We start from the raw sequence: 72,089 nt of genomic DNA on the forward strand, positions 1-72,089 counted from the left end.
TGAAAACTTGCAGTTTTTTTATTTATTTATTTGTTTTGAACAACAGCTCTTTACTTGTTGCTTATTGACTTACTGTGTGTGCTGATATTTTCTTACCATTAGAAGCTATCACCCAATAAACTCCCCTAAATTTGGGATAAATTTTCTTTGAACCATAATGCTCTCCTACAACCTATGACAAGGTAGATGGAGATGTAATCCATAGGTTCAAGGTTCAATCAAACAATCAGATTTTTAGCTCAATCATGGGTGCAAAGGATATGTCATTCATTCACAAGGTAAGCTTTTTGGCTAAGTGGTTAATTCACACAAAACATGGCCTTCATCATCTTCAAACTCATGCATTCATTCCATAATCAGAGATTCATGCAAAAATCATTACTTAATACTAGTCGTTCTCTCACAATTCAAGATCACACATTCACCGGGTTGTGGTTAATGAATACCTTCACAATCAAACTGTTAAACTAACTAACATTTTCATTCATGATACTAATCCATGTTCTTTCTCTTTTAATCACTGCATGCTTATTCAAAACATATGATTTACACATTCCAATTCACTCAAATCATGTAATCGATCAATTCAAACCAACAAAAACTGAATTTTTCAAAATCAAACATCATAAAATGAAATATACTATTCAAACTAGCTTCAAGCAAGCTACCATGCAATCCAAAAACTAAAGTAAAATAATAAACTGAATTTTAAAAACTGAAACATAAATATAAAACTGATGTGCCATTATTTTCTCCTATTTGTTAACCCTTTTTGCACCATTTTAATTACTGATTAGTCTTAATTGTTAAATTAATGAGGCAATTTTATTATTTGGACCCATTCAGCTAATTTGATGTTTTTTTTTAATCTAATTTCAGGAATTAATAAAGCATTGGGCTTGAATCCAGAATTGGGCTTGGACTTGAAGAGGACAGACTATTTTATTCTACAAAATTTTATCTTATCTATACTTTATCTTATCTAGATATTATTTAGATTTGATCTCATCTAGATATTATTTCATCTAGATATTATCTTATCTTATCTAGATTTTATTTTATTTTATTTATGGGCTTGGATTTAAAACATATTTGTAAGCTTTGGGGCTGGAAAACTATATAACAGCACCAAGGTTCTAGTTTAGGCTTTCTCTTCTCTTTCTTCTTTATTTTCATTTTTGGAATTCCAGTTCTGACTTTTCGTTTTAGCAATAAAATTTTGTTCTTCAATCTATAATTTCGTTCTCTATTTGATTAATGGAATACTAAGTCTCCAACGTTGTTTTCTCTTGAGGATCAAGCACAGTTCTCTTTGAGGTTCTATTATTACTGTTAAATTCTCTTCAGTTTTTCCTCTTCACTAATTACTCTGAATTTGTTGCTTTTAATTCATGCATGCTTAGTGCTTGATTAATTGTCTCTACGCTTAATTTACGTTCATGCTTAATGATCATTTATGAGTAATTGGTGTATGTGTTGCTTAATCACATAATGAATGCCTTATGTTGAATTTTGCTTAGTAATTTAATTTAGGGTTGGATTAAGTGGTTGAACTGATAAAGGATAAATTCTCGCAACCTAGGATAAGAGACTTGCTTGTGAATCAAGGGGAAGCAACGTGTTTTAATTATGATATTTTCTAATTCACATCTATTCGCTGTTTAATTTACAAAAGCAAACAACCCCTACCCCAATTTGTTACTATTTCCTACTATCTGTTATGAACATTTGGTTTATCATTGCTCATTGGGAAACGACCTAGGATCACTTCCTAGTTACTGCATTTTAATGTTTATTTGATTTGGGTACGACCTCAATCAAATTTGGCGTCGTTGCCGGGGAGCAGTGTCCAAAGGTTCATAATAGCTAGTGTCGTGTTAGTGTTTAATTCTTGTGTTAGTGTTTAATTCTTTCGTGTTGTGTTAGTATTGTTTAGTACCTTGTTATTTTGTTTATTGTGTGTTCTGTATTAGTTTTTCTGTTCAGCGCTTCCTCTGTTTCAGTTTTGGTGTTTTGCTGTGAATAGTGTTTTGCAACGGATTTAGCGACCACTTTTGCTGAATAGAACACTTGCGAGAAAACAGGATAGTAGTGGAAATCCCTTAACCACAGATTTTAGAGACCAACCTTGCTGAATTAATTGGGATTTTTTGTTTTGGTAGCTATAGTTGTTATTTTTGGCTGAATTTTTGTGTGGTCACTTCTTTTGATCCATATTTTGTGGGAAAAATAATTGGAGCCCTTAGTTTGGTCAGATTTGAAAGTTCCAAAAAAGTAGCAAATTTGATTTTTGTCAAAACTTCAAACGGCCATAGCTTTTGCTCTGGTTATCAGAATCGCTATTATTATATATGTATTTGGGGTAGAAAAAAATTTCCCATGCCGTGGCAGCTTGCCATAGGCTGGATAAGGTCTCCTTCTTCCAAAAATTGCGATTCTGTCAAAAGTTTTTTATTTTCCAAGTATTATTCTCTTATTTTTCTTAACTTATCATTTTTAGCTTCTATAGTTAGACTTTGAATTTTTGTTTGAAATTTTTTGTGCTATCTTCTCATCATTTTATAAGGTTGCCCACAAAATTTCAAGTCATTTGGATATCATTTAATGGTAGCTGTAGTTCAAACCTACACTGTTACTTGTATAAGAAGACAACTAGTTGTGCATGCTGAATATATTGTATGACTAGAGGCAATCTGTCTGACTTACAACCCTTTGATCCTGAGATAGATAGGACATTTCATAGATTAGTTAGACATCATTTAGTACCTTTTGAGCATCCTGAGCATTCTGTTATTGGTGATTTTGAGCATTATTGTTTTGAACATTCTGAGAACATGGCACAATCTCCACCCCGTGAGAGGACTCTAAGGGAAATGGCTACACCTGATTTCTCTCCTATTTTCGTTTTAGTTTTAGGCTTTTCTTCTTTTAGACATTATTTTCGTTTTGCAATTCCAGTTTTTACTTTTCGTTTCAGCAATAAAATTTCGTTCTTCAATCCATAATTTCATTCTTGATTAATGGAAGGCTAAGTCCCCAGCGTTGTTTTGTCTTGAGGATCAAGCATAGTTCTCTTTGAGGTTCTATTATTACTGTTAAATTTTGTTCAGTTTTTCCTCTTCACTAATTACTCTGAATTTGTTGCTATTAATTCATGCATGCTTAGTGCTTGATTAATTATCTCTGCGCTTAATTTATGTTCATGCTTAATGATCGTTTATGAGTAATTGGTGTATGTGTTGCTTAATCACATAATGAATGCCTTATGTTAAATTTCACTTAGTAATTTAATTTAGGGTTGGATTAAGTGGTTGAACTGATAAAGGATAAATTCTCGCAACCTAGGATAAGAGACTTGCTTGTGAATCAAGGGGAAGAAACGTATTTTAATTCCGATAGTTTCTAATTCAATTTTATTCGCTGTTTAATTTACAAAAGCAAACAACCCCTCCCCCAATTTGTTACTATTTCCTACTATCTGTTATGAGCATTTGGTTTATCATTGCTCATTGGGAAACGACCTAGGATCACTTCCTAGTTAGTGCATTTTAATGTTTATTTGATTCGGGTACGACCTCGATCAAAAACCAAATTAAAATTATACTAAAAACAGAATAATAATAAAAGTGTTCAAAAGACAGGAAAGTAGAAATCCTATCACTGGTCCTGCGGTGGGTCCTGATCCATGGCCTCATCATCGAACAAATGCAGCACAGGCGTGCCTGCTGGTGATCCTTGTGGGGTGCTTAGCTCCAACACTAGTGTAGATATTGGTGATGCCTATGGACTGGCCTCCACAATCATTGGATCTACCTCTAGATCAGTTTCTGGTACAAATGACTCTGGGGAGTGGCCTCTAAATCATCCTCCTGAGCAGCAGGTGTAGTCTTTGGATCTAGTTGAGGCTCCTGAGCTACGGAGGCCTCACCTCTTCCATGAGAAGAAGGTTGGACTCCTAGCCAGGCCACCTGCAAAGAAAACTCCTCCATGCTCATAATTGGCTGATGCTGAGCCAAACTATGTAAACTCTACATCACCAAGTATTGACCCTGGTGAATGCTCTACAACATCGCCATCATGAGGTCTATGCTCTGAGCGAATGCTGAGACAAACTATGTATCACCAGGTATTGACCCTGGTGAAAGCTGACCGTGGGGTCGTCCAATTTCCAGCAGTTCTTCTTTATGTAAGCCAAGTTAATGGCTGGGCTGAGGGACTCAAAAGTCAAGGAATCTGAGGTGACTCCTTGGGCCATGCAAAAGGAAATGATGAGGGCTAGAAATCCGAGCCTCGAGGAGTTGGACTGAGCCATAAGAGTGATCTGTCCAAAGATGAGGGCTCTAACATTCATGTCCATCTTCATCACTAATCCATATACCAACCTTGCCCTGTCCAAGTTCAGATCAGAAGTGTGTGATGTAGGGGCAAGGTTGAAATAAGACAGAACACTCTAAGTCTGCACCAGAGTAGTGAGGTCCTTCCTCAGCAGCTTCTATGGCAGGCCCTCAGCATTCAGAACAAATCCCCTACCAGGGATACAAAGTCGGGCAGCCAGCTCCTGAGGGTCTGGTCTTAGTCTACAGAACCTGGAGTAAGCAGGAAGAGTCTCCCTGGCTCTAGAACAACCGGAGTCTCCAGAAAAGTGTTGAGGGAATCCGCATCAAACTTAATTAAATGCCCTCTGACCCTAACTTGCTTTGGAGGCTTATCCCCCGGGACATAAAGATTAGCATAAAATTCCTTCATGAGAGCCACATCTATGCTCCCCTCCATGAGGTTGGTTAGCGTCCTGTGCCAATTTCTTATGACTAGCTCTGTCCTGAACTCATCAAACTCTGTGACAAAAAGCTTCACATTCCTTTCTGGAAGGATGTTCCGACCAAGAGCGTTGTCAGCGTAGCGGTTCCAGGCGTCATCAAAGGTGAATTTGTGAGTATCGTAGTGAGGCTGGGGCCTAGAAGCCATCTGCACAAAAGAAACATAGAAACCAAGTTAAAACAGGTTTTATTTGAAATGACAAGCTGAAAAATGAAACTGAAATTCAGACTGGGCGCTTAGCGTGACAAATGCACTTAGTGCGCCTTATGAAAAATTACTCATGCGCTTAGCGCGACAGCCACGCGCTTAGCGAGTTGACAAAGATCAGAATTTTCTACAGAATTGGCTTAGTGAGCAGGCTTGCTAAGCCCAATTCCACAACAGAAACCAAATTGCGCTTAGCGCAGCCAGACACGCTTAGCGCGACAACACTACTGGACATAAATGGCTTAGTGAGAAGGCTCGCTAAGCCCAATTCCAACAATCACAGAAACAGAGAGTAAATTGCGCTTAGTGCAAAGGGCGCACTTAGCGCATGGCAAAACATAAAGAAAATCACAAGTGCCTTAAGCTTAGTGGGCAAGCTCACTTAGCCCAGGCTTATTCAGCCAACAGGGCTGAGTGGCTTAGTGAGCAAGCTCGCTTAGCCACGAACACGAAAGCAATAAAATTTTTTCTAAGTGTCTGAAACACATTACTCCCTTAGCGCACAGCCGCGCTTAGAGAGTTCATAAACATTCAATCATTCATCAGATAAGATGAACTCGCTTGGCGGGACAGGGTCGGCTTAGTGAGTTCATCTGGAAATCCAGATATTCATCAAAAAGTGATGAACTCGCTTAGCGCAACAAGACACGCTTAGCGCATTCATCGCCATTTCCAGAAAAATTGGGGCTTTTTCAGCCCCCTCAACTTAGGCCTCTATTAGGCCATCAAATCCTAACCAAAACATTTCAAAATGAGATACATTGTATGCGAATCAAAACCCCTAACACTATTCTAACTAACAACTAACCTACATCATGCAGTCAAAATGAAAATCAAAGCTTTAAAGTAGTAAACTAAGTTAACTAACCTAAGGCTTAAAACAAAAATTAAAAACAAGGTTAAAGGAAGCTTACTTGGATTGCTGAAATAGGATTCAAAGAAGGAAGCAAGGAGGGCAAGCAAAGAGTGAGAGCACAGTGCAGAGAAAAAGCACCAACGAAATGCCAAAATGCAGTTTAAAAGCACATATGAAAATGTAATTGCCAAAGGCAGTTATGCCTTATTTTTGGCAATTTCGAATGCCTCGCTTAGTGTGTCAACTCGCTAAGTAAGCATAAATGGCGTTTAAGTTTCCAAACACACGCGCTTAGCAGGCAAACTCGCTTAGCCCAATGCAAAAATTCAAATTTTCCATAAAAGACTTTGGGCTTAGCGCGAAGAGTCGTTCTTAGCAAGCTCTGCAGCTCTGATTGGCCTGCAACTCTCGCTTAGCAAGCAGTGGCTGCACTTAGCAAATAACATGCTCCTTAAATGCAGTAGTGGGCTGCGCTTAGCATGGGTGGCTCACTTAGCGCAATTCGAAAGAATTAACATCCAGAGAAGTTTTTGCACTTAGTGAGTCCGTGCGCTTAGCCCAATTCGAAAGAATTAAAATCCAAAGAAGTTTTTGGGCTTAGCGTGAAGAACGCGCTTAGCGAGACCACAACAACTAATGATCAGGGGTCAAGGTGCTTAGCACAAGCAAGAGCTCACTCAGCGCAAGAAGGAAAATCCGCACCGCTTAGTGCGGGATGTGCGCTTAGCGAGTGGACTGCTGAAAATTTTTCTAAGTTAATTTTTTTCGTCCACTGTTTCAAAGAAGCTGTTCAACCCCTTTTATGCAATACAAAGCATGCTTAAAATGATTTCATGCAACCTCAAATAAACAAACTCTAAAAAAAATGCAATGAAAACAAAATTAAAAAGGACTGGGTTGCCTCCCAGGAAGCGCTCTTTTAACATCATTAGCTTGACACATGATACCTCAAGGGTCTGGATCAAATTTGGTTCCTACTTTTAGCCTTTTCCTCAACTCCTTCACATGCAAGCAGACATTTTGGTCCAAAAGTTATTTTTCTTCATCAAATAGATCGAAACTGATCTTTTGATCTTCGATGCCCATTTCCAACTTTCTTCTTCCCATATCCACCACACAGCTTGTGGTCAACATGAATAGACATCCCAAGATCCATGGGATATCAGCATCTTCTTTGATGTCCATGACCACAAAGTCGGCAGGGAAAGTGAAGTGCTTTACTCGGACCAAAATGTCTTCTATCACTCCATACGGTCTGGTGATGGAGCGATTAGCTAACTGCAGAGTCATTCTGTTTGGCATTATCTCCAGCTCTCCCATCCTCTAACACATAGAGAACAACATCAAATTTATGTTGGCTCCAAAATCAATAAGAGCCTTACCAACTGAGACAGCACCGATCGAACAAGGTATAGTAACACTGCCTGGATCTTTGTGCTTGGGTGGAAGGATGTGTTGAATCACAGCACTATAGTTTCCCTTCACTACAATTGTGTCACTGTGGATATACTTGCTCTTTCGGGTTAGCATATCCTTCAGAAATTTAGAGTAAAGTGGCATCTACAGTAAGGCCATTCTGAAGGGCATGGTGATCTCTAGCTTCTTGAATATGTTAAGAAAATGTGCAAGATGTCTTTCTTTGTCCTTCCTAGAAGGTACCAATGGATATGGCACTTCTTTCCCCTCAGATGGAGCTATCTCTTTCTTCGTTTCTCTGGACTGCTCACTCTAACTCTTTTTCTTTTCATCTCTTTTTTCATTTTTTTTCAATTTTTTCATTGTTTTCTTTTTCTTTTTCTTCTTCTTTTTCTTTTTCTTTTTCTTTTTCTTTCTTTTTCTCATCATTTATTTCATTCTCATTCTTGCTTATTGTATTCTCATTCTCCTGGTCATCCTCTTCATCTTCTATCTCCTCAAGTTCACAAAAATTGTCCTCTGGTTTAGATGCTTGTTCAGTTACCAGTTGTTGATTATCTCCATCCACTATCTTCTCATCCTTTTCTTCTTCAGCCATGGTTGCCATTTTTCCATGGGTCATCACAGCTTTACACTCTTCCTTTGGATTGTTTTCTGTGTTGGCTCCAAATTTTGAGGAAGAGTTGTCAGCTATTTGTTTAGCTAATTGTCCCACCTGGATCTCCAAATTTTTAATGGCTAACTCAGTACTCTTGTGATTTGACATTAAAACCTGCATGAATTGAGCAAGAGTCTCCTCCAGCTTTGTTGTCCTCTCATAGAGGTTAGGCCCTTGTTGTGGCGCCCTATTTGATGGTCCACCCTGGTCTTTGTTTAATTGATTACCAGGGTGAATCCTCCACTGATTTTGTTGCTGGTTGTAATGCTGGCCCTGTTGGAATCCAGAAAATCCACCTGCATAAAAATTCTGCCTTGACTGGTTCCCCATATAATTAACTTCATGTGTTGATTCTTCAGTGGGAATACAACAGCCTGATTCATGAGCTCCACCACAAAGTGTGCAACCTGCAACCTGCAAAACAGAAGAAGGTGAAGGTTGACTAACATGTAATTGAGTTGGCAGCTTACTCAGTGTTTCTGTTAAAGTCTTTAGTTGCTTGGCCAACAACTTATTATGCGCCAACAGAGCATCTTGTGATGACAACTCTAATAAACTCTTCTTGGTGGGATAGTGTGTTCTATCAGTGAAGATAGCATGATCACTAGCAGTCATATTCTCAATTAGTTCCATGGCTTCTTTAGGAGTTTTAAGCTTTATTTTATCCCCTGCAGAAGCATCTAAGAGCTACTTAAATTGTGGCCTCAACCCGTCAATGAAAATATTCAGCTGTATGGGCTTAGAGAATCCATGAGGAGGAGTTTTCCACAGCAAGCTACAGAATCTTTCTAGGGCTGTACTCAAAGATTCATCCGGGAACTGGTGAAAGGAAGAGATGGTAGCCTTTCCCTTTGCAGTCTTGGACTCTGGGAAATATTTCTTCAGAAACTTTTCCACAACTTCATCCCAAGTCCTCAAGCTATTACCTTTGAATGAATGCAGCCACCTCTTGGCTTCTCTAGATAGTGAGAATGAAAATAAGCTGAGCCTAATAGCATCTTCTGGCACTCTAGCAATTCTGACTGTGTTACAAATTTCAATGTAAGTTGCTAGATGTGCATAAGGATCTTCATTGGGCAAACCATGAAATTGATTGCCCTGTATAAGCTTAATCAAAGAATGTGGATATGTGATATTCTGAGCTTGAACCTCCGATCGTGCAATACTAGTGAAAAATTGTGGCACACTTGTACTTGAGTAGTCTTCAAGGGTTACTCGTCTAGGTTGCTCATCAGCCATTGTGTTGGCTTCAAGCAATGTTGTATCTGATTCCCTTGTCCCTGGAAAACTAGAAGATGACTTTGGAGCTAGGCTGAGGTTCTTCAAGAATTGTTGCTGCTTCTATATCCTGCAAAAAATTTCTACGCCTTTCTGCTCTGTTCCTTCTACAAGTTGCTTCGATTTCCAAGTCTATTGGAACCAAATTACCTACAGAGGACTTTCTATGCATACACAACTAAGCATAAACAGCAGTTAACCAATTTCGAAGAAAAATAAATTCTACAGTAAACAAGTATTCACAAAAATAAAACAACGAATCAAAGAATAAAGAATAAACACTACAAACTGAACTAAACTTTTCCAAATAAAGAGAAGTTCCCCGGCAACGGTGCCAAAATACTTGTTTGCATCCTGGTACTACTTGTTTTTGTGGATGTGAAACCTAAACGACAACTGCACCGGGTCGTCAAGTAAATAATTAAAACGGTGTGAACCGAGTATCGAACTCAGGCAACTTGTTTTACATGGCAAAGCATCATTCAGTAAATAGGCATTTGCATAAAGAATTGATTATAAGTAAAAATAGAAATAATTCTATTCTAAGTAAAAGTAGTAATTGTGAGCAAGTGACTGTGAAAATAGATATGTAAAAGCTTTGGGTCCTTCTATTGAGATACTTGATGCAATTAGGGTTTTTCTCTACTTGAAATTATTTTTGTGTTCTATGTTGAAGGCACAAATACCAAACACCAATGTCTCCCGAGTTTGGCCTAATTCAAGTTAAACTTTGTTCTTAGATGTCTCTTGTTGAACTTAGCCTAACCGAACAGCATTACAATTACAGCATGATAAAAACTAAATTACCACACTCTGTGTTCGGCAGTTCGATAACCTAGCCCTACCCTATCCAGTTCTAAGGATGCAGTACATTTTGCAATACTAAAGCTCCTAACCTTACACACAAATGGGTGATCAAGCCACGAGCATGCATAACATAAGCACAGATAGAAAAATTGAACACATAAAAACAACTTCAAATAGATAGTAATAATATTTACATCAAGCAATCAGCGGAATTTCCCAACAAAGGATTCTAGCCCTCCATTACAAGGGAGTACCTTCCACAAATAGGAGAAGGGTTTCAGAGAAAATACCAGATTACAAAGCAGTGGGGATGTCTCCTCCACCTCTAGGAACCTAGGAATCACTCCTAAACCTACCTAAAAGTTAGGGCCTTTTTCTTCCTTGCTCAGCTTTTCCTTTGTTATTTGTTTAGCACTAGGCTCACATAGTCTATTCAGACCTCCTCTTTCATTCCCTGCAATTCAGGCTTAAAAAGGGTTTTTGTCCGCAAAGGCGCGCTTAGCGCCATTTTCACGCTTAGCGCGAGTAAGTGAAATTTGGCTCAGTGTCATTCTCGCGCTAAGCGCAGAGGTGACAATCTTCTCGCTAAATGAGTTGATGACGCGCTAAGCGCATGATGACATGGCAGATTCTCTTCAATATTCATCTCACTCGCTAAGCGGCTGATGTCTTGCTTAGTGGTTGAGTCTCGCTAAGTGCACGGTCCAGGCTTAGCGAGACAACAGCTTTTGCACCTTCAAATTTTTCTCCTTTTTACCTGGAATTGAAGTGAAATTTACATTAAATTCATATGGAAACCTTCTACTGAGCAAATATAAAAACTAAACAAGAAATATTTACAATCCTACCAAAAAGAACCATAAATTGGGAGAAATATATACATTTTTTAAAACTTTTATATACAAAAGTTAGTCGTAAAAGACGAGTAACATGGTGCAATAAGACAAGAGTGGCTTTTGAAAGAGACTCAAAATGTATACTCCCTATTAGGCTATTTTTTATAGCAAATGACATGACAATTTAGTTTTTAATTTTCTTTTGAAAATCAAATCATTACATCAATATATTTGCAATTGTTAGTATTTTAAATTAGAGAGTAAGTATACTCTGTTTTTCTTTTGTCATAATATGCAATTGTAGTTCAATATACAATTGGTTCTTCTGAACGCTTCTAATATTTTAGGTGCAATAAAATGATAAAAAAAACACATCGATTATCACACAAAAATCTTCTTAAACTGCGTACTGACATTTAAGAGGCTCTTAAAAATGACACTTGAGGAAGATTGCATTGGTAAGTATGAGCAATTTGATCAATATTTTTCTTTCCTTCATAAGGTTTTCTATGCAAATCTTTAGTTGGAAACTTATATTAATTGTGCTTCATATAACCTATTCAATGTGGTTCTACTTTCATTTTATTTATAAGCTTTTCTATGTTATTATATATGATAAACCCTCACTCCTTTATTTTCTAAAATGTCTATACGTGTGTGGCCTACTACACACACAACACACACGTACCAGATAATACTATTGAATTTATAAATGCATTAGGTCAATTTAGCTTGTGACTATTTTGATCTATACATAACAATAGGAAACATAAGGAACCCCCCATCCCCATAGTTATTGGTGGAAGTGATATATTTCATATAGGTGATAAGAATGTCAACTTGGCTAATATTTCATACCAGTTCTAAAGTTATAGGATGTGAATTCCTGCTCCTTGGTTCCCTTTGTGTGTCGTGTACTATCTAGGACATAATTGATTCTAAAGCTAGCACAAAATGTCACTATCCTAGACCATTTAAGGAAAGTCCATGACATTGAAAAGTCTACCCCTAGCACTCAACAATCCCTAGGTAGTGATAGCGGCGTCTCTAGTGGTTCCCTAAGATTCCTCTAATTGTTTTGCTAGGGTTTTCAAGCATTAGAGAGAAGGAGAAGGAATTAGAGCCTCCATTTCACTGTCTTTGTTTGAGGTACGTTTCTCTCACCACAGATACTATTTCGTAAATCCCAATGGTAGGGATGTGTGAAGATGAGTTCTAAATCTAGTGTTCAAATTTCACAATGATCCAATAGTTAACAAGTCTGTGATCATAGTTTTACTGAAACAGATTTGGGTGTATGTGGAAAAAAAAGAGCTACGTGCGAGGGACATTTCTCTCACCACAGATATTATTTCAAAAATCCCAACGGTGATGATGTCTGGAAATGTGTTTCGAACTTGGCGTTCAAATTTCACGACGATCCAACAGTTAAGATGTTCGAGATCATAATTTTACTGGGAGAGGCTTGAGTGTATGCGGGAAATATAGGGTTTTGGGAGGGGAATAAGAGTAAACAAATTTGAGTGGAAGAGAGAGCATAGAGACATATTGTAAATGTAAAACTGACTTAATATGTCTCTACTCATAGTTAGGATACTCTCAGCCTATTATTTATTCTATTTTTCTTTATTTTATTATTTTACAAAAAAGAACATTATTTTACTTCCTATCAAATGAATAAATAAAATATCTTTTTTTTATTTTCTAAGAACATATATTTATTTTATTTACCTTAAAACCATTATTTTAATTAATAAAACTATTTCTCCTTAATTACAAAAATTTCATTATTTTCCTAAAACTCTATTTATTTTTAAATAAAATCATTTTTAATTTATTTTATGAAAAATGAAGTGTTACATAGAGTGATTCAATGAGCGCGAGTACGAGTGAAAGAGATATGTTACACAAGATCATTTTTTCTAAAAATCGAGGTTGTTTTTTGAGGTTAACATCGTTTTTTCAAAAATCGATGTCAATAATCATCAAACATCATCAATTTTAATAAAAACCAATTTTAACCTCAAAACACAACATCAATTTTTTAAAACCAATGTTAACAATCTCTATTTATTTACAATTATGTCACCACACTTTTTTAACATTGGTTTTGATAAAATCAATGTTAAAAGTGTTTTTTCTAGTAGTGGTACCATGAACAAGCATGTGAACTCACAAATAAATTGATGCTAAATCCAGCTCTAATTACCAAATGGTGAGAACCATTTTTCATGGATCACATTTCAACATCTTAACAAACCCAAAATTAAAGGAAAATTTTGTAGAAGAAAAGGAAAAGCGGATTGAGGTGAGAAATGAAAATGAACAATATCACCATCCCTAAGGATCAATAGGTTGAGGAGAATTTGCTACAAAGAATAAGAATTTTGTGATAAAAATTTAGGGTTCTACAAGAACCAAGAGAGAACATTTCTCTCATACTTAGCATAAAGCTAAATTCTAATTTATTCCAAATTTAAGTCTCTCTGCAATGATAAAATTGTATGGTACATATAGTTGTCCAAAGTCATACAAGAGTCCTTAATTATAATGAACTCCTAATGATAATAATTATTTCAAGTTAGTGGCTTATTAATTTGCTAACAAGCCAACTACCACTCTTACTATGCCTTACTAAATATTACTACTTTATTAAAATAAAACTAAATGGTATACTGAAACCAAATATCACTTCTTTGTGACCAAGTTAATAAAGAGAGATAAGAGTTGTGTTATTGCAAGTTTGAACAAGTTGCTGATATCCTAACAAAATCTATGAAAAATCAAAGAATTAAGGAGTTAAGGAGAATTCTGACTACGGTGTCTTTAGAAACATTAAAATAAGGAGGAGTGTTGCTAAGTAATTCAAAGAGTTAACTCGTGTTAGTGGTTAACTCTATTAGGTATATAGTTAATTATAATTTTACTAATAAATGGTTAACATTGTTTGTTAAAGTGAATAACTCAAATTCTATTATGTTATTTGATGTAAATGATTTGTGTATAAATATTTATATGTAACCTACTAAACACAAGTGATTGCCTGATCAATAAGATTTTATTTCATTCCACTCATTTTCTTACCGTGTGTTCTTTCCCTCATCTCTAACAAGAATGATATTAATCCCTTAAATTTTTTAAAACAAAATTATCTTGTATCCCGTAAAATTTAACCACATACATGCTATTGGTTTAAAAGTGAATTCTTGAAAGTTTTTCGTACCAAATAGCAATGTACGTGTAAGACAACAGAGGCATTCACCATCTATCCCCTGTTTATTTTCCTGACCACAACAATACTTTGGGCCATTTTCAACACAGGAATATCATACTTCAAGCAAAAGGGATACCAAAATCTAATATAGCATTCATAGAATTTAAAGAAGCAAAAATTACTATTGTTGATGTATACATATTATTATTATTATTATTATTTTTTTTTTTTTGCCATGTATGTTTGCAATCTTAGTATTAGAGATACTAGAGCATCATGGAAACAAATCCCCTTCAAGACCCAAATGAGCAATCCTAAGTAATCTCAATCTCCTTGCACCTCTTGAGAATTGACAAAAGGAGGATCAAAGACACTAAACGCTCGAAAAGCTGAAATCACGGCTATAACAAAGAAGCAGCAAAATGTGATCGTATGGAGTATCAAAGCCAACTTGACTTTGCTGCAAAAACTGCCATAGGAACTGCAGGCTTCACTCCAAGAATCTTCCTTAGCACCATTGTAAGCCAGGTAATACATCTCCATTACTGCAGCAACTGATGTGATCGCTAAATATGCCACAATCTGTGAGAAGGATCAATTCTTAGATGCGTTAATAAGCCTACAGATCCTAAAAGCTAAAATCTAAAAAAGCTAATAAAATAGCCATATAGAAGAACTAAAGAATTGATACTCGGTATAATTTTTTCTATTTTAGTAAAAGAAATAACAAGCCCAAAACAGCCTAGGAGCTTCTTTATGAGAAAAATACAACAAAAATCAAACCAATTCATCATCAATTTTTTTCTCCTTAGTATCCTTAAGGAGAAATGTTTGAATATTATCGATTTCAACATGCTAATCAATAAGTTGCAGTATCCATATGGGTTTGTAGATTCTTATTATTTTCATACTTTATAACTCAAAACATGAAATATATGTTGTCTTGGTGAGATAGTCATCATTAATAAAATTATATTTTATCACAAAAAATTAATAAGTAGCAATACTTGAAAAGGGGGGAAGTTTAATTTGTATACTACACCAGACATAAGAAAAATTGACCAATTTGTAACGTTATCGTTTTATATAATGTGAGGATAAAGCAAATTTTCATTAGATATAACCCATGGTGTATATAAACTAAAAAAAAACAAAAAAAAAATAAAGAGAATTGGAAATAAGCTCTTGAAAATAAGAGTGTCTAACTCAGTTAGTAGAGCATGATTTAATAAAGTACTTGTTTCAATTCCTTCAGATAAATTTTCTTTTTTTTTTTAAAAAAAAAAAAGCATTGTAGGTTGAGGTCTCTAAATTTAATGCTTGTTTCCCTGTTTTATGAATGGAACAAAGGGTAAACCAAAAGAATCAAACCTGATCAGAGACAAAGAAAATCCAAGCTTTGGATACAAAACATCTGACCAAGGAGCAAGCTGCAGCAAGAAGAGCATAGCAAGCACAGAGGGCACTGACTAAAACCATATACCTGTCGAAAACAAATTGTAAATTCAGTACTGCTTCCATACCACAAAAGAATTTAAAATAATCAGTGACTTGAAAGTTAAGATTCAAATGTGGTTCTTACTTTAGAGCAGAGAGGTTGTTATATTTCAGCATTCCATAGCTGCTGTTGTCCTCCTTGTTAGTCACAGTGATCCACATGGTTGCCACAGATAGAGGAATAGCACAAAGCCTCAGAGAAGAATCAAAAAACCAAAGCATTGGAAGATGGTGATTCTTCCCAGATGCACTATCATCAATATGTGTTCTCATATTTTATATGCAATGAAATTGGTTGAGGGGTCTCAGTTTCACTCTTAGAACAAGCACTTAAGTTTATTTGGAAATTGGTACATATATATACATTCATTCACACACGGGTTCATCTTAGTGGGGTTGGTGAGGATAGTGGGAAACGCTTTTCCAGAGTACTTTGTTGTTGTTTTTATCATGTCCCAGAAAGAAATACCACGATTGCTTCCACTTCCCCATGGCAACGTGGCCTTTCTCTCCTTTTCTAAAGATAATAATATAATTCATGTTCATACTTAATTAGCTAGTCCAAAATGGGTTTGATAAAATGTAAAGTTCATTATGCCTATTTATAATTATTAATGTAAATATTCCTGTAAAAAAAATTACTAATGTAAATAGTTCTAAAACATTATTCAACCTATATTTGTTTATACAAATAAATCTTATAAAGTTTGTCCACAACAACTAATATTTTTTTTATCAGCAAACAATATTAATTAATATTTAATATGTTATATTAGTGGAGGATTTGAATCCTTATCCCTTCAACCATTAAAAGCTCATCCATCATCCATCCATGCCATCTTATTTTTCTCTAAATATATTCATATGGTGATAGAGGACGAGCCCTGGTGCAGCAGTAAAGTTGTACCTTGGTAACAGCCTCTTTGCATATGAGCTAGAAAGCTAGAAACAAGCTAACTAATTTAATTCAAAATATTTGATAAGATTAATTGATAAATTAATTGATATATGTCAAATGTCATAAAATCACACATTTAATATTTTTAATACTTTTATCTATAATAACTTATCATCTTATAATCTTATAATGTAGGATAGTTATTTTTAAATTTTATATTGTAAAAATGATAAAATCAAATTTTCATTTTTAAAGGTAAAATAAATTAAATAAACTTTATTAGAATTATATTGTTTAAAATTATTTTTTAACATTTAAATACTTTACTAATAATATTATTTTAAAAAAATGAAAAAGTGTTTTTCCTTATAATTTTTTAAAACATTCATTTTTTATTTGTAAACAAGAATTTGAATGTGTATATCTCACTTGCATGATTATAAAAAAATAGATACAAGAGTTTTTCAAACAACCAACAAAAAAGTAAGAGGATTTTTAAAATTCAATAAAAGGATAAGAGAAATTTCCAATAAAATAATACAAATAAAATTGAAAAAAAATAACTAATAATTTATAAGCAAACTTATTTCAATGAGCTTATCAAAATAAATTATTTAACGTAATTTATTAAAAATAAGCTATTAAAATAAACTCCTGTATCAAATAAGCTTCCTTTGTTCAAAGAAACTTATAAGATGTTCAAAACCAACTCCTGTATCAAATGAACTTCCTTTGTTCAAAGAAACTTATAAGGTACTCAAAACCCTTGTCAAACATAAAATCGTGATTCAAAATACCCATTTTAGTGGTTCAAAGATTTCGAAGAAAATGGCCGCAAACATTTCAAGATATCAGGCTATTAATTAAATTACGGCAACGTAGAAGTTTATCCAGTGATATCATACTTCATCATTTTTTTTAATACTTAAAACATGTAAAATAAAAATTTAAAATACTTCATAATTAAAGTTTAACTTAAATATATTTTTAATTTGTCAAATGTGACTCATTTTTTTTTAATCTTTTAAATTTGAAGTTCATTTTTTAGTTCTTGAAATTCGCAAAATATTCTTTTTAGACTTCTACAAAGTGTGAATTAAACAGAAAATAAGATATTTATGATTTTTGGTACTTTTTATTTCCATCATTTGATTTTCTATTTTAATTTAAAGTACAATTTCCTGGTTGTTTGGAATTGTCAAAATTAAGTTAATAAAAAAATTAAAAGCAAATTTTAAAGCAATTAATGAGTTTTTAATGTTTTTATTGATTTGATTATGACGATTTTTGATCACCCGAAGTGTATTTTAAAATGTAAAATGGAAAATCAAATTTTGGCGATCAAAAGTTGTTGTAAATTATTAATCTCTTATTCCATGTTCGACTCATGTTGTGCATAAGGACTAAAAAGGGTATTTTGACAATTTCAAGAACTTAAAAAAAAACTTAAAATTTTGAAGACTTTAAAAAATGAATCAACAACCTTAAAGGACTAAAAACAACCAAAGTGTCAAAAGTTGTCCTCGTCGATTGATATCTTGAAGTTTTAGTAATTTTTCTTGTTTTTGGCCACTTCATTAATGCATTTGAGGACCGAATCAAGATCCAAAAGTTGTCTTAAAAATTTCATTGACAAGAAAACTATGGGAAAAAACATTATTCTAATCAATATAACTAATACACATAATAGTCTAGTTTCCCAAAGTTGCCCTCATGGATTAAAATCTTGAAGTTTTAGTAATTTTTTCTTGTATTTGGCCACTTTGTTAATGCGTATGAGGATCGAATCTAAACTCGAAAGTTGTCTTAATAGCTTCATTGACATGAAAAATACTAGAAATAAATATTATTTTAACAAAAAAAGCTGATACACATAAAAGTCTAAGTGCCAAAAGTTGTCCTCATGGATTCAAACTTGAAGTTTTAGTAATTTTTTCTTGTATTTGGTCACTTTATTGATGCATTTGAGGGATAAATCTCTGACACCCTCTACCCCACACATATAGTACTAATAATAAAAGAAATAGGAATGTGAAATTAATTAAAAGTTTTAAAACACATTTAAATAAAAAAAAAATTCAAAGGATAAAAGACTAACATTCCCTTTTCTAACATCATAATAGAACTTGTTCAAATAAATAATAAAATCATATCGGCCCAAAATAAGGTCGTCCAAGACTTCATGCAATTAATATAGAAATTTATACCTCAATATCACGTCTTATCAGAGCATTGTGTTTCAGCGTCATCTAGTATAAGGTTCTCCATAGTCATCTACCTAACTATCTCCTGCCACAAACACAAAGTTTGAGATCATCACAGGATCCAAACACAGATAACACATGGGAAGTGAGTTATCACATTCCTAACTAATAGAGAGAAATGAGACAACATAGATATAAAAAGGATTGAAATATTGAAGTTTTAATCATTTTTTGTATTTGGCCACTTCGTTAATGACTTAAGAGCCGAATCAAAACCTGAAAGTTATCTTAATAGCTTCATTGAAAAGAAAACTACGAGAAAGAAATATTATTTTAACCAAAGTAACTGACACACATAATCTAAGTGTATAAAGTTGTTCTCATGGATTGAAATCTTGAAATTTGAGTAATTTTTTTTGTATTTGGTCACTTTGTTAATGAATTTGAGGGCCAAATAGAGACCTGAAAGTTATCTTAATAGCTTCATTGACATGAAATCTACAAGAGAGAAACATTATTTTGACCAAAATAATTGATACACATAGCAATCTAACTACCAAAATTTGCCCTCAATTTGAAATCTTGAAGTTTTAATCATTTTTTTTGTATTTGGCCACTGCCTTAATGACTTAAGGGCCAAATCGAAACCTAAAAGTTATCTTAATGGCTTCATTGACATGAAAACTACAGGAAAAAAACATTATTTTAACCAAAATAACTTATACACATAACAATCTAAGTGCATAAAGTTGCCCTCATGGATTGATATCTTGAAGTTTGAGTAATTTTATTTTTTGTATATGGTCACTTTGTCAATGAATTTGAGGGCCAAATAGAGACCTGAAAGTTATCTTAATAGCTTCATTGACGTGATATCTTTGAGAAAGAAACATTTTTTTGACCAAAATAATTGATACACATAACAATCTAACTACCAAAATTTGCCCTCAGATTGAAAATCTTGAAGTTTTAGTAATTTTTTCTTGTATTTGGTGGCATTGTTAATGCGTTGGAGGGCCAAATCGAGACCCAAAGGCAATCTTAATGGCTTCATTGACATGAAAAATATGAGAAAGAAACAATATTTTAACTAAAATAACTAATACACAAAATGGTCTAAGTGCCCAAAAGTTACCCTTGTGGATTTAAATCTTGAAGTTTTAGTAATTTTTTCTTGTTTTTAGCCACTTCGTTAATGCGTTTAAGGGACAAATCAAGACACACAAATTATTTTAATGGCTACACTAACATGAAAACTACGAGAAATAAACATTATTTTAAACAAAATAACTGATACACATAACAGTCTATGTGCCTAAATTTGCCCTCGTGAACTGAAGTCATGAAATTTTAGTAATTTTTTTTTGTATTTGGTTACTTCATTAATGAATTTGATGGTCAAACATATCGAGACCTGAAAGCTATCTTGATAGCTTCATTAACATGAAAACTACGAGAAAGAAACGTTATTTTAACCAAAATAACCTATACACATAACAGTCTAACGAGCAAAATTTTCCTTCATAGATTGAAATCCTAAGTTTTAGTAACTTTTTGTTGTATTTGGCAACTTTTTTAATGCGTTTTAAAGTTGATCGAGACCAAAAAGTTGTCTTAACGGCTTCAATGACATGAAAACTACGAGAAAGAAACAAAATTTTAACCAAAATAATTGATACACATAACAGTGTAAGTACTAAAAATTGCCCTAATAATTGTTAGAGGGATGAATCGACAACCACAAATTATTTTAATGGCTTCATTGACATGAAAATTACAGGAAAAAAACATTATTTTAATCAAAATAATCGATACACATAAGAGTCTAAGAGCCAAAAGTTGCCATAAAGGATTGAAATCATGAAGTTTTAGTAGTTTTTTCTTGTATTTGGCCACTTCGTTATTGAATCTGAGGGCCCAATTGAGACCCGAAAGTTGTCTTAATAACTTCATTGACACGAAATAAATATATTTTAACCAAAATAACTTATACACATAACAGTCTAAATGCCAAAATTTTCCTTCATAGGTGTAAATCTTGAAGTTTTAATAATTTTTTCTTGTATTTGGCGACTTTGTTAATGCGTTTGAGGGCCGAATTGAAACCATAAAGTTGTCTTAATGGTTTCAATGACATGAAAATATGAGAAAGAAACTATATTTTAACCAAAATAACTAATACACATAATAGTCTAGGTACCAAAGGTTGGCCTCATGGATTAAAATCTTAAAGTTTTAATAATTTTTTCTTGTTTTTAGCCAATTCGTTAATGCGTTTGAGTGATGAATCGAGACCCACAAATTTTTTTAACAGCTTCAATGACATGAAAATTATTGGAAATAAACATTGTTTTAATCAAAATAACTAATACATATAAAAGTCTAAGAGCCAAAAGCTGCCCTAAAGGATTGATATCTTGAAGTTTTATTAATTTTTTCTTGTATTTGGCCACTTTGTTAATGCGTTTGAGGGCCTAATCGAGACCTGAAAATTGTCTTAATGGCTTTCATTGACATGAAAACTATGGAAAAGAAACATTATTTTAACCAAAATTATTGATACACATAACTGTTTTAGTGCCTAAATTTGCCCTCGTGGATTGAAATGTTGAAGTTTTAGTAATTTTTTTGTATTTTCTCACTTCTTTAATGAACTTGGGGGCCAAATTGAGACCTTAAAGTTATCTTAATAGGTTCATTGCCATGAAAACTACATGAAAGAAATATTATTTTAACTTAATAACTAATACACATAACAGACTAACTACCACAATTTGCTCTTATAGATTAAAATCTTGAAGTTTTAGTAATACTTTTTGTTTGTAGCCACTTCGTTAATGCGTTTGAGGGATGAATCGATACTCAAAATTTGTCTAAATGACTTCATTGATATGAAAACTACGGGAGAGAAACATTATTTTAACCAAAATAACTAATACACATAACAGTCAAAGTGCCTAAAGTTGTCCTCATGGATTGAAATCTTTAAGTTTTAGTAATTTTTTTCTTGGTTTTAGCCATGTCATTAATGCGTTTGTGGGATGAATCCAAACCCACAAATTGTTTTAATGACTTAATTGTCATCATGGACTGAAATCTTGAAGTTTTATTAATTTTTTCTTGTATTTAGTCACTTCGTTAATGTGTTTGAGGGACAAATTGAGATCCACAAATTGTTTTAATGGCTTCATTGACATGAAAATTATGGGAAAGAAACATTATTTTAATCAAAATAACCGATACACATAAAAGTCTAAGAGTCAAAAGTTTCCCTAAAGAATTGAAATCATGAAGTTTTAGTAATTTTTTTTTTGTATTTGGCCACTTTATTATTGAATTTGAGGGCCCAATCAAGACCCACAAATTGTTTTAATGGCTTTCATTGACATGAAAATTACCGGAAGCAAACATTGTTTTAAGAAAAATAACTGATACACATAATGGTCTAACTGGAAAATTTTGCCCTCATAGATTGAAATCTTGAAGTTTTAGTAACTTTTTCTTGTATTTGACAACTTTTTTAATGTGCTTGAGGGCTGAATCGAGACCCAAAATTTGATTTAATGGCTTCAATGACATGAAAACAACGAGAAATATTATTTTAACTAAAATAACTAATACACATAACAGCCTAAGTACCAAAAGTTGCCCTTATAGATTGAAATCTTGGAAGTTTGAGTAATTTTTTCTTATTTTTAGCTACTTCGTTAATGTGTTTGAGGGACGAATCGAGATCCCCAAATTATTTTATTGGCTTCATTGACATGAAAATTAAGGAAAAGAAACATTATTTTAATCCAAATAGCTAATATACATAAAAGTCTAAGAGCCAAAAGTTGTCCTAAAGGATTGATATCTTGAAGTTTTAGTAATTTTTTTATTGTGTTTGGCTACTTTCTTAATGCGTTTGAGGGCCCAATCGAGACCTGAAAGTTGTCTTAATGACTTTATTGACATGAAAAATACGAGAAAGAGACATTATTTTGACCAAAATAAATGACACACATAACAGTCTAAGTGCCAAAAGTTGTCCTTAATAATATTGTTAAAATTATTCAAATACAAGATTTACACACTTATCATCCCTTTAGTAATTTAGTGGTATTCTTTTTCTATAGTCTGTAATTTAGATAATTTAAAATATTAAAATAGAAAAAAGAAACTAAATTCCTATTTTCAACGATGTTAAAAATGCCTACTTTAATGACGGTTGTTTCAACATTAGTTCCAAAATTGATGTTAAAATGCTTCGAGATTTGATGTTAAAACCCTTTTATGTAATATTGTTCAAAACTTGCAAAAAATCTCATATGCATAGGTATGAGGCATCCCTACTTTATTCCCATTTTCGTTTGTTAACTGAGTGTTCTCTTCTCTTTGTTTTTGAACTTTTGACTAAGAGACCAAAAAGAGAAAAATAAAAATACTAATTGTTAAACAGTGCACAGGACAAAATAAAATTATGGGAATACCCAAAATAAGTATAAATTGAAGAAGATAGAAAGACATTGCAAGCCAACAAAGACCAAAAAGAGAAGGAGGATATAATTTGCAACTCACATGTCATTTCCAAGTATGCCTCCATGATTGTTGTTATGAAAACCATACAAAACCCTCATCCCTCTCTTTAATGCTCAAGCAGTGTACAATTTATAGATGCAGGAACCTAAAACAAAGAATAATGACTCACAACAACATTCGACCTTATTTCAAATCAAAGTGGATCATCAATTATGGTTATTAACAAATATCTTATGAAAACCGTTTCAACAGGTATTGAACAACAGTTATACTAAAATGTGGCCCAAGCAACTCTGATGGGGTAAATTGTAGGATGCTCTTGTGGTTCCCTCCTTTCCAACTATCTCACCACCATCAACATGTAGCCACATTTTAGTGAACGGAAAGTTTTAAAAAAGGAGAAGAGATAAAAGAGGAGCCAGGAGGCTAAATGAATAGAAAATATAACAGTTGTCACTTACTCCATTTAATTTGCGGATGGAAAAACTGTGAAGCACGAAAGAGTGTGGAGTTAACATGTTATGAATTTAACTTCTCACAGAAAAAAAAAAAAAAAAAAACTTCTCACGCACAACAATTGCTTCATTTTTTTTTTCTTCTATTTTATCCTTTAATTGATGCATGTATAACAACTGCAACAAGGAATCGCAAAATAATTGAAGAACAAAAAGGTCCAAGTACATGTGTACACCTGACACACGGATATCCCCTTTATATATATAAATATTATATATATGTATATTAGTATATATATATATACACACACACTAGTTGTAAACTACCCCGTTTCTTTTATTTTTTTAGTTTTAGATTAAAGACAAAAAATAATTAAAAGATGTAAATAATAATTACATTGAAAGAGTTATTTTTTCTAATAGTTGTTTGATTCAAAGGTTATTTTCAGAAATAGTTAGAAGATAAAATAGTATAAGAAAATGTATAAATTAAATATGAGTAGTTGTTTTTATTAATAGTTATAAATAAATATAAAAGATGTTTTAGAAAACATTGTAGCAACCGACTTAAATCATGAAGCATATTGATATCGGCCTGGCTGTTTGGCGCGATAAAGACTGCTGACAGGCGATTGAAGCACAAGAAGCCGCGCTGCAACACAATGGGAGTCCACGGTCTCTGGGAACTCCTCGCCCCCGTCGGTCGCCGCGTCTCCGTCGAAACCCTTGCCGGAAAAACCCTAGCCGTTGGTACTCCCTCAAACCCTAATACTTTCTTTCTCTCTCTCCCATTTCATAAACAAATAACCGACTTTTTCATTTTTCTCGCATAATTTCAGATGCGAGCATATGGATGGTACAGTTTGTCAAAGCGATGCGCGACGAGAAGGGCGAAATGGTTCGCAACGCCCATTTGCTGGGCTTCTTCCGTCGCATTTGCAAACTTCTTTTCCTCCGCACCAAGCCGGTCTTCGTCTTCGACGGCGGGACCCCTGCCCTCAAGCGCCGCACTGTCATTGCACGCCGCCGCCAGCGTGAAAACGCCCAAGCCAAAGTCCGCAAAACCGCCGAGAAATTGCTGCTCAATCATGTACAATACGACCTTTTGCTTTTCGTTGTTAACCAACCAACCGTGAAGCTATGATCACTGTTTTTCCCTATTATTCATCGTTGGGTTCCAATAGAAGGAAAACCGTTACTTCACATTCGCTTTGAAGTAGAAAAAATATTGGATGGATGAGAGTTGAGTACAATTTGTTTATTCACTTTTCGGGTATTTCTGTAGTAAGAAAGCAGAGTTATAAGTAATTTTCCACTCTTTGCTGCGATGAGTGACGATAGAAAACTTCTCTTTCTGCTGACTTCTGACTCTCCTAAATGATTGTCCATGTGTTGTTGGTGGTGCAATTTGTTTATGTTTCTTCATCTATTGCACGCATGCATGTTGTGAATATTGTAGTGTGTGGAAATGCGTGTTGATTCGGTAATTTTGAGGGACACGTGCTTGTTACTGTGATACTTGCAAAGTGAAAAGAATTCAATTACATTAGCCTCATGTTGGATTGTATAACATTTGTGATTTAATGGGCCTTGGATATCTTAGGGTAGCGAATTTGGATTTTCATTTTCCGCTCTGCTTTCCTACATTACTATCAAACAAAGAATTGTTGTACCATTTATGATAATGGGTGAACAGATATAGCATAAAGTGCGTTTGCATTCTATCTATTGTATTGGTTATGTGTGGCAGTCTTAACTTTTGTTATTCTCTGTTTCTTTTTTTTTTTTTTTTCAGTTAAAGGCATTAAGGTTGAAGGAACTGGCTGATGATCTTAAGAACCAAAGGATGAAGAAGAATAGTGATACTAAGGGTCAGAAAAAATCTAATCAGAAGGACTTTGTTGGAAGTGATTTAGGAGGAAGTCATGTGAAAGAGCTAGATGAAATGTAATCTGCATATGCTGTCGTAAATCATAGTTGCTTCTTCTGTCAGCGTTATGCTCATTATTTGAATAATTTATTTAGGTCTGTGGCTAAATATGCAGCTAAGGAGGACGGAAATTCTTCGCAGGCAACAATATTGACTACTTACAACCAGGAGGAACTTCATGAAATGTGATCTACCTTTATATTTATCCTAAATAAAGGGGATTAAAAGCCATGAACTATCTTTTATATAAGTTGCATAAAATACTATTTTAATACAATTGATCTTGAATATAACTGATAATTTGTCTATAATGTTTGGTTGAGTTGATTTAGGTTGGCAGCGTCTATAGCTGCAGAGAAAAATGGCATACATGCCAGAAAAGGAATGCCGTCTATTGTAATTAATCCTTTAGAGGAGGAACGTGATGCAGACGAACAAATTATATTGGTAAATTTGCAAATGTAGAATGATGGAATGGTTACAAGTAGCAATTGCTGTAATGTGATTTTTCTATTATTTTTGTTTAGATACTTTTTGTTTCTTTATCAAAACCCATACATTTCCAAGAGTGTAACAATAGAGTCATTGTGGGGGAATGAGACAATATTTCATTTTTGTTTGTTGTTGTAACATCCTTATTTTCTTTGTTAATGCTAGTAAATTTATTGATATTTCAATTATTGTTGCTTCATCTAAATTTTTTTTCTCCCCTCAGCCATCAGTAAATGCAGAAGTTGATATGGCTGTATTAGCTGCCTTACCACAATCAATGCAACTTGATATTCTTGCACAGGTTAGATTTCACATATATAGATGATATTGTCTTCTGCGATGTACTTGGTCATTTTTCTTGTTATTATTATTAAGGTCCCCCCCGCCTTTTGACTACGACATTAATTGACAAGAAATAAGGGATCGGATAGAATGCTTTCAAGAATATTTTCTCGGTTTTTGGATAATATATGCGAGAAAGCATCATATGATATATTGGCATGCTCACAACTCATCTGTATATGATATATTGTCTTTCATTTGGTTTAGATGTAAAAAATGTTTTTGTTTCTTTTTTGATTTCAGCTTAAAGGAAAGAAAACCGAAGGACTAGTAAAGGAAGTTGACAATCAGAATCAACATGATGTCAATTATCGGGGCAAGGGTAAGGGGATTCTGCTCATTGAAGCTGACATGGTAGGTTGTAGCTCCAGACATGACAATGTTACATCAAGGAGTGACAATCAACACTCAATTGATGAAATGTAGGCTCCATGAAATGTCATCATTTTGGAATTATAATGCTTTTTCTTGTTTATTAGTCATGCTTGTTTTGATGGGTCTATTAGGTTAGCTGCATCTATTGCTATGGAGGAAAATGAAGAGTTAGTAAATAATACATCAACTTCTGTTGGGGCTTCCGCTATTGAGGAAGAGGAAGTTGACTATGATGAAGATGAAGAAATGATACTGGTGAGTTTATATTTCCAGACATGTATGTCTTTTTAGTTAGTTAATCTGCTGGTTTTTGCTGAGAGTATAGGCAACAACTCTTGGCCCGTTTCCAATTTAGTAATCTTAATATAGAAAACCACAATGATTCTGAACTGCACTTTAATATTAATCCTTTTGTTGGACTCAAGTTTGAACACACAAACTGGAAGATTTAATTGAAAGAGTTCTAGAATTAATCCATAATAGCACAGAACACTAACACAGGCCTAAGCTAGAACAAGGAGCCTCCTTCAAACAACAGTAATTTAATGCAATGAATCAGAAATCTGTCACATGGCATGTTTAAGAAATACACACATAGCTTCCATAAAATACATCATATCAGTATCCTACAGCTACTAAGCACACATAACTGGCATACAATACATGACATAACTGTCCTTTCACCTTTCTTCCCCAACTCCAAACTTAAAAGTTGTCATCTGATGTCTAATCTATGCATAAAAAATATGAAATAGTTTGTTTTGTTTTCTTTTCTCAGCCAGCTATGCATGGTAAAATTGATCCTGCTGTTCTAGCCTCATTGCCTCCATCAATGCAACTGGACCTTCTTGTTCAGGTAATTGAGTTCATAAAGTATTTTTTTAGAAAAAGTACCTTTTACATTTTATTCTGATATCAGTGATTGAATAATTATTCTGCAGATGAGAGAGCGTTTGATTGCAGAGAACAGACAAAAGTATCAGAAAGTCAAAAAGGTTTGTGGATAGAATTCATATGTAATTGATATATTAAAATGTAAAACATGTACCTTGTTAAAAATTGCAATTGTCATGGATAGTAGTTTACAATCTTTTGACATTGGTCCTCTGTGATTGTTAGTAAATGTTGGTGGCAAATGTATTCCTGTTAGTGGGTGCTAGGTGTTATCGAGACTTGTTTGTTGGTACTTAGGATGATTTACAGGTAAATAATCAAACTGGTTGATTGGCATAAAATACCGAAAATGATAATAAAATCATTGGGTTCGTATGGTGTACTGATTTGCAATTTTAGAAGTGGCAAAGCCATATTATTGTTAGTTATTTTTATTGTCCTTATAAACAGAACGTGAGAGTGTGGGATTCTGAATAGAAAACTCATGGCTTTTCTAGAAATTAGTAAATAGGGAAGTTTCTTCTTTTGTTACGGTATTATCATGAATCTAGAAACTCATGCTTCTTAATGTTCTATAAGTTATTTGGTTTGGCACTATGCTTTTGTTTGATGCCATTGATGCTGTTGTTTTTTTTAGTTCATTTTGGTATCAGCATTACTTTTCCTCACTTCTAGTTGTGATTGCGCACTGAACTTAATATGTCATTCAATTGGCTCGTTCCAGGATCCAGCAAAATTCTCTGAGCTACAGATACAAGCTTACCTTAAAACTGTCGCTTTCAGACGGGACATAGATGAAGTGCAGAAAGCTGCAGCTGTAGGAGGAGTAGGTGGTGTACAGACTTCACGGATTGCATCTGAAGCCAACAGAGAATATATTTTCTCGTCTTCTTTTACTGGTGATAAACAGTAAGTGACCTTATTTTCAATTATTTTTTGCTATCGATGAATAAATTGCTAGTCCTTAATATATATTAGCCTTAAATATGGTTGGGTGCTTTTCCTGTGTATTAATTTTTTTTTGAAAGGCATTTCTATGTATTAATTAAGTATGATGCCTTGTGGAATTTGAATGTTGACAACTTCCTTGCTCTTTTCATTCCTAAATATGTCAGAGAACTTACCTCCACCAGCTTAGAGAAAAATAAAGATACACAACAGAAGGTCCAGGGAGTACATCCTTCACAGAACCTTACAGATAGCATTGTGGCAGGAAATGATTCTAATACTTCAAGCGGATTGGTTCACAATGAACCTGGTGAGCCTGCTGATGAAAGTATTCAGACATATCTTGATGAGAGGGGTCGGTTTCGAGTTAGTAGATTGAGAGCTATGGGGATGCGTATGACCTGTGATATACAACGGAATTTGGATTTGTTGAAGGAGATTGAGCAGGAAAGAGCATATGTGAACAAGGCTGCGAATATTGGAACAGTGGAAAATGCTGAGAATAATGGTCCATATGAAAGTTCTGGGATCCAGCTTGTTGGTAAATCACAAGAGATGAATGTTGACTTAGTTGGACAGAATATGCAAAATGAACAAACAATGCTTGACAGAGATACATTGATAGAGATATCTTTTGAATATGATTGCAAGAATAAGTTCGCAAATGATGAGGATGATATATTTTCTAGTTTAGTAGGAGGAAATCCAGTGGCAATCTTTGGTGCTGATGATACTGCAGCAACCGAACAACCTTCTCATTCTGATTCAGATTGTGATTGGGAAGAAGGAATTCTCGAAGGTAAGAGTAATGCTTATCCTGAACATGACGTGGTAGAATTGAAGTCTTCTGTTGCAGATGATCATAAAAATAATGAAAGAGAAGTAGAATGGGAGGAAGGAGATTGTGATGGTGCTAACAGCACCTTACTGTCAGGAAAATTGGCATCTCAAGGGTGGTTGGAGGAGGAGTCTGATTTGCAAGAGGCAATAAGGAGAAGTCTTGAAAGTATAGGGGATATGAAACTTAAATGCATGCCAGCTGTAGATGAGCATTCAAATACTTATGAGAACAAATTGGATTGTGGTTTAGAACATGGTGATGATCTGTATTATTCTGACCCTGTGGATTTAAATGACAACGTTGGGTTTCTGAATAATAAAAATAGGGAAGACAGTACTGAAAAAAATGAATTACATGAAATTGAAGATGGAGATAAAAAGCATGATTTTGTTTCTGGCAATAATGAACAAACTTTCCATTTTCATGGAAGTCAGTCAAAGTCATCTGTGACTTTTAATTCCAATAACACTGAGATATTGATCGACACACCTTGCAGAATGGACAGTCACTCTTGTTTTGTAGATTCAATTTCAGATACAAATGTAATGACGAAGGACCTAGTCCCTATGGTTGCTGAGCAATTATTGGATAAACATGATGATGGTAAAGTGTCTTTCTATTGTGACAATACATCCAAGGTTGATCCAGTTGGTGCAACTGAAGAGGGGAAAAAAAACTATATTCAAGAATCTGAACCATTGAGTAATTCTACTGACACTACCAAACCTGCTATTTTGGTAGAGTCATCCTTGAAAGGATCAACAGAAGACCTTGATATTGAGCCAAAATTGCCTTCAGAGGACAGTAATAGAAATTTCTACGAGGAAAGGAATAGTAGCCTTGGCAATGATGTGGTTAACACCCCGGGACATTTTCCTGCTCATGCAGCTGAGGTTAGCTTGGAGGAAGAAATGCAAATTCTTGGTCAAGAATATATCAACCTAGAAAATGAGCAGAGGAAGCTAGAGCGGAATGCAGAATCTGTAAACAGTGAATTATTCACTGAATGTCAGGTGTGGAACTGAGACTGATCTAATTTGTATCATATCAAGGCTAATTATTAATTTATCATAAAAATTATTGCTGGAATTTTCATTCTTTTTTCTGCCAATTTACGATCTAATTTGTGTTATATTGTGTTAGAATTGATTTTAAATGAATTAATGTTGAAAGAGTTGATCTTGAAAAAATTGAGGCAAAGAAATTTTTATTTGGGAATGATATTTTAAAAGTGTGGCTAGAAGAATTAATTTTGTTTGGATGGTAAAGGTAGAATCACTTTTGAAGGGTAAATTTGTTTGTGTCTGGGAATGTTCATTTTAATGTGATTTTTTAAGAAGTAGATAGGATCTGTTTTTTTTTAAAGAGAAAACAGTTTAGACAAACACATAAAAAAAACAGAAAATTGCTTATTTTATTAAAAAAAGTGCTTTTCTTAAAAAATAAGCTTAAACAAATGAGCCCATAGATATTTTTGTGGATCTCTCACCTAAAATCAATTCTTTTATCAGAAAGTTAAACATGTCCGCTTCTCTCAATCAATTCTAGTTGTGTCAAAATTGATTTGAAAACTTTAGAAGGCACCCAAAATAGGTCATGATCCTTAATAAGGAGATTACTCTTCATCATCATCATCATCGTGATTATTATTATCTTAATCATTGCCAAAGTTAAACATCTTCTTAGTGGTTCACTACTTCTCTCTCGTGGTTCATTACGCCTCAAGCTGAGGAAGAGCCAATGAGTCACAACTTTCAACATTATCTAACATAAATGAACACATTATATTGTTTGTTATGCACGGTACTACACTCACTTTATTGCATAAGATCTTAAAATTCTCATTTTAGTGGGTTTTTTTTTTTCTGCACTCTTAATGCACCAGTTGACAAGTAGCGAGTTGGATGCTGGTAAAGAACATGATTAGTTGACTTTGGCATTGTCCTTCTATTTTACATTTTAGTGTGGTGGTTTTGAAATATTTATAGCTCTGGCTGATGTGTTAATTGAATGATTAATTGAAGTCATGATCCTTAATAAGGAGATTAATCTTCATCATCTTCATCGTGATTATTATTACCTTATGAACACTTTTGCAAGTTTTCAGATTACACTATGTCTTTATATATTGTTTTTCATTCACATATGCCATGATCAGTAGTGATTTTCCAGAGCTAAGTATTTTGATCCCTTTCTGATGCATCTGATACTCTGTAGGAACTACTGCAAATGTTTGGCTTGCCATATATTATTGCTCCAATGGAAGCAGAAGCTCAATGTGCTTATTTGGAACTTGAGAAACTAGTTGATGGTGTTGTGACTGATGACTCTGATGTCCTTTTATTTGGGGCACGCAGTGTTTACAAAAATATATTTGATGACCGCAAATATGTAGAGACATACTTCATGGAGGTTAATATTTGTTAAATGCAGTAGCTGTGAATAAATTTCTGTGGTAAAAACTTTGTATACATGATTTTCTTTATGATTGATTCAGGATATTGAAAAGGAGCTTGGATTGACCAGAGAAAAATTAATACGCATGGCTCTACTTCTTGGGAGTGATTATACTGAAGGTGTAAGGTGTAACAACACTTACCTTGTTCTAGTGTATATTTTTGGCTAGTTATTAGTGAACCAAACCCTTTTGCATGAGATGTTGCTAAACATCTATATCTGACTTTTCTTTGTCCAACTTGTAATAATAGGATATTCAATAGATGTCTTTCTTTCCTTGTATTTCTTTGTAGTAGGATTTCTGTGGTATTATATATAGGTTCTGCATCTATGAACTTGACTAGATCCTTTTGTGTTGCATGCTAATGTAGTGGGATTGGCATTGTTAATGCTATTGAGGTTGTGAATGCATTCCCTGAGGAAGATGGCCTCCTGAAATTCCGGCAATGGGTTGAGTCACCGGATCCCACCATCCTTGGAAGGTTGGATGCAAATAGTGGTTCAAATTCCAGAAAGAAAGGGTCAAAAATTGAAGAAAAGATGAATTCCTCAAGTTGCAATGTTAAAGAGTCTGCGGTGATGCAAAACATCTGCCATGCTCAGGAGCAAAATGAGTTGTCAGATTACATCCAAGAAATAAAACAAACTTTCTTCAATAAGCATGTAACTGATTTCCTTCCTTTGTGCTCTCCAGTAAAATAATGAAGGATAGTTTTGTATTTATTAGAACATGTTTGTTTGTGACTTTCTTTATTTTCTTTTTTAATAGAGAAATGTTAGCAAGAATTGGCACATTCCTTCTTCTTTTCCAAGTGATACTGTTATATCTGCTTACTATTCTCCCCATGTTGATAAATCCACTGAGCCATTCACATGGGGAAAGCCAGATCATCTTGTTCTTCGAAAGTGAGTTCATATGTTTATATACTTATTTCGATAAATTTTATTTCTACTAAATGGCCATTCAGTACATTGATAATTATATACAACATTGGATTTGCTTCGAAAAGATAGCATATAGTAGGTTAGTCTGTCATTTCTCTTCATCTATTGAGCTAGTGATGGTTCTGTTCATCAACTGCTTACTGTTCCATTGGTAAGGTTTATCTTGCTTGATGCAGTACCAGGCCTTTAGGGGGTTGGGATTAGTTGAGTTTTAAATTTTCCTTTAAGGTATTTTGGTGCTTTTCTTTGGATGGGTTTGAAAGTCGATAATTTGTTCTGTGTGAGCACTAGGACTTGATAAACTTGCAGTGTTCCCCAATATTGATTCATGCTTTTCTTTCAAAGTTAGCTTTGATTCTTTGGATGGGTTTTAAAGTTGATACTATGTACTATGAGTGAGCTCCATAAACTTGGCAGTCTTCCCCGATATTGGTCCATGCTTTTCTTTTAAAGTTATAAATCTGAACATGATTATCGCATATCTTTACTTGAGACACTATTGATCTCACTTTTGGAATTTACTTAATCTTTTTCTAAACCTGTATTTAATTTAATATGTATGTCTATATTTTCTGATATTCTGAGTTACTTCCTGTGCACAGATTGTGCTGGGAGAAATTTGGGTGGACTGGCCAGAAAGCAGATGAATTGATCCTACCAGTCTTAAAGGAGTATAACAAGCGTGAGGTTATTTTGTTTTATTGATCTGCTCCCCCTTTTTACTGACTGTTTTATATTTTTATTGTATTAAAAGTTGAAATTAATATGATCACTAATCAAGCTTTCTAATTGTTGATTGTCTAGTGTCTTCTCAATTCTTATTATTATGAATATCCTGATACCAGTTTAATCTTTTAATGTAGACTCAATTGCGGTTGGAAGCATTTTACAATTTTAATGAAAGATTTGCAAAAATTCGTAGTAAAAGAATTAAGAAAGCGGTAAAAGGAATCACTGGTAAGCAGCCTTCAGATTTGATAGATGATTCTGCAGAAGAGTTCTCCAAGAGTAGGAAGACTGGGAGAGAACCTGAGGATATCACATTGGAGACTTCAAGGGGAATAGAGGGAAATCTTGAGGGTAGAAGGAAATCAAAAATAAAACAGTCAAGGAAGAATGATACTGTTGCTAAGGAACAGTCAAAGAAAAAGAAAGTCAATGATGATCCCTCTTCAGCACCTGGTACATCTGAGATTGAGAATTTACAGCCAAGTCTGCAGATAGAAGAAGAGCAACATGATGGTAAGGCATTGATTCGGAATAGAAGTGGCAGAGGAAGAGGTAGAATTATGGGAATAAAAAGAGGAAGGGATAACAAAGGTCTCAGTTTTCAATCTTGCGAAACTGAAGCCTCATCTGGTAGCAGTGACATTGATGATCATGGGCCAAGAGTGCATGTGGATAGAGTTCCAAAAGATGTGCGAAGGGTGAACCTTCATTCCGATTTTTCTGATTTATAAAATGAAAAATATATAGGCTCTGTTTGGATAAATTTTTCTAAAAGTACTTATAGGAGAAAAATATAAGATAAGATCATTGAGCTTTGTCATAATCTATAATAAACTTATACTCCTTAACTTATGTGAGAAGCTCAATTCATTTTACCTTATTTTATTCTCCTACAAGTACTTATAGAGAAGTATATCCAAACAGGGCCATACAGTGTTCATTAAGTTGTTTCTTTGTTGGCAACCTTCCTTAATTCTTAATCACTAATAAAGAAGTAATAATCAAATAGCTTTGATTTGGTGCTTTCAATCATTTTAACTTCATGAAATGGTTCTGTTAAAAGGTCCATAATTCTGTTAGGTGGTAAATCAAGATAAAAAAAAAGAAAGGAACCCTACATTCTGATGAACTAGATTTACACCCGTTGTTACTTGTCAGGATTTGATCTTAATTTGATTGCTTATATTATAAGTGTTTCCTTAAGAGAATGAGAACGAAATTTTTTTTTCTGGTAAAACAGAGGCATCATCTTTAATCTGTTAAAAACCAGAGAATGAAAAAATTTCTCTGGTAGGTTGATAACATGTGAAGATAATTGAATGTGATCTCATTTGCCTAAAAATCTGAAAGAATAAGAATGTTTCACTTACAATTTGTGTACTTTACAGTCAATGCGATCTCGGAAACCTGTCAACTATTCTTTCAAAGAGCCTGAAGATGAAGATTCTGATGATTCATTTGATCGGAGAAATCAGACTGGTCCAATAGAAGAAAATTTATCTCATATTCTTGGTGCTTGTGAAGATGGTGCAACAGATTTCAGCATGGCGAAAGAATGCAGTGCAATGAATTTTCCTCCAGAGGAGAACTTGCCTACAGACTCCCTTGAGTCAGGTGGTTGGTTTTGCACAGATGCCGGTGAAACTTGTCATCCTGGTACTGGCAATCAGGACTCTTCTGATGACTACCTTAAAATGGGAGGTGGATTCTGTTTAGATGATGGTGATACAGGTGTCAAGCAGGATACAAGTGACAATGTCGATACTGCTACAGTCGATTATAATGCAGACTTTCCACACGGTTCTGATTATTTGGATGAAACTAATCGTGATAAAAGTAGTTCAGATATATTATTTTCTGGCGCTGAAAAGCCTGAAAATGGGATACAAGGTGGAGGGCCATTCAATATAGAGCCAAATGACCTTGCAAGTGCTAGTAGTTATGATCATTCTGATATAGCGGTCTTGAAACAGGAGAATACTCGCAACAATAGTGGAGCCTCCACTGGAGCATTTAGTGCCATGCCGTTTTTGAAGAGAAGAAGGAAAAACTGAAACTTTTCTAACTTTGGATGTCAGGCTTGTGCACATATTTGTCAATCCTCCAAATTGTTTATATTTTAGTCATGTATTTTCTTGTTCCATTTGAATCGATTTTTTGGAGAAACGTTGATGACTCTTATTCCACATATATGTTTATTAATGATGACTCTGATGACAATCAAATATTAACACCATAAACTATCAATAACATTAGACAGTGGTGGAAAATGAAAATAAATGATGTGCTGTTATGGATGAGCAGTAACTGACTGACCATCAAGGGTAGGGTATACACACTATCTCCCTGTTCGTGCTTGCGTGTTCACCTAATCACCTGCATATGCGTACTACTTGTTTAGTGCTTGGATGATAAATCCTGAAGCGACATTGGTTGTGGTGATACCACGTATGAGAAGCACTTCAGAAGGCGAGTAATTGGGTGATGACAACTGCTTGTGTAGAACGCTTCCCCCGTACAATACCCAAGACTTATTGGTTGCGGAGGCAAAGATAACACTAATTATACTAATTAATGAGAATCCAACTTAGGAAGGAGAGAAATTAAATCTAGTACTTTTTCATAGACATGTACGGAGTCAACATTTCCCCGTCTTGAAATGCTTTGTAATGTGCTTAGGACATTTTTGGTCAACTGATGAGAAAAATAATTGGCTATTTTTGTCAACTTCAAAACATAATTGGTTGGTTTCCTCCGGGCATTTTCATAGTGAGTCATCAAATCCTGTGCTCTCCTAAGATGAAACTTTAATTGCCTTAGTGCTTCCACCAAAACCTTAATTCCCTGTCCCTTAGATCTCGGGCTACAACTTCCCCAAAGACTTCTCCTGGTATAATCCTTACTAAGGATGGGGTGATCTATCATACACAATCTCAAAGGGAGTGTTGTGGGCAGCACTCTGGAAGCTAGTATTGTACTAGTATTCAGCCCACGATATGAATTTTGCCCATGTTCTTGTTCTGAACTAAAACATCAAAGACATGTTTCTAATGTTTTGATTAATACCTCAGTTTGTCCATTGAACTCCGAGTGATAAGCAATATTCATGTGTAGTTTCGTACCTTGCAGCTTAAACATTTCTTGTCAAAAGTGATTGATGGAATTATGGTCACAATCGCTGACAATTGAGGTTGGTATCCCACGAAGTTGTGCTATATCCTAGACAAAAAATTTTGCCAGGGATTGAGCCGAATATGGATGTTTAAGCAAAATGAAGTGTCCATATTTGCTCAACTTGTCAATTACCACTAGAATTTCATGAAACCCTTTTGATTTTGGCAGTCCCACTATAAAATCCATATTGATGTCTTCCCAAATAGCATTTGGAATAGGCAATGGCTGGAGTAACCTCGCTAGACTGGCGGCTTGATACTTGCTGTGATGGAAAACATGATAGGCAACTACAAAACAGTGATTGAGCCAGCCTGCGATAATTACGGTATACCCTTGGCCCACCCATGGGGGAGAGTGAAACTTCTGAAGAAGATTGGGAATCCATGTTGAGGATTGTGCTAGCTAGCAAAAACCTTCTCTTATAGTATATCCTTTTGTGTTATAGGGTGTATTGGGAGTGAGAGTTAGGATCCCTTTTTAATTCCTTAATCATTTTGGTCAATGTAGGATCAATCCTAACTTCCTCTTCGATAACTGATGTGTTGCCAATAGGTCTTAGAAATTAGCCACAATTCGTTATCTTCATTTTGCGTTGACAATGCCTATGCCACTATTTGAAGCCCCCACTTTACAAACAATCCCAAAATCATAACCAACCAGTTGGGACAACCAATTTTGTTGATTTTGTGTCATGACCCTTTGTTCTAATAGGTATCTTAAGCTCTTTTGGTCAATAAAAACCATGGATATCTGACCCAAAAGGTAAGGCCTATAATGTTGAATAGCTAAGACTAAGGCCATTAATTCCTTCTTGTACATTGATTTGGTGAGTGACAAGTTCGCCAAGGCTTTGCTAAAAAAAGTTATAGGCCTTTTTTATCTTGTGTATGTATTCCTATTATTCCCTTCCCCAAAGCATCACACTCGATAGAAAAAGGTTTTCCAAAATCTAGTATGGCCAACACCGTGCCTGTTGTTATAGCTTTCTGCAATATTATAAATACCTCATAGTTGTCTTCCTTCCACTAAGAGTTACCTCATTTTAACAAATTAGTAAGTGGGTGAGCTATCTTCCCATAGTTGCATTTAAAGCGCCTATAGTACTCGATGAGGCCCCAAAATCTCCTCAATGCCTTGGTAGACTTTGGGAAAGGTCACTACATCTAGAATTTATATTGGTTCAATCTTCAAGAGGACCTACATCTAGTTGTTCTTAGACCCCTTAGAACTTCCACTAATAGAGAATCAAGTACAAACACCATGTACATGCAATTTCCAAATTCTACTATTCCCTTAAACCGTACAAGAGAAAGAATAGGAGTTGAAACCCTATAGCCTCACACAAAACATTGGTAACCCTAACCAAGATCAGAAACCAATGTTTATCAAAATTGGATTGAATACACTTTTATGTGTAGATCAACATCTTTAAGCTCTTCTTCAAAGAATGATCAAATCATGATGAATAATGAATAAATCTTGATCAGACTGGGTAATCGATTATCAAACTGGGTAATCAATTAATTTGTTAAAATCACTCTTGTTCCGCATTTCCCAACACGTGATATGGATTACAGGAAATGGTAATCAATTATCTTGTTTCAAACAAAGAACTTCTCATGCTTCTATGATTTCTAGAATAATCGATTATCAATGTGGTAATCGATTATTTCAACCACACAGAGGGCTCCTTAAGTTCTAGACACATTTAATCGATTACAATAAATGGTAATTGATTATCTTGAGCTATAGTGTCTTTCTTTTTCAAAAACTGACACATATAATCAATTATAGAACTGGTAATCGATTAATTTGATGATTTTAACAAAATTTCAAGTTGAAGATGGTTTTGTTGCTTGTTCTAACACTTTGTAATGGATTACAAAACCTATTAATTGATTACATAGTGTTGAACTTAATGCTTCTAAGAAACTTAGAGATCAATCCACTTGTCTAACATATTCGAATCATACTAAGCATTGATATAAGAAAAACAAACTATATCAAACAACATGCCTAGTCTTAAAACATACAATACAAATGCTACATCTATTAAAACTTGTTTGTCATTGTAAAATCATGAAACTAGAACCTAAGGGCTAATCTTCAAGACTTCAAACCTGAATCAACAATCTCCCATAAAAATGCAATGCAATGGAAAGTTGTACAATGACATTCTTTCCCTATTTTGTGATTTTGATTTTGATTTAATTTAATTTTTTTGGAAAACACAGATTGACTGTCCTTTTGAAAGAGGTGATAATTCATGCAACCTTATCCTATCTTTTGCAAATCTCTCCGGGAACTCCCTCAGAGTGTATGTTCTGTTTGATTTAGTCACTTGACCATTTTGGAGTGACGGCAATGGAGCCGTTTGACGTTTAATCATTCCATATAAATTCTAGGGTTTGTCCCCTTTTTTTTTTGTTTAAAAACATCGACGGGTGAGAACTTTTGATCTGCCCCTATGTTCACTTGAGGCTCATGCACGATGCCCCTCATTGCCCTTGTGTAAGGCTTTGAGGTACCAATTGTTATCTTTCGTCATGACCTTGTAGCTGGGAACCTATTGGGTGAGAACTTCTAATCTGCCCCTAGGTTTACTTGAGGCTCATGCACGGTGCCCCTCATTGCCCCAGTGTAAGGCTTTGAGGTACCAATCATTGTCTTTCGTCATGACCTTGTAGCAAGGAACCTATTGGGTGAGGACTTCTAATCTACCCCTAGGTTCACTTGAGATTCATGCACGATGCCCCTCATTGCCCCAGTGTAGGGCTCTGAGGTATCCATCTTTGTTTTCACAACCTAGTAGCAAGGAAGAATGAAAGAAGCAGTTGATTCTTGCAAAAAGAATTTTCCAAGGACGAGAAATAGTTGAAGGATTTTTTCAATCGGCAGATTAAGTCAAATGACTCCTATTCTTGATAACTCACTTCTCTCTAAAAAGACAATTTCTGGAATGATAAAATGAGGTCACATGAATGTCTATATTTTTACTTGAAAACACAGTCAATCAAATGCTTTTTTTTTCTTTTTGAACTTTTCTGCTTTACTCGTTGTTTACGGCACCCCACCAACGTGCAGGACGAGTAATCTCTGATTGAACGGTCTTGGAAGCCAACACTCAGGAGCGCAGGTCGCTTTGAGCAAACAAACCAATGGCTTACACTCACATTCCGGTGGAAGTTGAATAAGCAAATATGTGTTTGTGAAAGGATGAGAGAGACAAGGATGTCAAATTCATCCATTTTAGCATTGTAACTGTGGTTTATAATAATGACATAAACTTAAAAATCCTGATGATTCATTAGAGACATCTAACAACAGCTTTCAAAATTGCCCCATGTGTGGTGTTGTTTGTCAATGTTAGGATTCACAAGCGATTCTCCTCAAATTTCAGCCAGCCCTCATCAATTAGACTTTGCACCTTACGCTTTAGGGTCATACAATGCTCAATGGAATGCCCCAAGGCTCCTCCATGATAAGCACACATTGCGTTCGAGTCGTATCCTCGGAAAAATGGAGGTTGAGGAAACCTAGCAGGGGTTATGGCTACCATTGCAGTATCAAGTATATAATGGAGCAAGTTAGCATAGGACACCATAATTGGGGTGAATTCTACAGGCTTTTTGCTGCAAAATTCCTTCCTTGGTTGGTGTTTTGGTTCATGCTAAAGGTGGTGTTTAGCATTGGTTGTGTGGAAGGTGGGTTTTGTGGTTGATTTAGGGATGGCCTTTGTGGATAACTGGGTGGTAGGTAAGGAGAATGGTTGTTATTGGCTAAGTAATGACATTGTTGGGTTGGTGGGAAATTTGGCCGTATAGGAATGGCAGTCACAACATGGGTTTTTCCCTCATCCTCACCCTCTTCATTTGCCTCGGTTTTCTCATTCGTCCAAGCAGGATGATTAAATTTGCCTCTTTTCAGATCCGCTTCGACCCTTTCCCCGGCGAAGACCAAATCCGCAAAGCTTGAAGGTGTGTACCCCACCATTTTTCATAGTAAAACACTGGTAATGTGTCTACTATTATTGTGATCATCTCTTTCTCCGTCATTGTAGGTGCCACTTGAGTTGCCAAGTCTCTCCATCTTTGGGCATATTCTTTGAAAGATCCGTGCCCCCTTTTTGCACATGTTCTGTAGTTGTATCCTATCCGGAATCATATCAAAATTGTACTGATACTGCCTAACGAAGGCAACCATTAGGTCCTTCCAAGAATGGACTCGGGAAGGTTCCAAGTTAGTGTACCAAGTAGCAGCTACTCCAGTAAGACTTTCTTGGAAGAAATGTATCAACAGTTCCTCATCTTTTGCGTATGCCCCCATCTTTTGACAACACATCTTTAGATGGTTCTTAGGGCAATTAGTCCCTTTGTACTTGTCAAAGTCTGGCACCTTGAAATTGGGAGGGGTGATGATATTGGATACTAGGAACAACTCTTCTAGGCTAGCAAAGGCATAATCTTCACCTCCTTCGATGGCCCTGAGCCTTTCCTTTAGATGATCCAACTTTCCCATTTCTGCCATAGCATGAGGGTTTTTACCCGGTGTGGAATGCAAGGGGTGTGGTTGTGGGTGATACTGAGGTCCCTCCAAAGTGTTTTGCAGGGGTATACCACCAACTGCTTACCCTTCAGTGGCATATCCGAGGCAAGGCTCGAAGTCGGCTAGATTGTGGGGGGCATTTCATGAGTCTCCCCCATGGGTTGAGAGACATGTGCATGATTAGATTGAGGTTGTTGGCTTTCAATGAGTATGGGAGCGTTGTTATTGACATCCTCCTTGGGAAGCGAGCCATATGGCGGGAAGGTGTGCTTGTTTTGAATTTGCACATCATGGGGCCGTTCGTACTTCCCAAATCTTTGCCCATCATATCTGAGGTTGGATGATTCATTTGCTTGAGGCCAGATGGGGGCATTAGGTTCACCTTAGCAACAACGCTGGTAGCGGCAACTGCAACCGCATTGGCTTCCATTATCTTCTTCATACTCTTTCATGGCCTCCATGTCGGCCTTCATCTGCTCTTACACCTCCTCTACTTTATCCATTGCTCTAGCTCTAGCATGAGTTCAGTAAGGGCGCCGTAAAGTGTGTTCTTTTCTTTTTAATGACAATGATTAAGTTCATTTTTTTGTTTTTTTTTCAAGGAAAGAATGCAATGAGCAATGCAACCAATGAAAAGCATAGATGTATGTGAATGATGCACAGTTGAAGTATTGTGAATTTTTACGTAGGACATGGGGTTGAATCAATTTAGATTTTCAACATGGTCCATGACATCTTTGTCAAGGTGAAACTGGAAGTAACAAGGACATCAACAATCCTAAATGCGTTTGGCAGTAAACAAAACAGCGATGTAACCCGATCCATCTTTTGCCCTAATTTGCATGTTGGTTACTTCCATACTTCAACTTGACTTAATGAACCTTTTTCGTAAAAGCATGAGCTTGGTTCAACCCCGTAATCCAAGGAATGACAATTTCAATTGCCAATAATTTGACAACATTTCACAGAGATGAATGACTCGAGCATACTTAAGCTATGCATGGAAAATGTAATTATGAAATTGAGATGCCCGAATAAACATCTTTTCTTAGTTAACCATGCATTAGGTATTTTTGTTTTGTTGTCTTTTTTTTAGAAATGGGTTTATGATCCCAACATGGTTGGCTCATGGTACCTAACACATGCAACTAAGAATGCATCATGAATTTTCATGCTTCCTTTTTTTGTTTTTGTTTTGCAGAGGAAAACGCAAGGATCATGCATGAGCAAACATGAAAACAAAAGGTATGCAGTTTGTAGAAAAAAAAGTATGTTGAACGCATATGCATGATGATGCAATGATTCATGCAAAATGTGATGTTGGAATATGATAACGGACAAATGCAGGAACAATATGTTCATTACGATGCCTTGAAGAGATGCTTATGCGGTGCATGATATGAAAGCATGCTAGAGATAAAATGCGGGAGTATTTTGATTCGCACTGATTTTTGGAGTAAAAACGTGGGATAAACTCATTTTATTCAGAAAGTTATAACTAGTCAAGATCTGAGTGGCAATACAAACTTCCTAGCGGTTTCTAATTATATGGGCCATTAAGTCTATCATATGCTAACAATAGCTGAGAAGTCCGTGGATCTCCTCGGGGACGGAGTAGGTATCCGCCATTATTTTGGCCTTGGCTAGTAATCGGGGAAGTTCTTAACTCCCGTTCAAAGTAAGAGCAAATCGGTCCATCCATGAGTCGATCACCCTTCCTCTAGCCTCCTTTTCCGCGTACACTCGGGCATACTCATCCGCCACTTTGTGCTCGTGGGCCGTGGCTAGATTTAATTCTTCTTGGTACTTGCTGACGATGGCTAACATGTTGGTCTCTGTCTCGCATAAATGCTGAGACAAGCTTCTCTTGGACCTTGAGCAAGCAGCTAAATCCTCTTTTAAGACCATGCTATGTGTTCGTGATTGGTCTCTCTCTTCGGAGCGGACATGGATGCCTTATGTCTTGTTGGAATAGGTGCGAAACCAACCATACACAAAGAACGGGTAAACAACAGATGATTCGTGCGCTACTCTTCTCACACCTTCAGTCAAATGTGTCAAATAAATCTACCAAGATAGCTACCACCGGGCTTTCTTTGCTATGGTGATATGCAAGGAAAGCATCAATTGCGGCTAGGTCCACCAAACCGTCCACGTTTGGAAAGAGAACAACCCCAAAGATTAACAATGCTAATACATCCATAAACGGGACCCACTCCTCTTGATTCGACATATCCCTTGCCTTGCCTTCTAAGTACTTCCATGGTAGGCCCACTATGCCGTTTCGAGTTTGCTTTACACGATCCAATCCTCTCGCCGAATCCCTGACCACAACTGCAATCTTGCTCAAGGAGGGAAGAAACCCGGAGAAAAGATACAGTTTCCTTCCCCCCAAGAGGACATCCTAGAATCTCCTCAAATTCTTGAACAGTCGGTACTAATTAGAAGTATCCAAACGTGAAGCATCTCAAGGGCTGGTCATAGTATTGGGTGAGTGATACAATGGCTTCTGTGGATATCTCTGCTATGGTCAAATCTAATATCTTTCCGTCGCCTTGCGGAAGGCTTGCATTTGGAGAGCTCCCATCAACCGCCCCAACTCCTTAATGCTGGTGATATCTAGGCCCTTAATCTTGACTTGATAAAACCTTTTCCCAGTTTGATTTGTTCCCATGTTTACTAAAGCAAAACAAAAACCCAGTGCGAATCAAAACTCGCACATCTATCATGGGTGGAATGGATGAATGCATGAAGAAATGCATATAACACAGATGCAATTTTATGAATACGGGAGTCCGGGAAATTGTCTCCTTAGATACAACGTCTTGGGGTACCATGATGCCCGACGTATGTATTTAAGAAGGTGACACGGACCTTCCGTTGGTTTGCCAAAGAGAGGGGATCAAGACGAAACCTGTGCATGATAAGACACAACATGGGAATGTACATAGTACGACACTATCCACAAACAAATATAATCATAGGGATACACGACATTTTGACTACATGCATGGCAGTGTGAAAAATGGCACGCAGCGTGCTTGCTCCGTGCCCCTATTTTAGGGACCTATATGGGAGGGAGCTAAAAGGGCTTTTAATGATAATTCCCAAGGTGGTCATATCTCTCTTGATGGTCTCTAGAGGTATCATCCCCTTTGAAGAACATATTGCAGCAGTAGGGACTACTAGCAACAATATGTTGTCAAAGAGAAAAACTCTAGATGAGGGTTCACTGTAATCAAGCAAGTCGGAGACCTAGCATGATCACAGATTCACCTTCACTCCTTAAGTTCCCACGAACCCGGGTATATCGCCCTTTTTCAACTCACCGTGTGTGCAAATAGTGTTGGTGTTTGTGTGCATCAAATGAATAAATATTTACCTCATGCATACATTTTAAAACACACTAAAAGCATCAAAAGAGTTTATATACACAAGAACATAAGAAAGATAAAGGGAAACCAACAAAGGAGAAAGTCATGAGAAAACATTGCACAAGATTAAATGGCCTAACTCTCTAAACACAGTCCCCAGTGGAGTCGCCAACTGTCGCAACCTACCCTTCGGCGGGAGGGCGACGCGTGACTCGCGGGTGCGTCTTCCAAGAAAGGAATACGAGCAGAGTTGCCACCAACGTTTATTTGAGGAAAACTTCGGAAAAACCGAAAAAGATGTGGTCTACGAACATTAAGTGAAAGGTTCGGGAGTTGTATTTACGCACGGGGAAGGTATTAGCACCCCACACGTCCGTCACAAGAGACGGCAGCCTTTAATCAAATGTGTAAATATGACTTCAATTTATGTTATCTCCCCCCTTTTCACGTTCTTATGTCTTTTTATGCCTTTTATATTTTTTATCTTTTTGTGGTCGACGAGGGTGTTTCCCTTGCTCCTACGTATTCCTCAATTTGTGATAAGGAAATCAGACCTACGTAGTTCTTTGAGAACCAAACATTGGTTAAATTGTTTTTATCCTATTTTTCTTGCAAAATATGTTTTTATTGAATGAAAGGTCATTTAAGGCGTTGGACCATTAAACAATCTTTCGATTCTTTTGAAAGGAGAGAAAATATTAAGGCATTGGACCATTAATGATCTCTTGTTATTTTTTGCAAGAGGTAATAAAACTACGTGTTGATTTTAGGCTTTTTAGAAATCTACGTTTAACCAATAAAGGCGAAAAAGACCATTTTAAGGTGTTGGACCTTAAAAATGGCCTTTTTAGGTGATGACAAAAGTTTGATTTATGAATTGATTTTAGCCTTAGTTTCACTTTGGTTATTAGTCAATTCGATTAAGAAAGAAAAAATCCCAAAGAAAAACGTCCGATTGATTTTTTATTATTATTTTACTAAAAGATATTTTTTGATTATTATATTATTATTTTGCCTCGTTTTTGTTTTAAACGTGGTTACGGCATGACCGAACGGTCAGATTTCATTTTAACAAAAATTAAAAGGTGTCACAATATGAATGATCGGTGGAAATTTATTTTTATTTTTGATTAGGCGAGAAAATGACTTAAATAAATGACTAAAGCACGTCAAAAGGGGGTACGAAAAGTAAATGAAATAAAAATAAAAGCACACGAAACAAATGAGGACCACTAAGGGTACATAGAATGAATTGAAAAGTTTGATTTCGGGAACTTACCGGTTGAAGACCGAAGAACGACGAAGAACGGTTGAAAATCTTCGCAAAATCTTCCACGGAAACGTCTCGGAAGCGTTACGGAAGCGCCTCGACTTGGATTTTCTTCACGGAAACAATTTTTCTCACTAATTTTAAGTGATTCTCAGAGCTTGCCACCCAGCTCGCCCAGGCGAGCTAGGTTGCTTCCTCCAGAAGGCACCGCCTTCTGGGGAACTTCCTTGAAGGCCCAAGTGGGCCTGGTTGCTATTTGCACCCCCCTGTTTACTAAATACACCCACTGCCTTTTTTGTTGATTCTTTTTCCGTAACATTACGGAACTTTACGAATATCATAACGATACTTGTTTTCTTTTCGTAATGTCACAGAACCTTACGGATTATGTAATCATCCCTTTTTTGGCTTCCGGAATGTTACGGAACTTCACGAATTGTGCAACAATGCTTCCTTTTGACTTCCGGCATGTTACGGAACCTCACGGATTGTGCAACAATGCTTTCTTTCGACTTCTGGCATGTCACAAAACTTCACGCATTGCCTAACGATGGGTGCCAAGTACCTTGAAGTGGTCAAACAAGGGTCGCATCCCAACAAACGGATGGTCCCCGGACGAAATTAGGGTATGACAGGAAGGTTCATTTGTTGGTTGAGGTTCTTGACACTGCTTTCCCGATCTCAATGTAATGGCACTCACATTCTTGAGATTCTGGACAGATTGAGAAGGTAATCTATCAGAATTCTGGGATTGTTATTGATTTAACTGTGTAGCCAATTGTCCCATCTAATTTGTTAAGCTCTGAATGGAGGCTCTAGTCTCTTGTTGAAACTACATGTTTTGCATAGTCATTTGCCTCAAAAGTTCTTCAAGGGAAGGTTGCGGAGGAGCCTTAACTGTTTGTTGTTTCTGGGGCTATTGTTGTTGTTGTTGTTGTTGCTGGATTGGTGGAGGAACGTATGGTCTGCTTGGGCCAACAACATTTTGAAAATAAGGCTGTTGTTGCTGCTGTTGTGAAGGATTCGACCATCTAAGGTCATAATTGTTCTGTTGTGGCTGATTTTGCTGCTCAGGTTGAGGAGGTCTATTGTAGATGTTTGCAACATAAGCTTCAGGCTGTTCAATTGCTTCAGATTGTTGCACAGAAGGACAAAGGTCTGTGTGGTGGTCGGCAGAGGAGCATAAACCACAGAGTCTGGCGACAGGTGCAGATTTTTTATTCATGGCCAGTTGGTTTACCAGGTTAACCAAGACATCTAGTTTACCTTCAAGTTTCTTAGTCTCGGCTGATGAAGATGAATTCGTGGCTACTTCATGCACTCCTCTAATGACAATAGCATCACTTCTGGCACTAAATTGCTGGGAGTTTGAAGCCATCTTCTCAATTAAATTTCTGGCTTCAGCAAGGGCTCCACCACTGGCAGCATCTATCATACTTCTCTCCATGTTACTGAGTCCTTCATAAAAATATTGGAGAAGAAGCTGCTCTGAAATCTGGTGGTGAGGGAAACTGGAACATAATTTTTTAAATCTCTCCCAGTATTCATATAGGCTCTCTCCACTGAGTTGTCTAATACCTGAAATATCCTTTCTGATGGTCGTGATGGACCTTGGAGCAAGGTAATATAGCAGTCCTTTGCCACTCCCTCTAAAGAATGAGGAAAGGCCTTCAAAAATATGTGATCCTCCTGGACATCTGGTGGTTTCATGGTGGAGCAGACATTATGGAATTCTTTCAGATGCTTGTGTGGGTCTTCACCTGGAAGGCCATGAAACTTTGGAAGCAAATGGATCAGTCCAGTTTTAAGAACATATGGGACATCCTCATCAGGGTATTGGATGCACAAGCTTTCGTAGGTGAAATCAGGTGCAACCATTTCCCTTAGAGTCCTCTCACGGGGTGGAGGTTGTGCCATGTTCTCAAAATGTTCAAAATCAGAATGTTCAAAACAATAATGCTCCAAATCACCAATAACAGAATGCTCAGGATGCTCAAAAGGTACTAAATGATGTCTAACTAATCTATAAAATGTCCTATCTATCTCAGGATCAAAGGGTTGTAAGTCAGATGGATTTCCTCTAGTCATACACTATATTCAGCATGCACAACTAGGTGCCTTCTTATGCAAGTAACAGTGTAGGTTTGAACTACAACTACCCTTAAATGATATCCAAATGACTTGAAATTTTGTGAGCAATCTTATAAAATGATGAGAAAATAGCACAAAAAATTTCAAACAGAAATTCAAAGTCTAACTATAGAAGCTAAAAATGACAAGTTAAGAAAAATAAGAGAATAATACTTGGAAAATAAAAAAACTTTTGACAGAATCGCAATTTTTGGAAGAAGGAGACCTCAGCCGGCCTATGACTGGCTGCCACGTCAAGGGAAACTTTTTTCTACCCCAAATACATATATAATAATTGTGATTCTGATAACCGGAGCAAAAGTTATGGTTGTTTGAAGTTTTGACAAAAATCAAATTTGCTACTTTTTTGCAAGTTTCAAATCTGACCAAACTAAGGGCTCCAACTATTTTTCCCAAAAAATATGGATTAAAAGAAGTGACCACAAAACAATTCAGCCAAAAATAACAACTATAGCTACCAAAACAAAAAATCCAAATTAATTCAGCAAGGGTGGTCTCAAGAATCTGTCGCTAAGGGATTTCCACTACTACCCTGTTTTCCAGCAAGTGTTCTATTCAACAAAAGTGGTCGCTAAATCCGTCGCAAAACACTATTCACAGCAAAACACCAAAACTAAAACAGGGGAAGCGTTGAATAGAAAAACTAAAACAGAACACACAATAAACAAAATAACAAGGTACTAAACAATACTAACACAACACAAAAGAATTAAACACTAACACGACACTAGCTATTATGAATCTTTGGACACTGCTCCCCGGCAACGGCGCCAAATTTGATAGAGGCCGTACCTGAATCAAATAAACATTAAAATGAAGTAACTAGGAAGTGATCCTAGGTTGTTTCCCAATGAGCAATGATACACCAAATGTTCATAATAGATAGTAGGAAAATAGTAACGAATGGGGGGGGGGGGGGGTTGTTTGCTTTTGTAAATTAAACAGCGAATAGATGTGAATTAGAAAATATCATAATTAAAACACGTTGCTTCCCCTTGATTCACAAGCAAGTCTCTTATCCTAGGTTGCGAGAATTTATCCTTTATCAGTTCAACCACTTAATCCAACCCTAAATTAAATTACTAAGCAAAATTCAACATAAGGCATTCATTATGTGATTAAGCAACACATACACCAATTACTCATAAATGATCATTAAGCATGAACGTAAATTAAGCATAGAGACAATTAATCAAGCACTAAGCATGCATGAATTAAAAGCAACAAATTCAGAGTAATTAGTGAAGAGGAAAAACTGAACAGAATTTAACAGTAATAATAGAACCTCAAAGAGAACTGTGCTTGATCCTCAAGAGAAAACAACGTTGGAGACTTAGCCTTCCATTAATCAAATAGAGAACGAAATTATAGATTGAAGAACAAAATTTTATTGCTAAAACGAAAAGTCAGAACTGGAATTCCAAAAATGAAAATAAAGAAAAAAGAGAAGAGAGAGCCTAAACTAGAACCTTGGTGCTGTTATATAGTTTTCCAGCCCCAAAGCTTACAAATATGTTTTAAATCCAAGCCCATAAATAAAATAAAATCAAATCTAGATAAGATAAGATAAGATCTAGATGAAATAATATCTAGATGAGATCAAATCTAAATAATATCTAGATAAGATAAAGTATAGATAAGATAAAATTTTGTAAAATAAAATAGTCTGTCCTCTTCAAGTCCAAGCCCAATTCTGGATTCAAGCCCAATGCTTCATTAATTCCTGAAATTAGATTAAAAAAACATCAAATTAGCTGAATGGGTCCAAATAATAAAATTGCCTCATTAATTTGACAATTAAGACTAATCAGTACTTAAAATGGTGCAAAAAGGGTTAAGAAATAGGAGAAAATAATGGCACATCACACTTCCACTTTGGAGGAGGAAGAATTTCGATCCCTTTTGGTGGATCCTTCTTAAAAGCCTTGGGCGCAACATAAGGCTCTTGGTGCTTGGACGGGGGACAGGTAACTTCTTCTTCTTCAACTTCAAGAGGTAACTTCGTCCGATCAATCTCAGGTTGGAATTTCGTGTCCATTCTTCTTTGAATGTGTCACAACCTACCCTACAACAGGGGTGGGGGCGAAAAGCCAAAAGGTTCGTGTCCTATGGAGGAAATGAGTGGAGTTACCACCAACGTTTATTCGAGGAAAATGTTAAAAAAACCAAAAAGAGGGTTCTGCAAATTTTGAAAAGAAGTGGCCTCAGATATCTTAAGAAGGGGGGTTGAATTAAGATATTGCAAACTATTTCCCCAATTAAAATTCTATTTCAATTTCAATGCAAGTTACAAATTCCCTTAAAAATGAACTCTTAAATAATGATTCAAATAGAACAATCTGAATATAAATATAAAGCAATAATAAATAAAAGAGTTTAAGGGAAGAGAAAGTGCAAACTCGGATTTATACTGGTTCGGCCACACCCTTGTGCCTACGTCCAGTCCCCAAGCAACCCGCTTGAGAGTTCCATTATCTTGTAAAATCCTTTTACAAGTTCTGAACATACAAGGAGAATCCTTCCTTTGTGTTTAGAATTCTTTTACAACAAGAGACCCTCGGTCTCTCAATCCCCTTTGACAGTTTAGAAAGAAGAGAAGAATGAATCTCTCTTGAAAGAGATAGATTGTACAATCTGAGCACTCAATTAATTCCTTATTGAACTGCAAGTGTATTGGCTAAGGAATTCTTAAGAGGATAAAATGTTTTTGCTCTTTGAGAGAATAAGACTTGTTGTTGTGAAAAACTCTGAGCAAATTCGTGTTGCAAGTCACATATAAATAGACCTTTGGTGGCCATGTAAAAACCATTTGAAAGGATGTGACTCTTAGAAATAATTTTCTGAAAATCTCCTCTGGTAATCGATTACAGCTTTTAAAATTTGAATTAAAATGTTTATTAACTGCTGGTAATCGATTACCAATATTGTGTAATCGATTACACAGTCTAAAATTTGAATTCAAATATTTAGTAGCTGTTGTAAACCATTTTTGGCCACTGGTAAACGATTACATCCTCTGGTAATCGATTACCAGAGAATAAATCTCTTGAAAAACACTTTTTAACTTAAATTACTTGGCCAAACCTTTTGCTATATCAATTAGGAATTCCCTTCCTAAAATACTAGTGATCATCTTGATGTTGTGTCTTGTATTCTTGAATCATTGTCTTGAATTTAAACTTGAAAAGCGCATTTGCATCATTTGCATCAAATCATCATGATCATCATCAAAACATCAAAGTCATTTGCTTCTACAGCTTGTAGGCCTAGGATCTTCTTCATCAATGGATTCCTTTGCTTCTTGGAAGATGAATGGCAGCGGAATGGAGAAGGAAGAGAGAGAGGAGACGCCACTTCAAGGAAAAGATGAGTCTAGAAGAAGCTCACCACCATAGGAGGCCATGGATAAGAGCTTGGAGGAAGAAGGAGATGAATGAAAGGAGAGGAAGAGAAGAGCACAGAATTTTGTGCTCTAAAAGAGCTTTGAAATCTGAAGTTTAATTTTCAAATGATCAAAGTTGAAAAAATGCACACACATGATCTTTATTTATTGTCACACAAAATTGGAGGGAAATTTGAATTTTAATTCAAATTTCACTTGAATTTGAAATTGAATTTGTGGAGCCAAACATTGGAGCCAAAATTTCACTAATTATGATTAGTGAATTTTAGTTATGGTTCAGTCCACTAATCCAAGATTCTCCACTAAGTGTGCTTAGGTGTCATGAGGCATGTAAAGCATGAAGGACATGCACAAAGTGTGACTATATGATGTGGCAATGGGGTGTAGTAAGCAAATGCTTACCTCCCCCTCTAAAATTTAATTGGATTGGGCTTCTACCAATTCAATTAAATTTATTTCCGAACACACACATCAAATATTCACTTAGTGCACGTGAAATTACAAAACTACCCCTAATACAAAAGCTAGTCTAGGTGCCCTAAAATACAAGGGCTGAAAAATCCTATATTTCTAGGGTACCTTACCTATATTATGGAGCCCTAAATACAAGGCCAAAAAAAATAATGAAACCTTAATCTAATATGTACAAAGATAAGCAGGCTCATACTTAGCCCATGGGCCCGAAATCTACCCTAAGGCTCATGAGAACTCTAGGGCCTTCTCTTGCATCTTTGGCCCAATCTTCTTGGAGTCTTCTATCCAATGCCATTGGGGGTAGGATTGCATCATTAGCACCCCACCCGCCCGTCACAAGGGACGACAACCTTTAATTGAGTGTGTAAAAACGTGACTTCAATATTATTTATTTTCCTTTTTAATATTTTTTTAATTTTTTGGGGTCGACAAGGGTGTTGCCCTTGCTCCTATGTATCCTTAGGTGCGATGACAAATTCAGACCTACATAGTTCTTTAAAGCGAGAAAGTTGCATGTTGAGTTTATTTTAGGCTTTTGAAAGATTCATTTTTAACTAACAAGAACAAAAAGAGGCTGTTAAGGCGTTGGACCTTGAACGATCTCAAGTGACTTTAATGAAAAGAAATTCAGTTATATGTTGATTTCATCTTGGTTTTATTCATTTACTTTCAATCTCTTTAAAAAGATGATTTATGACACTAATGATTGGTTGAAATTTACTTTACAAGAAGAAAAGAGATTATTGATGATAGAAGAAGGAGATGAAGATTAACAAAACAACAAAGAGGACCCCTAAGGGCGAATAGACCATATCCAAATCCTTAAAACAAAAACTAACTGACTAACGAAAGAAGAATGACGTAGAAGTTGATTATAGTTGCAATTCAGCAGCGCCTCGGCCTCGTTTTTATCTTCTTTCTTCTTCTTCTCTCTGATTTATCTCAAAAACCTCTCAATGTTGAATGTCCAACCCCTTCCTCAGCCTCCCTCACACCTATTTATAGGAAATGAGGACATTAGGGACTATGGCAGCTCGCCTAGGCGAGCTGATGCTTAGTCCTGAAGAAACTGGCTCGCCTAGGCGAGCTGGTTCCTTCAGCCCTAAGCAAATTGGGGACCCAGGCAAGCCAGAGGCTAGCCTGGGTGAGCTAGGGTCCACAAAATTGCCTGAAATGACAATTTTGCCCCTCCCCTTGGGTATTTTTTGCATCCTTGACCAAAATGTCGAACGATCTCACACCTTGTGCAAAAACTAGTGTCGAACAACACCTTCAGGTTAGCGAGAATCAAAACATTAGTGCATGATAGTTCCCAGACGAAATTAGGGTATGATAGAATGTTTAAATTATTCTCAGAAAGAAAGGCGATATGGATCCACAACCTTGCGATGTCTTCATCAAAGAGATTGGGGTCTCTAGCAAGAGGTCCTTGATGCTGAAAGCAGACAAGGTGAATGGTGCAAATTTTCTCTTTCTGAAGATCAAGGGCATATCATCTTCACTCTCAATCTCACTAAGTTCCCTTAGGCATTAGGCAGTGGATGAAGGCTTTTGTTATGGTTGTTGACCTTTTCCTATGGCAGATGGAGAAGGTTGTTGTTGCTTCTTAGGTGCAGGCTTCTTGGAGACATTTGCCATTACACCTGTTGCCTTGGGGAAAACTAGAGTAGGAGGTAGACATTGTTGAGGAGGTCCAGCCTTGGACGAAGTTGCGTCCATCCTTTTCTTCATTCTTTGCTAAGCTTGAGCAACTTCTTCTTCGTCCATCCTCTATTCGTTAGCAACCTTTTCCTAGACTTCGTCCAACTGATCGTTCCATTTAGTGTTGAGTCCAAAATTTTGTTAAAGTTCAGCAAGTATGGAGACAATCACCTTGGGAACTTGTTGGAAGGATCCATCATCAAGAAGTTTCATCTTAGAGATGTTTTCTTGGTTGAATGCTTTCTGTTTTGGGAGAAACACCCAATCCTGTAGATTTTTTCTTGCATATCTTTAGGTGTTTCATACAAAATTTTTGTTATAACTCCTTGGATTTCAAATACCTTAGTGAGAACAACACTATGGTATATATTGTAACGACCCGCCTCGTCACTACGATATCACCACTCTAAATCGCAAGAAATTTCAATTTTTAAATGAAAACTCCGTTAATAGTGACTCAATACACATCATACACATAATGGAAAGTAAATTTGTTCATACATATAATTAAATTTGTGATTTACATCTTCAAATCAACAAAAAGAATTACGGAACCAGCTATGGAGGAGTTGATTAACAAAACACAACTCTCTCCCAAAATAATCCCAATGTCATCACATCGGCTCGGCTGCTCCACAAAAGAATCTCACTTCTCGTCCTCTACTGCTGTCATTCTGCTCCCACGAACAATGGTTCGCGATCATCATAGGTACCAACCACACAGTACAAAAATTGCGAGGGGTGAGTTTATTATAAAAGAAATTAATACAAAAATCAAATAACCACAATTAGTAAGAAAATATTAACAAATATCATAAGCTTACACAAACATTCACTTGTCCAACACACACTCAACAAATAGTCATCATCAGTCCATAGTTCCAATCAATCATGCTCAGTATGATGCATGCACTTGACCTCAACTCTTAAATGCAATGTGGTACCATCCCCGAGGAAATAGCCTAAGCGTGTTCACACGACACTCCCACTTAGGAAAATTAGGCAGTAAATGTCGAGGTCACCCTGTCGTGCACAGGCAACTCCCCCCCCCCCCATGGTGATCGGCCTGAGTCTCAAGGGAGTTCCAAACCGAGTGACATACCCCCTAGTACAAGTATTCCTCCTCACGAGAAACCACAAGCACTTACTGATAAAGTTTATACTATTTCCGTGTCATATGAAGTATGAAACATGGGCACCATCAAGTGCACTGACCATGGATGAATTAAATATTCTAAGCCATCCCTTCCAGAGATGCTTAAAACTCTTTAACCACTCTATTTTCCCCCACCAGGGACATCCGACAAGGTCACTGCACCCCCCATGAACATACACAACATACAACGTATGAAACATGGGCACCATCAAGTGCACTGATCATGGATGAATTAAAAATTCTAAGCCATCCCCTCCAGAGATGCTTAAAACTCTTTAACCACACTATTTCCCCCCACTAGGGACATCCGACAAGGTCACTGCACCCCCCATGAACATACACAACATACAACGTATGAAACATGGGCACCATCAAGTGCACTGACCGTGGGTAATTAAAGATTCTAAGCCATCCCCCTCCAGAGATTCTTAAAACTCTTTAACCACTCTATTTCCCCCACCAGGGATATCCAACAAGTTCACTGCACCCCCCCCATGAACATACACAATATAACATCATCAACATTTCATCTCTATATCACTCTCAACATCAACATCATATCATCTCAATTAATGTCATAAATAGAAATATCATCAGTAAGTCACACTCCGCATATACATATACAATTCATGCCTGAGATTCACACTCCCCAGGTCTTCAGACCACACAAATCTAATAGTAATGTTATTAATCAATAATAGATATGTCGCATCCCATTAGTCAAAAACATTGTTTTCTTGAAAACCAGCATACAGTAGGGATAGTCATATATCCCCATAGTTAGGTTCCCTAACCCCAACTATCGCATTAAAAGCTATAAACTATAGTAAACTCCCCTCACCTATTGTGAGCTCTCCTTTAGTTCCTCTTTACGTCGCTCAGAGGCCTCTCTCTCATTCCCGCTTGTCAGTCCAAACGCAAGGTTCTATATGCCAAATTGAAGGAAATTTAATATAGATTTCAAAAACAAGGTAATGACAACATTCAGGGTCAAATACCCCTGTCAAAACATAAAAGGGCTGAGGGGTGTTTCGGATTCTACAAAAATGAAACATCATTTTGAAATTCCGATCACACTAATGTGACCGGGGTTCAGTGAAGGTCACAAAAATAGCACCAATGTTGTAAAAAGATAACTTTTACAATGTCTCATTCTCTAGGGTTTTTCAAAGGAAGTGTAAAACACCCTATTATAGTACCCAACACACAAGAGACACTAAGAGGAACTCAAACTAACTAGGAGAAGGGTTTAGAAATCAAGATTACCTCGAACAAGCTATGAAATGGAGGATTGGGGGATTTTCTCTACCGAATCCATAAGGAGGATTCTGCTCCAATTAAAGTGTTCCTCTTGGTGTAGGGGTTCAATGGCAAGCAACGGCGGCTCGCGGCGGCCACTGTGGTCGTGGGTGGTGGAAAAATGAGGTTTTAGGGTTTGGGTGGCGTTTTGGAAAAGAGGAGAGTGAAAATTCGTGTTTTTCACACTGAGAACGTATTTATAATCTACAGATCTCACTTAGCGAGCTCATCTCGCTAAGTTGGAGTCCACTTTTCACGCTTAGCCCGAGAATTTGGGCTTAGCACAACTCCCTCTACATTAGGGCTCGCTTAACGGGCCAAATCTCGCTCAGCGCAATTTCCTCTCAGGTTGGAATTGTGCTTAGTGTGCCCTTCTCGTTTAGCAAGACACCAAAAGTTTTTACAAAATCCCAACGGTCAGACTGTGGAAACTTGTCTTAGGAAGCTCCAGAAAAAATTTGAAGACGATCCAGCGGTTAACGAATCTAAGATCGTGATTTTACTGGAATAGGTTTAGGTAAAATTTAAAATCTCATAATTTCAACTTAGCTCAACAAAATTCCACATAACTCAACATCCACATCAAGAAATTCACACATGACTAATTCAAGCCATACCTCCACTCATTCAAGTCAATCATATAGTCAAATAATACAATAAATACAATTAAACATCGATTTATGACTAGTAATATTTCAGGGTGTTACATATATCCTACCCTATGCTCTTGCCCTTCATAACTTTAATAGCAAAGCAATTGAAAAGAATCTAGGGCAAGTCAAACGAAGTGCACTCCATGAGGTTATATAGGATGAACTTGTGAGCATTGGATAGGAAGTCCTTTGATCCTTGCTTGTGAATAATGGCCTTGCTAACTATTTGCTGGAAGATTTTTGCCTTGCTCAGTAGTGTTCCATAGTGTATCGGAATCTTAGCCTAGTTAAGTCCCCACAAAGAATACCCAATGTGATCGTCAAGTTCATCTCCCCAGCTATTCATGAACTTTATTCCTCAACGCTCGCAGCCAATGGCTTGAGCAATAGTTTTAACCAAGAGATTCATTTTTATTTCAAGCACTTTGCCTGCGAAATAACCTCCAACATCTTCATTTCTATGAATCCTTGTTGTTCTTCAGAATTCATGGATAAGTTCAGGCACTACCACTTTTAGGAATTCAAAGAAGTGGTTAATGCCACAAAGCAAAATATGAGCTTTAATGATATAGGTTTTCCAGAGAGTTGATATCAAAGAAATGCTCGATGTGGACTCTTGGTTCCTTGTCCTTCTTTGCAATGTTGGCAACAAGAATGGTAATGGGTGCTGGCCTGGTAATCTGAACAAGGGAACTGATGTGCCATTATTTTCTCCTATTTCTTAACCCTTTTTGCACCATTTTAATTACTGATTAGTCTTAATTGTCAAATTAATTATGCAGTTTTATCATTTGGGCCTATTGGACTAATTTTGTGTTTTTAATTTAATTTCAGGAGAATTATATGCAATTGGGCTTGAATCTAGAATTGGGCTTGAACTTGAAGAGAGCAGACAATTTTATCAAATCTTATCTTATCTAGATCAAATCTTATCTTATCTAGATTTTATCTAATCTAGATATTATTTCATCTAGATCTTATCTTATCTTATCTTATTTAGATTTTATTTCATCTAGATTATATTTTATCAAATCTTATCTTGTCTAGATTTTATTTTATGGGCTTGGACTTAAAACAAATTTGTAATCTTTGGGGCTGGAAAACTATATAACAGCACCAAGGTTCTAGTTTAGCCACTCTCTTCTCTCTCTCCTGTTTTCGTTTTTAGTTTTAGGCTTCTCTTCTTAGACATTTTTTTGTTTTGCAATTCCAGTTTTTTTTACTTTTCGTTTCAGCAATAAAATTTGTTCTTCAATCCATAATTTCGTTCTTTATTGATTAATGGAAGGCTAAGTCTCCAGCGTTGTTTTCTCTTGGGATCAAGCACAGTTCTCTTTGAGGTTCTATTATTACTATTAAATTTTGTTTAGTTTTTCCTCTTCACTAATTACTCTGAATTTGTTGCTATTAATTCATGCATGCTTAGTGCTTGATTAATTGTCTCTGCGCTTAATTTACGTTCATGCTTAATGATCGTTTATGAGGAATTGGTGTATGTGTTGCTTAATCACATAATGAATGCCTTATGTTGAATTTCGCTTAGTAATTTAATTTAGGGTTGGATTAAGTGGTTGAACTGATAAAGGATAAATTCTCGCAACCTAGGATAAGAGACTTGCTTGTGAATCAAGGGGAAGCGACGTATTTTAATTCTGATATTTTCTAATTCACATTTTTCGCTGTTTAATTTACAAAAGCAAACAACCCCCCCCCCCCCCAATTCGTTACTATTTTCCTACTATCTGTCATGAACATTTGGTGTATCATTGCTCATTGGGAAATGACCTAGGATCACTTCCTAGTTACTACATTTTAATGTTTATTTGATTCGGGTACGACCTTGATCAGGAACCTTCCTCAGACAATATAGAGGTTGGATTGTTCGTGAAGTCTCAGGCGGCTTGCACAGCTTGGGATTGGTTCTATTTCTTGGCCATTGTTTTTGGGTTAGGAGATTTCTAGCTATTTGAGAAGAAGAAAGGTTAGGATGCAGAGAGGGTTCTGAGAGAAAATGCGAAAGGGGTTGCAGAAGGTTTAAGCGTGAAAAGATGTAATGATGAGTGATGGTGACAATTCAGTGTTTAGGGTGAGGAGAGAGAAAGAGATTGTGGGGGGAAGTTAAAAAGATATGAGCTTTTGTTCTGAAGAAGGTATCCCAAGACCTAAAGGACAATAGGGGAAAGTGGGCTCCAAACTATGAAGGGCCTTCCATCGTAAAGAAGGCATTCTCTGGAGGAGCACTGGTGCTCGCCAACATGGATGATAAGGAGTTTCCTTCACCTGTGAACGCCGATATCGTCAAGCAATACTATGCTTAGCACTTGGGGCAACTAGGAGGGTCACTGCGTGGTTATACTCCGAGGCTCCCCAAAGTTTTTCTGCCCTTTGTAAACTTTGATCGTAACATCTAATGAACTTTGGATTGGTGATTCGCTATTCAACCCTTGCGTTGTGGCTGTTATTGCTTTAAAATGCACTTTCCCTTTATGGTCTGAGCCATCTCGCTCGATCTATAGGGGTGCCACAAGCACTTAAATAAAATTGAACATAATGAACGTTTGTTTGAGTCATTGCACTTGAATTGCCCACGCATATGCATGCATATGCATAATTTTATCCTATGAATCGAAGGACAGGAAAAGATTTGTTTCAAGAGATGGTCAATATCGCGCCAAATTCAAGACAAAGATAAACCAAGGTAAGTGGTAGCGTAGTCATGTTTTACTGCGTGGTGCCATTTCCTGTTTTCAGAAGACTTAGGGACGGGTACGAGTAGATGCTAGGCCCGTAATCAACAAATCATCATCCCACGTTCGGCTCAAGACGCTAAAGAAGAGCTACTAGGAGGCAGTCTAGTACCCTTTAAATTCTTGCTTGTTATCTATTCATCCTTTTTTCTTAAGTCATAGTTAAATATGCTTAGTTTGCTTGCAAACTTAGGTATTAAAATAAACAAACGTGAACCCATAGGGTAGTTAATATTTTGCAAAGAAGTTTTGCAAAAAAAAAATGCACAGGGTTAGCTCGCCTGGGCGAGCACCCCCTGCACGAGATAGCTTAAAAAGAGGGGGAGGGTGAGTTTTCTTCACCCAAAACTCCCCCCCCCCTCATTCAAAAAATGAAGGCTCACGGATTCTTGCGGTTTTCCAGCCCTAGGTCACCATTTCTCTATGTTTTTTATTCCATTTTGCGTTGTTGTTCACCCCCAACAAGTAAGTACCTCATTCTTTGGCTCTCTAGCTTTCCATTGATGTATTTTGGTGCTCTAAGTTGCATGTTTTTGCTTGAATCCGAGAAGCAATGTATGTTTGGATTTGTGTTTGTTTTTTCGAATTGGAGGGTTGTGTGAGAGGACCTTAGGCCTCTAATGATGTCTGAAGTGATTGGGCATGCCACATTGCCCCCATTCCCTTGCTATTCATGCCTAAACATGCGCCCACCAAGTGCTCGATGAAATGCCTCAATGGCATGTGAGCATAATTTTGTGAGTTTTGTTTGTGGGACTAACTTGGGCATAGGTGGCTTTCGTTGTTGAGTTTAGGGACGACTTTTAGAAAGTATGATAGGTGCCAAAATAGGACTTAGGCCTAGGAACACCACGCTTTGATTTTGAATGCAAGAGAACATAAAGATGAGAGCATGGTGGTGAGGATTTTCCTTTAGGACAGCATTCAATTTTGGGGCTGCACCATGTTGTTTTCCTTACACCTAGATGTTTAGAAATGTTGTTCATCATGAACATAAAGGTGTAGAGTAGGTAGCAAAAATGTCTTTGTTATTTTCCTTATTAATTTAGGTAGCAAAAATGCCTTTGTTATTTTCCTTATTAATTTAGGTAGCAAAAATGCCTTTGTTGATTTATTCATTTAGGTAGCAAAAATACCTTTATTGATTTACACCTTTGAATATGTATATATGTAATTTAGGTAGCAAAATACCTTTGTTAATTTATTGATTTGGGTAGCAAAAATACTTGAATATGTACATATGTAATTTAGGTAGCAAAAATACTTGAATGTGTGTATATAAAGGTTAGGTAGCAAAAATGCCTCATAAAGTGTATATATGTTGCATGTTAGGTGGCCAAAATACCTCACAAAAAATTATATATTTAGGTAGCATAAATACCTTGTCAATGTAGGTAGCGAAAATGCCTTGCTAATTTGAATGTTAATTTAGGTAGCAAAAATACCTTTTAATGTAGGTAACAAAATACCTTGTTAATTTGTATGTAAATTTACCTTGTTAATTTGTACGTAATTTAGGTAGCAAAAATACTTGAATACGCATAAAATATAATTTAGGTAGCAAAATGCTTGAATATGCACATACGTAATTTAGGTAGCAAAAATACTTGAATATGCATAAAATATAATTTAGGTAGCCAAAATACTTTGAATATGCTTGTGTGAATTTTTTGGTAGGAAAAATATCTTGGGCATGTGTGTATGTGCTCTTTAGGTAGCCAAAGTACCTTGAGTATGCAGTATGTAAATTTAGCAAAAAAAATGCATGTATGTGATTTAGGTAGCAAATATGCCTTGAAATGCATGTATGTAATCTAGGTAGCAAAGATACTTTGAATGTGCATGAGTGCAATTTTTAGGTAGCGGGATATCTTGCGTGCATGTATGTTCATAAATGTATGTGTGTATGAGCTGGCCCTAAATTTACATTGATGTTTGTGTGTTGGGGGGAGTTGTATGCCGTTTTTGCTTGGTCTTACTTTAAAATGGCATTTCTCCATGATCTGACTTTACAAATGTGTTTTCGCAGGAAATGGCCCTGAGAAAGCTTCCATCAAAGAGGTCCAAGAAGGACACCGCCGGAGAAGGCTCCAACGTTGCCCAGCCAGCTGACACGGATTTTGACAGGCACCGATTCCGGAGCATCGAGCATCAGCAACGCTTCGAGACCATCAAGGGATAGTGATTCCTCAGAGAGAGGCGGTTCAACTGAGGGATGATGAATTCCCTGACTTCCAACAGGAGGTAGCTCGCAGGCACTGGGCACCACTTGTGACCCTCATGGCTAAATTTGACCCAGAGATAGTCATGGAATTTTATGCCAACGCCTGGCCTACCGAGGAGGGAGCTCGGGATATGTGCTCCTGGGTGAGGGAGCATGGAATTTTATACCACTTGTGACCCCCAGCCAATTCTTAGGCCACCTGTTGACTTTGGAAGAGGGTCAGTAGTGTGAATTCAGCCAGAGGAGGAGCCAGATCTCTGGTTTTGACGAGGAGGTCATTGCTCAGCTTTTGTGCATACTGGGGCAGGATTTCGCTCGAACCTCTATAGGGAGACGGGCGGGGATCATGCGCACCAGGATGACAACCCTGACCCAGATATGGATGACGTTGCTGCTCAGCAACATCCTACCAAGTGATCACAACTCCGATCTTCCTCTACCGAAGTGTCAGCTGGTGTATGCCATCCTGACACAGGTGAGTATTCGCGTGGCTCAGTTGATTGCTGACGCCATCTATTATTTTGCAGGAACGATGCCTACGAGGCACCCTGTGGACCCGAAAAAGTCCAACAGGGCCTTGGGTTTCCCCACTCTGATCACGAGTCTCTACCAGTTTTATGGAGCGCCTGTCGTCCCTAGTAAGGTCATCCAGCCCCCTATTACTAGAGCCTTCATCGAGAAGTACTGCACCTCCAGGTAGGCGCAGGGCCAGGCACCGCAGCAGCCCGAGGAGGATCAGCAGCCAGCAGCAGATGCGTCACCGTCTCCACGAGAGGAGGCACCGTCTCTAAGGTCCCTCTCTAATCGCCTGGATAGGATAAAGCTCCGAATGGACAGGTATATGAGTCATGTGATTAGACAGCAGGCATCTAATCACAGAGGGTAGGGGCGGCTGAATGTGACGTTCTATCGTTACAACCTGCACCAGCAAAGTCAGGACCCCGGTCCTTTCCCTTGGCCCACTTCTGAGTAGTTCGAGGCCACGGTGGCCTGGCCTAGGGGGACCTCTAGAGGTGGGGGCGAAGCCTAGGATGATCAGGACATGGCAGACATGTTGAATTTCCTCCTCTGAGAAGGACAGGGACGGCCGAATCGCCAAACTTGTGATTCGTCTTCCTTTCGACATTATTGCTTTTGATTTATTTTGTTATTTTCGTAGGATTTGACATTATTGCTTTTGTTTATTTTGTGGTTTCTGTGCGATGTGATGTTATTGTTGTTGTTGTTTATTTTGTTATTTTCGTGTGGTTTGACATTATTTGCTACTAGTTATCATGTCCATTATGTTTAAACTGAACATTTCGTTATCGCTTTTAGTTATCCGTTACTCATTTTGAGTAATTTTACCGCTTCTAGCATGTCGTCGTATTTACGTTGTGATGGTTTGTCTGAAACACCAAAAATGTAGGTCTTGTATACTTTCAATCACACGCCTTTTTTCAATAAAATGTAATTTCGGATACCAACTGTGCCCAATTTGCAAACTGTTTCTAATCCTTGCCCCTAAAGGACTTGGCTTAAAGAAATAGCTAAAAGGAAAAAAAGCAAATAAAGAAAAAATAATAACCAAAATAAAAAAGGAAGGCCAACACGCTTTAGAAAAGAAATAACTGCCAGTTTTTCTTTGGAAAATTTTCACCAATCAGAACACAAGCGGATTTTTCAAAAAAATGTGTGTACACCTGAAGGGTGAATGCTGTGGAAGTTTTCCCGAATGCCTAAATGGACTCGGATGAATGCATAAATTGATAAAAGAGTATCTTTTGGAAACACTAGGTTGATTTAAATGGGAAAAATGAATCCTAAGCCTTAGTGTCGCATGACCATAAACTTGATGTTTGAGTGTCCAAGGGGTGCATGCATGATCAATTTTGCATAAATTTCTAAATCGTCATTGTTGCATGCGTATCATAGAAATAATGTGGGGCATTCCCTTATCCCTGAACCGCTTGCCAAACAAATATCCCTGGCATACCTCATGTCCGACCTTCTACAAGCCTTTTGAGACAAAACCTCAACTCATCGACCATAAAACTTGACCTAGGATAGGAATTTTTCCCTTTACCCTCAGAAGAAGGAACAAAAGGATCTCCCAAGAAAGAAGGTCCATTCACTATTAAGTTGCAAATGTGCTTCAAAAGCAAAAGAAAAAAGAAAGTTCCCGACCTAAGGTCGAAAGTAAGGAAAAGCAAAAGAAAGTTCTCGGTCAAAGATCGGAAGAAAGCAAAAGAAAAAGAAAATTCCCGATCAAGATCGAAAGAACACAAAAGAAAATGTACAGAAAGGTCTTTGGACCTGACAATGTCTGAATAAACATACAGAATTGTCACAAGCAAGAAAGAAAAGAAAGGAAATCGTGGCTTGTGACACATGAAGCGATCCCCTTCTTGATTACCAAAATCTTTTGCGCCAGTGACTCTTTCGCCCCGCGCTAAACAAAAACAGAAAAGGAAAAGACCGAAATACCCAGAGCCAAGTTTCCCACCAAAGACAGTTTCCCAAACAAGTCCTATTGATCCATGGTTGCGCATGTTATCTTTGATTTGATAGGAAATGATTTGCAAAGTCAAGTCATGACATATTTGTGGTTTAGAATAAGGATGAAACACTTGCCCATGTGAGATTTATACACTTTGAGTGATTTTCTTCTATTTCGGTTGGACCCAGTGTTTCTTCTAAATGCTTGTTTAGAAACGAAATGCTAATATCCTAAATCTCATTTACGGTTATGAGAAAATTCCATCAACATACTTTCCTTCTCCAGTGGACACATTATTTTTCTTCAAAATGTATGTGGCTCTGACCGGTTTGAAGTTTGTTTATTTGCTAAAGAATGTTTTCATTTTTGGGGAAGGAATGCCGAGACTGCTTTAGTCTCTCCTTTCGTCAACCAAAGGCAAGCGAGCCCGTTGACATGCAGAGACAAATATGGTCATTTGCACCCTTCCATCAAAGATTCAACGTTTGTCGACAGAGACTACTTTAGTCTCACCTCGTCATCCAGAGACAATCAAGTCTGATGACACTCGAAGGCAAACTACGGTCATTCGCCGTTTTTTCTATCCATAGGAAATCAAGTCCGATAGCACGCAGAGACCAATATGGTTATCTACTCTCATCGTCGAAGGCTCAATGTCTATTGACCAAGACTATTTTAGTCTCCCCTTCGTTAACCAGAGGCAAGTGAGCCTGTTGACATGCAGAGACAAACATGGTCATCTGCTTCCCTTGTCGAAGACTCAAATGTCTATCGATAGAGACTACTTTAGTTTCCACTTCGTCAACTAGAGGCAAGCAAGCTCGTTGACATGCAGAGATGTTTCATGGTCATCTGCACCTTTGTCATCCAGAGACGGCAAGTCCAATGACACGCAGAGACAAACATGGTCATCTGCTTCCCTTGTCGAAGACTCAAATGTCTATCGACTGAGACTACTAAAGTCTCCCTGTTTTGTCATCCAGAGGCAATTGAGCCCGATGAGATGCAGCGACCAACATGGTCGTCCGTACCCTTTGTCGAAGGCTCAATGTCTATCGACCGAGACTACTAAAGTCTCCCCGTTCTGTCATCCAGAGGCAAGCGAGCCCGATGACACGCAGCGACCAACATGGTCGTTCGCACCCTTTGTCGAAGGCTCAATGTCTATTGGCCAAGACTGTTGAAGTCTCCCCTTTTCATCATCCAGAGACAATCAAGTTCGATGACACGCAGTGACTAACATGGTCGTCTGCCCCCTTTGGTTGAAGACTCAATGTCTTTCGACCGAGACTATTATAGTCCATCCTTTGTCATCCAGAGACAACCGAGTCTGATGGCATGCGAAGACCGTGATGGTCACTCGCTTTCGTTGCTCCAAGACTATCAAAGTCCCCCTATTATCCAAAGACAAGCAGGTACGATGGTGTGCAGGGACGATGATGGTCGTCCGTTTCTAATTGTTTTTTGAGACTATTGCAGTTCCCTTTGCTATCCAGAGACAAGCGAGTCCGATAGCATGCGAAGACAAACATAGTTGTTTATTTCCCTTGTCGAAAGACTCAACATCTGTCGATCAAGGCTACCAAAGTTCCCCCCGCTATCCTGAGACAAGCAAGTCCAATAGCATGCAAAGACCGTCACGGTTATCTATTTTGTCACTTTCTAGGCACCAAGGCTTTTGCTGATGCACCTGATGTCTTTTTATGCTCCTTCTTTTGACAGGTTTCTCTGATTGAGCTATTGGTCGGTAGGATGGAGTTTTAGCTCGAACGAAATTAGTGTCTTATCTTTACTTCCCATTTATCTCCAATAAAAGATAAGTAAGGGGCAATTGTCATACCCTAATTTTATTCGGGGACAATTGTTTGTCAACATGCGGACCTTTGCTGACCAATTCGAGATGCTTGACACTCATCGTCGTGTAAGCCGTAAAGTTTCATGACATTTCAGAAGGAACAGCAAAATACAAAAAATTAGGGGGGTGAACTAATCAATTCAAGGGGGTGTGCCTAACATTGGGCCCATCTGGAATATTCTAGAGGGGGGTTACTTCGGGTGGAAGCAACTTGGGCGAGCTGGGCGGCAACCACCTCCCCCATTTTTCTATAAAATGGCCTTTGGGGCTGAGGGGAAGGGGTTCAGCACTTTGGATATTCAGTTTTCACTTAAAATTAGTGAGGAAAAGAAGAAAGAAGAAAAAAATCCAAGCCAAGGCGCTTCCGTTACGTTTCTGTGATCAATTTCATGGACTTTCTTCGCTGTTCTTCATTCGTTCTTCATCGTTCGTCGATCTTCAACCGGTTAGTTTTTGGTTTTGAAGCTTTAAATTCATTCTATGCACCCTTAGGGGTCCATTCTTGCTTTGTATGTTTTCATCTTCATTCTTCTACTTTCGGTATTCTTTTTCTTCGTTTTAAGCGAGTTTCAACCGGTCATTTAAGCCATAACCTCACTTAATTAATGTTTAAATGAATTTCAACCGATCATTTGTGTTGTAATCTAGTTAATTGCCTTTAAAATAAAATTCAACCGATCGTTCATGTCGTAACCTCGGTTGAATAAAAAAATAAAAAAAAAATAATAAAATAAGTGTCAACCGGACATTTTACTTTGAAAGTCGTCTTTAATGATTTGAGAAATAATCAAGTGAAACTAAGGCTAAAATCAACTCACAAATCAAGCATTTGCACGCAAAAAGGTTATTTGAAACCGTTTCAAGGTCCAACGCCTTAACGGTTCCTTTTTACTTTTATCAGTGAAAATGAACCGTTTAAAAGTTTAAAATCAACATCCCGCATAACTTTCTTGCTTTCTAAAGAACTACGTAGGTCTGAGTTCCTCATCCCAATTGGGGATACATAGGAGCAAAAGTCCCGCTTTTGTCGACCCCAAGATATAAAAAACTTTAAAAAGGGAAAATAAAAATGAAATAAAAGCCATGATTTTGCATATTTGATTAAAGGTTGTCGTCCCTTGTGATGGACGCATGGGGTGCTAATACTTTCCCCGTGCCTAAAAACAACTCCCGAATCTTTCACTCTTAAAGTTCGTAGACCCGTTTTTTTTTGTTTTTCTAACGTTTTCCTCAAATAAACGTTGGTGGCGACTCCACGCGTTTTCCTCCCTTAGAAGACGCACCTATGAGTCTCGCATCACCCTCCTGCCGAAGGGTAGGTTGCGACAGCTTCTTTGGCTATTGCCAACACATGATTGAGCTAAATAATTTACAAAATTAAGGACTGTTGATGTCCATGTTTTATTTCCAGTTTCAATTTGACTTTGACAAGATGTAATGAACCATGTTGCTTTAATGAAAATCTGAATTGATTCGACCCTATGTTCTACTAAATGTCCTGTGTAAAATTTACAATACTTCAACAATGTATCATTCACATACATGCATGCTTATCTTTCTCTTCAACAATGGATGATTTACTTTAATGAAAATCTGAATTGATTCGACCCTATATCATTGCTCATTGCATTCTTTCCTTGAAATCAGAACTGTAATCATTGTAATCAAAAGGAAAGAGTGCGCTTTACGGTGACCTTACCGAACGCGTGCTAAAGCTAGAGTAATGAGTGAAATAGAGGAGGTGCAAGAGCAAATGAAGGCTAACATGGAGGTCATGAAAGAGCAAATGACCACAATGATGGAAGCCATGATGAGTATGAGAAGGATGATGGAGGTCAATGCAGCTACAATTGTTGCCACAAGTACCACCACAGAAGCGGACCCAACCCACCCACCTGGCTTCAATCAAGTAAATCATCCAGCCTCGGATATAGTAGGTCAGGGAGGCAAAGTGTTAGGAAGTGCGGGCGGCCCCCATTTTTTGCAGGTTCAGAAAAAACATTCATTCCCACCATATGGCTTGCCTCCCAACTATACACCACCAAATGTTGCACACGCTCCTGATGAGAATGTCGATAACTCCTCTCCCATACTCATTGAGAGCCAACAACCCCAATCTAGTCAAGCACAGGTCCCTCAACCCATGGGGAGACACATGAAGTACCTCGAGACCACACTCTAGCCGACATTGAACCTCACCTCGGATATGCCACTGAGGGGCAGGCATTTTGTGGCATACCCCTACCAATCACTTTGGGGGGCCCTCAGTATCGCCCACAATCACAACCCTTGCATTTTGTGTTGGAAAGACTGCTTCTTGGCATGGTGGAAAGGGAGAAATTTGATCAAATAGAGGAAATGTTAAGGGTTATTGAAGGAGGCGGAGATTATTCCTTTGCTGACATGGCAGAACTATGCCTAGTGCCCGACGTCGTTATCCCTTCGAAGTTCAAGGTGCCGGATTTCGATAAGTACAAGGAGACTACTTGCCCTTAGAATCACCTGAAGATGTACAGCAGGAAAATGGGGGCATACTCGAAAAATGAAAAATTATTGATGCATTTCTTCCAAGAAAGTCTTACTGGGGCAGCCATCACATGGTATACTAATCTAGAACCTTCCCGGGTCCATTCTTGGAAAGACCTAATGGTTGCCTTCATTAGGCAGTATCAATACAATTCTGATATGGCTCTGGATAGAATGCAGCTACATAACATGTGTAAGAAGGAGCATGAATCTTTCAAACAATATGCCCAAAGGTGGAGGGATCTGGCAGCTCAAGTAGCGCCCCCAATGATGGAGAGGGAGATGATAACAATGATAATAGGCACGTTACCGGTGTTCTACTATGAGAAGATGATGGGGTTACATGCCTTCAAGCTTTGCCGATTTAGTTTTCACCGATGAAAGGATCAAAGTGGGTTTGAGAAGAGGAAAATTTGATTATCCTGCTTTGATGAATAGGAAGCCTGGGGCAAATGGAGAGAATAAGAAGGAGGGAGAAACCCATGTTGTGGTTGTCGTTCCTACATGGCCAAATTTCCCATTAGCCCAACAATATCAATACTCGGCCAATATCAATCCTTCTCATTACCCACCACCCTACCAGCCAAGAGCTCCCAATCATCCACAAAGACCATCCCCAAATCGACCACAAAATCCACCTGATGCACATCCAAGACCAAACACCTACCAGAGAAGGAATTTTCCAGAAAAGAAGCCTGTAGAATTCACCCCAATTCCAATGCCATATGTTGACTTACTCCCCTATCTGCTCGATAATGCAATGGCAGTTATAAGCCCAACAATGATTTCTTAACCTCCATTTCCCAGAGGATACAACCCTAACGTGACATGTGCTTATCATGGGGGAGTTTCGGGGCATTCCATTAAGCATTGTATGACCCTGAAACATAAGGTGCAAAGTCTGATTGATGTAGGCTGGCTGAGATTCGAGGAGGAAAATCGCTCGTTAGTTCTGATGTCGTCAAGCAATATTCTGTATTGTCACACAAAATTAGAGGGAAATTTGAATTTAATTCAAATTTCACTTGAATTTGAAATTGAATTTGTGGAGCCGAAATTTCATTAATTATGATTAGTGAATTTCAGTTATGGTTCAGCCCACTAATCCAAGATCAATTCCAAGATTCTCCACTAGGTGTGCTTAGGTGTCATGAGGCATGTAAAGCATGAAGGACATGCATAAAGTGTGACTATATGATGTGGCAATGGGGTGTAGTAAGCAAATGCTCACCTCCCCCTCTAAAATTTAATTGGATTGGGCTTCTACCAATTCAATTAAATTTATTTCCCAACACACACATCAAATATTCACTTAGTGCACGTGAAATTACAAAACTACCCCTAATACAAAAACTAGTTTGGGTGCCCTAAAATACAAGGGCTGAAATATCCTATATTTCTAGGGTACCCTACCTACATTATGAGGCTCTAAATACAAGCCCAAAAATAATGAAACCTTAATCTAATATGTACAAAGATAAGTGAGCTCATACTTAGCCCATGGGCCCGAAATCTACCCTAAGGCTCATGAGAATCCTAGGGCCTTCTCTTGCTTCTCTGGCCCAATCTTATTGGAGTCTTCTATCCAATGCCCTTGGGGGGTAGGATTGCATCAGCCGTAAACAATGAGTAAAGTAAAATGTTCCAAAAAAAAACGTTTGATTGATTGTGTTCCAAATCAAAAATAAGACGTATAGACATTCATGTGACCTCATTTTATCATTCTTAAAAGTTTCTTTTTGAGAGAAAAGTGAGTTGTCAAGAACAAGAGTCGTTCAACTTAATTTATCAATTGAAAATCCTTTAAATATTTCTTGAGAACATGCACAATATCTTTCATTTTTCCTTGCTACAAGGTCATGACAAAAGACAACAATAGATACCTCATAGTCCTACACTGGAGCAATGAGAGGCATCGTGCATGAGCCTCAAGCAAACCTAGGGGCAGATTAGAAGTTCTTACCCGATAGGTCGAAAACCCGAAAGGGCGGCCTAGGCAAAAATTAGGGTAATAAAAAAAATCAGGGGCATGTTATTAAGGTAGGCTCATTTGGCTAGAGGCTTATAAGAACAAAATGCCTAAATCATCTCCCAACATGCATGTGAACCAAGAAGTATCAACAAGAGTAAAGCCAAGACTATTGTGCAAGTAATCAATGGGGCAAAACACACCGAATAAAATAGATGATGATGGCTCAAATTCTCACCAAGGGTAAATCTATCACTTTCAAAACTAACTTGACATGTAGAGAAAAACAAGGATTCAATTCACAAAATGCCAAGAAATTACTTGTACATAACCTTTAATTCAAAGAGAACATGCAATGTTGTACACAAAACATAAAACCAAAATAAGTAAATTAACCTAGAAAACCTAACAAAATTAAACTAGAAAACCTAATAAAATTAAACTAGAATGCCCAACAAAATTAAAGAATAATCTTCTCCCCCCCCCCCCTCACACTCAAACATTGTCCTCAATGTAGCACAATCATAAGATCAAGAACAATCAAAGCAATCAATAAATTTGGACAAGTGCAACAAAAGTAAAGAAGGAGATAGAAAAAGAAGACTCCCTAAGTCATAGCGGAAGAGAAGTAGGGTGAAGTAAGGACGTCTCCTCCACCACTACATCCACTAAGGAGGGATTTGTGAGGAATGGTTTCAGCCGGTGTCCATTGACCTTGAAGCCCTTATCTGTGGATTCACTTTTGATCTCAACTGTACCATAAGGAAAAACATTAGTCACCACAAAAGAACCAATCCACTTTGACCTCAACTTACCACTCATGAGTCCGAGCCTAGAGTTATACAATAAAACTTTATGTCCAACCATGAAGTCCTTCTTAGCTATCAAACTATCATGGAACTTCTTGGTCTTCTCCTTGTAGAATTTGGAACTCTCATAGGCTTCTAAACGGATTTCATCTAGCTCACTTAGTTACAACTTCCTTTCCTCTCCAGCCTGATCAATAGAGAAGTTCAGGTCTTTACAGCCCAGTAGGCTTTATGCTCTATCTCTATAGGAAGATGACATGCCTTGCCAAAGACAACCCAATAACGAGACATTCCTATGGGTGCTTTGTAGGCAGTCCTATGCGCCCAAAGAGCATCATCCAGCCTGGTGCTCCAATCCTTTCTGTTCGGCTGCACAATCTTCTCCAAGATCCTTTTTATCTCCCTGTTTGAAATCTCAGCCTGCCTATTAGTTTGCGGGTGGTATGGTATGGAAATTCTATGCACGACCCCATACTTTTTTAGCAGGGCATACATGGATCTGTTAGAAAAATGGGGGCCTTGATCACTAACGATGGCTCTAGGGACTCCAAACCTGCAAAACAGATTAGATCTAACAAAATCCACAACAACCTTAGCATCGTTAGTTCTGGTGGGTTTGGCTTCCACCCATTTTGAAGCATAATCAACAGCTAGGAGAATAT

The 72,089-nt window shown here is 37.0% G+C and overlaps 2 protein-coding genes and 1 non-coding gene across 5 annotated transcripts; 2 read left to right on the top strand and 1 right to left on the bottom strand.

Moving 5' to 3' along the window:
* Window positions 1–14,133: 14,133 nt before the first annotated feature.
* Window positions 14,134–15,924, bottom strand: LOC114413032 (CASP-like protein 2D1). The gene is made up of 3 exons (XM_028377189.1): window positions 15,673–15,924; window positions 15,462–15,573; window positions 14,134–14,672 (listed from the first exon to the last, which is right to left on the bottom strand). Exons 1-3 carry the CDS (start codon window positions 15,858–15,860, stop codon window positions 14,415–14,417), a joined length of 558 nt encoding a protein of 185 aa, XP_028232990.1. The 5' UTR covers window positions 15,861–15,924; the 3' UTR covers window positions 14,134–14,414.
* An 8,298-nt stretch (window positions 15,925–24,222) lies between these two features.
* LOC114413042 (DNA repair protein UVH3) lies at window positions 24,223–35,888 on the top strand. 3 transcript variants are annotated; one of them, XM_028377199.1, is made up of 19 exons: window positions 24,223–24,415; window positions 24,505–24,755; window positions 25,461–25,612; window positions 25,691–25,780; window positions 25,928–26,042; window positions 26,311–26,388; window positions 26,673–26,851; window positions 26,936–27,059; window positions 27,583–27,660; window positions 27,746–27,799; window positions 28,423–28,607; window positions 28,814–30,500; window positions 31,705–31,899; window positions 31,985–32,070; window positions 32,316–32,607; window positions 32,714–32,850; window positions 33,492–33,576; window positions 33,753–34,316; window positions 35,007–35,888. In XM_028377199.1, exons 1-19 carry the CDS (start codon window positions 24,328–24,330, stop codon window positions 35,670–35,672), a joined length of 5,106 nt encoding a protein of 1,701 aa, XP_028233000.1. In that variant the 5' UTR covers window positions 24,223–24,327; the 3' UTR covers window positions 35,673–35,888. The 3 variants fall into 3 exon arrangements, with proteins under 3 accessions (XP_028233000.1, XP_028233010.1, XP_028233017.1); XM_028377209.1 differs by lacking the exons at window positions 24,223–24,415; window positions 24,505–24,755 and adding an exon at window positions 24,781–24,907; XM_028377216.1 differs by lacking the exons at window positions 24,223–24,415; window positions 24,505–24,755 and having other exon boundaries at window positions 25,492–25,612; window positions 25,711–25,780.
* Window positions 35,889–47,474: 11,586 nt separating this feature from the next.
* On the top strand, window positions 47,475–47,581 carry LOC114368942. Its single transcript, XR_003657453.1, has one exon. It is a non-coding gene; the product is annotated as a small nucleolar RNA R71 (small nucleolar RNA).
* Window positions 47,582–72,089: the final 24,508 nt, after the last annotated feature.

The sequence above is a fragment of the Glycine soja genome, chromosome 1 (genome assembly GCF_004193775.1).
Source record: "Glycine soja cultivar W05 chromosome 1, ASM419377v2, whole genome shotgun sequence".
Taxonomy (NCBI): Eukaryota; Viridiplantae; Streptophyta; class Magnoliopsida; order Fabales; family Fabaceae; genus Glycine; species Glycine soja.

Excerpts from the sequence above, each read along its gene's own strand:
- LOC114413032 (XM_028377189.1), bottom strand. The coding sequence starts at position 15,860 with ATGAGAACACATATTGATGATAGTGCATCTGGGAAGAATCACCATCTT. Across the intron at positions 15,574-15,672 it reads AACAACCTCTCTGCTCTAAA|GTATATGGTTTTAGTCAGTG; the intron begins GTAAGAACCACA and ends TGTTTTCGACAG. Across the intron at positions 14,673-15,461 it reads TTTTCTTTGTCTCTGATCAG|ATTGTGGCATATTTAGCGAT; the intron begins GTTTGATTCTTT and ends TCCTTCTCACAG.
- LOC114413042 (XM_028377199.1), top strand. The coding sequence starts at position 24,328 with ATGGGAGTCCACGGTCTCTGGGAACTCCTCGCCCCCGTCGGTCGCCGC. Across the intron at positions 24,756-25,460 it reads AGAAATTGCTGCTCAATCAT|TTAAAGGCATTAAGGTTGAA; the intron begins GTACAATACGAC and ends TTTTTTTTTCAG. Across the intron at positions 31,900-31,984 it reads TAGAGACATACTTCATGGAG|GATATTGAAAAGGAGCTTGG; the intron begins GTTAATATTTGT and ends TGATTGATTCAG.